This window comes from Capra hircus, chromosome 17, assembly GCF_001704415.2.
Source record: "Capra hircus breed San Clemente chromosome 17, ASM170441v1, whole genome shotgun sequence".
In the NCBI taxonomy this organism is placed as follows: Eukaryota; Metazoa; Chordata; class Mammalia; order Artiodactyla; family Bovidae; genus Capra; species Capra hircus.
In genome coordinates this window covers 21,771,215-21,843,303 of record NC_030824.1, presented here as the reverse complement: position 1 = coordinate 21,843,303, position 72,089 = coordinate 21,771,215, and the positions used below count along the sequence as shown (strand labels likewise).

Sequence of the window (72,089 nt, the reverse complement as noted above, 5' to 3'; positions counted from 1 at the left end):
CCATTAATTGTTTTTAGAGCAGATCTGAGGGATTTAAAACCTCATTATTATGTCCAGATTTATAAAAAGGATAATCTTAGCAGGATTTTCAGTAAGAGCTAAAAATGGAATGAATGACCATCTTTTGGTTGCTTAAAAGCCTATGATGCTGACAAAGCTGAACCTAACAGCCATTCCTTCAGGCTCCTTATTGATAATCTTTCATTCCATCCTCTTCAAGTCAACTTGGTCCTTGTGCTGCACGAGTTCCAGGAATCATACATGATATAATACATCCAAACAGAGAAAGGGGTGCCTTTGTGTCTCTTCGTAAATCCAATAAGTCTTTTCCAGGAGCACCATCTCTCATTGTACTGATTCCTGTATTTCCATTCTTATACCCATCACTGGCAAGAAGAGGGAGAGTGAAATGATTGGAAGCATATGATTTGTTTGAGAAATGTGATTGGGATAAGTGGGTTTTTTTTAAGAAAATAAGAAAGTGTGTATGTATGTTGGAGCATATGAACATAGCCATGCAACAAGTCTCCATTAATATCTGTGTCTGATATGAATGATGACACAGCCCCAGTCAAGGGAAGTTCTGGAGAAAAAGTATCCCAAGTAAATGGAGAAGCAGTTGTAAAGCAGTCCTTTCATATCTGCATAGTCAAACCTATGATTTTCCAGGAGTCATGTATGGATGTAAGTGAGTGAAAAGTGCAAGTCACTCAGTCATGTTCAACTCTTTGCGACCCCATGGACTAAACAGTGCATAGAATTCTCCAGGCCAGAATACTGGAGTGGGTAGCCTTTCCCTTCTCTGGGCGATCTCCCCAACCCATGGATAGAACCCAGGTCTCCCACATTGCAGGGGAATTCTTTACCAACTGGGCCACAGTGGAAGCCCAAGATTACTGGAATGGGTAGCCTATCCCTTCTCCAGGGGCTCTTCCTGACCCAGGAATTGAACTGGGGTCTCCTGCATTATAGGCAGATTCTTTACCAACTGAGCTATCAGGGAAGCCCTGATAAGATGTAAGAGTTGGACCATAAAGAAGGCTGAATGCTTTCCAACTGTGGTGCTGGAGAAGACTCTTGAGAATCTCTTGGACAGCAAAGAGATCAAACCAGTCAATCCCAAAGGAAATCAACCCTGAATATTCATTGGAGGGACTGATGCTGAAGCCAAAACTCCAATACATTGGCCAACTGGTGCAAAGAGCTGACTCATTGGAAAAGAGCTCATACTGGGAAAGATTGAGGGCAGGAGAATGGGGTGACAGAGGATGAGATGGTTCGATGGCATCATCAACTTGATAAACATGAGTTTGATCAAACTCTTGGAGATAGTAAAGGACAGGAAAACCTGGCATGCTGAAGTCCATGAGGTCACTAAAAGTAGGACATGACTTAGTTACTGAAAAACAACAACAATCTGTATTTTTTTTCACAAACACAGCTCCCAGGAGAAACCAGATAGACCTTGCATCCAAAGGGGCAAATACGACCTTTTGACATAGAAATGAGTCCTATTTGTATCACATCAAACTTTGCCTGTTTCACTGGAGGGACTGATGTTGAAGCTGAAACTCCAACACTTTGGCCACTTGATGCAAAGAGCTGACTCATTGGAAAAGACCCTGATGCTGGGAAAGATTGCAGGCAGGAGGGGAAGGGGACAACAGAGGATGAGACGATTGGATGGCATCACCGACTCAATGGCCATGGGTTTGGGTGGACTCCGGGAGTTGGTGATGGACAGGGAGGCCTGGCGTGCTGCGGTTCATGGGGTCGCAAAGAGTCAGGCACGACTGAACAACTGAACTGAATTGACTGAACCACTGCCTGTGCGGGGGGCGCAGATAGGGGAGAATAGAAGAGGGGGCACTAGACACAAAGAACAAATGTCATTCATAGTCAGCAATCTGTCATTGAGCTAAATGACATCTGCAGGGTTCTCTGAGTCCCAAGGACAAGGAGAAACAAACATAGGGCATCTAATGTTGAGAGAACTGAAGGCCATGTGAAATTCGATAGGGAAAGTTAATGGTTTATGTCATCGGACTTTGTGAACACATGTGAGATGATCTGCAAATATTATCTAGCAAAAGCTGTCTTTGAATAACGCTTTCCTCCAAGATCTTGCCACTGTATTACTCTAGAGAAATAGCAGCAGCAAGAGACGCTTCAGAGGAAAGCCTCTTTCATCTATGGGTCTCATAAGAAATATCCATTGCTTTCTTTTCCATTTAGAAAAGAAGCAAGAATTTAATAGGTGTGCTTCCTTTTGCAGTGTCTTCCACTGTATTGACCTTCGGCAACTAAGGGACACCTGGTTTTACATTATAATCCCTCCTTATGTGCCTGCTCTCAGCATGAGAAATGTAGAGCTATGCAGAAAAGCTCCTGAATCAGATGTTGTTTCTCACACATGTGCCAAAAAATGCATAGATCTATATGAAGCTACGCAAACTACATAAAAACCCTTTACTAATCAATTTTCCTGAGAATGAGATATTTCACATCTTTACAGTTTTGCAAAGTGAATGCTTAAGACTTTGACACTTAGGGAGAACCTACATCTTTTGTTGTTTTGCCTTGTATTCAAGTAAACCCTGTAGTAAGAGTAGGGGTAATAATCGCTACCCTATATGGAGTGCTTATTATGAATTGGGCATGATTCCTAGAACTTAATATATACTGTGAAGGAAACACGTTGCCAGTCACATCAGTAAACAAAGGCCATTGCAGCCATCAAGCCACTATTGTAAACCCAGATGGTGCACCCTTAGGGAATTTAGGATGGAGACAAGCAAGTGGCCAGCTGCTAAGCCCTCAGCCACTGCAGCCACCCCCAAAAGTGACTCTGAGGGGATTCAGGATGGAGAGAAGCAGGATACTGGTCCTAGATGGTTAAGGTCCATGACAAGGGAATGATTTCAATGAGCCCAGTCTTATATCTTCCCATCGATAGAATAGTGCTATATTTATTAACTTAAGATATCTGCTTTTCTTTAATAAACATTAATCTTTCGATGGGCTTCCCCAGTGAATAACAGGTTTTTCTAATAGCTGATTAATAGGTTTTTCTAATGGCTATCTTATGAGGTTTGCTTCAACACAGAAGCTCAGAAGTACTAGACAAGAAAGCAAAGATGAATACTTTTAACTAAAGGTATCTCTTCCTCAATCTTATCAAAGTCCCAGAGAATGTTTTGGCAGGAGATGCCTCAAAACTTTCTTAGACCAGCCTCTGTACACCACCTGTAAGCACCAAACCAACCGTTCGTTACCAGTTTTAAAACTCTTGGAAGAGACTCTTTTGCCCTGAGACGGGGTCTGAAAGTTTAAAGGACTTACTATGTAAAAGTATAGAGTCAGGGAATTGAGGTGTTTCTGCAGCATTTGGACAAGTCTAGAATTGCTTCCCAGGTGGCTCAATGGTAAATGCAGGAGATGTAGATTTAATCCCTGGGTCAGGAAGATCACTTGGAGAAGGAAATTGCAACCCACTCCACTATTCTTGCCTGGGAAATCCCTTGGACAGAAGAGACTGGTGGGCGACAGTACATGGGGTCACAAAAGAGTCAGACATGATTGAGTGGCTAAACAACAACAAGAACAACCTTTTGACATTCCAACTACCTGGTCTTTGCTACAAAAACTATGTGGGTTTTTTTTTAGTTTTTTTTTTTTTTTAAAGGAATCTCCATACTGTTTTCCATAGTGGCTGTTATCAATTTACATTCCCAGCAACAGTGCAAGAGGGTTCCCTTTTCTCCACATCATATGTAGCATTTACTGTTTGTAGATTTTTTGGTGACGGGAAGCTGCTGTATAGCACAGAGAGCTCCGCTGCGTGCTGTGTGATGACCTACAAGTGTGGGATGAGGGAAGAGTCAAGAGAGAAGGAATATACGTATCAGTTCAGTTCGGTTCAGTCTCTCAGTCATGTCCAACTCTTTGCGACCCCATGAATCGCAGCACGCCAGGCCTCCCTGTCCATCACCAACTCCTGGAGTTCACTCAAACTCACGTCCATCGAGTCAGTGATGCCATCCAGCCATCTCATCCTCTGTCGTCCCCTTCTCCTCCTGCCCCCAATCCCTCCCAGCATCAGAGTCTTTTCCAATGAGTCAGCTCTTCGCATGAGGTGGCCAAAGTACTGGAGTTTCAGCTTTAGCATCAGTCCTTCCAAAGAACACCCAGGACTGATCTCCTTTAGAATGGACCGGTTGGATCTCCTTGCAGTCCAAGGGACTCGCTTTCTTCACAGTCCAACTCTCACATCCATACATGACTACTGGAAAAACCATAACCTTGACTAGAAGGACCTTTGTTGGCAAAGTAATGTCTCTGCTTTTGAATATGCTATCTAGGTTGGTCATAACTTTCCTTCCAAGGAGTAAGCATCTTTTAATTTCATGGCTGCAATCACCATCTGCAGTGATTTTGGAGCCCAGAAAATATTAAAAAAATAAATACATATAACTGATTCATTTCGTTGCACAGTAGAAACTAACACAACATTGTAAAGCAATTATACTCCAATTTAAAAACAAATAAATTTAGTTAAATTAAATAACAAAAATTCCTATATATGATGGCTCCTCCATTACCTCTTCAGAGCAGTCCCTCAGACCTATCTTAGAGGCTGTGTCTCAGGTTTAAGTCCTCAGTCTGATGAATAAAACATAATTCTCAAGTTTTAGGTTGTGCTTTTTATTTTTTTTCAATCAGCAGTAGCCACATTATCCTCACAGTAATTTTGCAAAGTATTCTTATTCTTATAATGCCACAAATGAGGTGCAGAGAAAAAAATTCCAATTGGTCCAGAGTACAGAACTATTGAGACAGAACTAGGATTTGAACACATAGTATCTGAATGAAAAACCACTGTTCTTAATAAATTTAGGTTAATACCTTAGCACAAATGCCCAAGGAGAAGTCAGAACTGTCAGCTTTGGCAGTGACTTGAACCAAGGAAGCTTGAGCCCTCTAGGCTCCCCTGCTGCCTAGCTATATCCCAGGTCTCACACTCATTCTCCTAAAACTACACATATACAAAATAAATAGTAATTAGTTAAACTAATTGGGGTTCCTTATGAGAAAACATATTTCTAGTAAGAAAAATTAACTTTGATTCTTTTTCCTGGTACAAAAAGAGTCTCTTTTTCTTACAGACTCCGGAAAACTTGTAATTGCTTTCTCTGCCTCCTTTGAAGTGTATGTGAATCTTTTCAAAACTAAATGACCATTTGTCTACAACTCAGGAATGTCTTCCTTTTTTCAATGTTAATAGCAGGATCACACCTCTATCTCCCAATTTCTGTGGGAGGGGGATTGTAACTTCCACTGACACCTGCCTCCAGGTTGTAAACCCACCTTCCATCTTAAAAATGTGAAAACTTTATTTTTCTTAAAAAAAATTTTTTATTGGAGTATAATTGTTTACAATGTTGTTAGTATCTGCTGTGCAACAATGTGAATCAACTATAAGTATACATATATCTCCTCCCTCTTGAATTTCCCTCCCATCTCCCCTCCTACTTCTCTAGGTCATCACAGAGCACCAAGCTGAGCTCCCCGTGCCATGAGAAATTTCTTTCTCCTTAGAAAAAAGTAATTTGCAAGTACAAGCGAGGACTCTAATTAACAGGAGAGTTTAGGAGGAAGTCCTTCTGATAAATAGTGCTGTTGAATCCTTTTACTTACTGAACTGGTTATTGTTTATCTTGAGAACATATACAAGAGGGGTGGTATCTGCGTAGCTCTATATAATGGTGAAATGGCTTTCTGTCTTTTCAAGATATTAGCAATGTGCCTGTGATGTGCAGGCATTCTGGGTTAATACTTGATAATAAATTTTCCCTTCTTCTGTTTTTGGGAGAGGTTTTTTGAGTTGGCAGAGATACTATTTTTCATCATATTTCCCCAAATCTCCCATGGGGGCCTGGGAGATGTACACAGACACTGGCTTTCATCTCAGATCTCTAACAAGGGTCAGCTGCTCACCTTAATTTGGGGCAGACAGAACGTCTTCACAGCAGGGCTCCCCGACACCCTTCTCCAACCTCCAAAACCTCCATTAGACAGCAGGGAATGGTTTTAGATTCTGTTTGATGGGCTACTCCCAGGGGAAAACCAAGACTTTTTTAGTTGTTTTTCCCCTAAAGAAAAAAGTCTACCCAAAACACTTTCAATAAGGCTTTACTCTGTCTAAAACAGGTATCTTCCAAAAATTATCTCTTATCCACATTTCAGAGCATCCTAGGTCCCAGACAATGACTCCATGCAAAGTTTAGCACGCACTTACTTTATTTGTAGAATGTTTTTATTTTCGTATTTCACCCCTAGACCTGGAGAACTTTTTAAGTGCCACCCATGGAAATTAGCAGATCCCTCCCCAACTCACTCAGTATAAAGGCCCCCACCCCCAAGTCCCCTGCCTCTTGTTTATAGAAAAGCAACTGAGCAATATGCTTGGTGGTCCAGTGGTTTAGACTCTGAGTTTCTAATTCAAGGGGTGCAGGTTCAATCCCTGCTCAGAGAACTAAGATATGATATGCTCCGTGGTGTAGACAAAAATTAAAAAATAAAACAGAATCACAGCTTTAAAAAAACCTTCTTTTAAAAAGCACTTTATCTAATGGACCATAAAGAAAGCTGAGTGCCAAAGAATTGAGGCTTTTGAACTGTGGTGTTGGAGAAGACTCTTGAGAGACCCTTGGACAGCAAGGAGATCCAACCTGTCCATCCTAAAGGAAGTCAGTCCTGAATATTCATTGGAAAGACTGATGCTGAAGCTCAAACTCCAATACTTTGGCCACCTGATGCACAGAACTGACTCATTGGAAAAGAAACTGATGCTGGGAAAGTTTGGAGGTGGGAGGAGAAGGGGACGAAAGAGGGTGAGATGGTTGGGTGGCATCAACAACTTGATGGACATGAGTTTGAGCAAGCTCTAGGAGTTGGTGATGGACAGGGAAGCCTGGCGTGCTGTAGTCCATGGAGTCGCAAAGAGTCAGGCACAACTGAGAGACTGAACTGACTGAGACCTTGAGCCTCGTTATGTGCTCACTGTAACGCACTGGCAGCTAAAAGACATACCTACCAGCACCATGAGGCCAGCCATAAAAGGCAAAACTGTGGACAGAGGCCCAGTTCCTCGAAATCCCCACTCCTTCCCCAAGATAGTTGGAATAACCCTCCCACTCATCAGCCTATGAAATTACCCAGTCTGTAAAAACTAACCACACCAGAAACTTCCCTGGTGGCCTGGTGGCTATGACTGAGCTCCTAATGCTGATGACTAGGGTTCAATTCCTGGTTGGGGGACTAGATCCCACATTCTACAACTAAGAGTTCTCATGCCACAACTAAAGATTCCCACATGCTGCAACTTAAGACTTGGCACAACCAAATAAATCAATAAATATAAAAGACAAAAACAAAAGCACCATCTTCAAGAAAACAACAACGAAAAACTAACTGTGGCGTATTTCTGGGCCTCTACCCTTCTGAAATGGCCCATATTTGGTCTGTGTCTAAATAAATCCACCTCTTACCCAGCACCCCCCCAAAAAAGAGTAAGCAATTAACAGATCTGTTCCCCAGCTTTCCCTCCAGTAATCTCACAAACTAACTACATGAACAAGAGAGCATTGGGAAAAAAATTCACCAAAAGTCAACGAACCTGCACAGAGTGGGGGATGACTCTGGCCCCCCAATTTCAGTAATTAACTGAGATTACTTCCATATTTCCCTTTAAAAACTTTCAGAGCAGAATCTTTGAAGATGGTTTTTGGGGGATAGAGTCCACTCTCTCCCTAGATGGCCAGCACTCTAAAACCAATTAAAACCAATTTTCCTTTCTGCTAACATTCGCCTCTCTTGATTATTGATTTTTGAGTAGCAAGCAGCTGGACCTGAGTTCAGTAGCACCAACACTTGTTAGCATAGGAAAAGATCCAAGCACTTCATATGATTCAAACAGCAGCCCAGGAGGGATGAAGAGCTGTTTATCTGGTGAGGGCCCAGCATATGGTGCTGCTCAGCCTCCTGTACCAGCTCTGATGGCAGACACTGAACCTGGTGGAGAGAAGCACTCTGAATAAGGTTCCATTGGTACGGAGGCTGGAATCACAAGCTTAGGGGTTCAGGGTTTGCACATGAATTAGTCACATTTTTTTCTTTCTTTTTTTTTTAAAGGTATTTTGGCAGGATCAACAGATTTTCAAGGTGGGAAATAAGAAAGAAATGTCTATAGAATTGTTCTAACTCCTATTAAAGCTACTTAGTAAAGTTCGTATTAGGAAAAAAGAAAACATTTGTGAATATGAGAAAATCGTGTATCATGCATTGTGAATCTAAGGTATGTAGGCAAAGAACGTCAGCTGCCCTATCAGTAAACAAAGATATAGCAGCCCTCAAGCCATCAGCCACTGAGGTCACCCTGACCTGTGTATCCTGAGGGGATTCAGGGTGGAGAAAACAGGGTACCGGCCCCAGATAGCTAAGGTGCACATCCTAGGAATGATTTCAATGAGACCAGTTTCTCGTATCTTCTCATTCAAAGAAAAGCACTACATTCATTAACTTATTTGTTTTTTCCTTTAATTAACAGTAATCTTTTAATAATCTGACTATCTACCTGATTGTTGTTGCAAAAACTCCTATACTGTAAGTCCCATACATATGAACAAGTTAGCCTACGTACTCAACTAACACGATCAGCTAGAGAGTACTGCACTGTAATAGGTTTATAATATTTTTTGCACAAATAATACATGAAAAACAAGCAAATGGAAAACAATAAAGGAAGCATTTTTAATCTTGCAGTACAGGATCTTGAAAATACAGTACCAGCTACCGCACTGTTGGGTTTTTTTAATGTATTTATTTTAATTGGAGGATAATTGCTTTGCAATACTGTGATGGTTTTTGCCATCAGCATGAATCAGCTGCATTTATGCTCGCTTCTGGACATGCTGGGCCTGAAATAAAGATATGCACTGCTGTATCCGATACAGCGCTGCTCAGTAAAGCACACGGAAGCACAGACACATGGACAGGATGCACGCACGGGACGACGTGCGCCAGACATGAACTAGCTTACATGATTGGACGTGAAAGAGCCCGTCCTTGTCCTTGAAAGTTCACAGCTTGAACTTTGCATGCAGCGGATCTTACTGCACATCCTGGCTCCTCTCTTGCTTTTTAACAGCAGTCCCTCAGAGCTACTTCAGAAGCAGCCACAGAGCCTTGAAGTCCTCAGAAAGTCCACTGAATAAAACAGTCTTCTCAGCTTTTAGGGTGCTTATTTTTTTCATCAGTAATGGACAGTTTGCTCCTATGATTCCAGGGAAAGGGAAATAAGTGAATACAAATGTAAATAAATTAATTTTAAAAAATGTGACCTCTCAACCACCTATTCCACAAACAGAGAGTCGAAAAGAGGGACTAAGAAAGACCCAAGCTGGCAGGACCCGGCAGACACAGACGGGGTGGCCGCTGACAAACTCCAAATCTTGGGGGTATTTCTCAGAAGATTCAGAAATTCAGAGTCCAGCCAAGCCCTAGTATTTTCAAAGGGAAGTTCTTGGTGCACAAGCAATGCCTTTAGCATTATAATCTTATCACAGATGGAGTTTGTGTTCTTCCCACCATGTATACAGAGAAATCAAATTCTTGCCTCTAAGGGACCTTTGCTGAGCTGTCCGAGAAATTCTGTGTGCATGCAGTGAGCTCACCAATAGAAATAATTCTTAACCCCTACCCTGCCCTCCACCTCTACTGCCATGGTGAAATGATACCAATTTATTGCTTCATGGAAAACCTCAGCTTACAGCAGTAAAACAGAACAAACTTATCACCATCTCATCTTGTATCGCCATAATATAATTCAAATTACAAGAAGCTAATTTACCCATAAATTCTCAGTGCTCCTGGACATGAATGGTATTTCATGACGTGTCTGGACTTAAAAAATATTCTCAACCGAAAAGGGGAGAGTTATGTTTTATTCGGCAGGAATTTTTTTAGGACTTCAAGCCCGGGAAGCATCTCAAATAACCCTGAGAGAACTACTCCAAGGAGGTGAGGGGAGGAGCCAAATTATATATAACTTTTGCCACAAAGGGCAGATAGTCTGAACGTCAAAAGATTGTTGCTAATTAAAGGAAAATCAGATATCCCAAGTTAAGGAAGTCAGCTCTGGGAAGATGCAAGAGTCTAGGCTCACTGAATTCATTCCTTTGATATTCTCCTCAGCTGTCTGGGGCCAGTATCCTGCTGGTCTCCATTCTGAATTCCCTGAGGCTCCTCAGTCCTGGGGAGCCGGGTCTGCTCTCCAGATGTGGTGAGCAGGCTTCTCATTGAGGTGGCCTCTGTTGCAGAGAGGGGCTCTAGAACACACAGGGCTTCAGGAGTTGCGGCACGTGGGTTCAGCCGTTACAGCTCCCAGGGTCTCAGGCACAGGCTCAATGGCTGTGGCCACAGGATCAGTTGCTCCGAGGCATGTGGGATCTTCCTGGATCAGGGATGGAACCCATGTTCCCTGCGTTGGCAGGCAGATCCTTTACCACTAAGCCACCAGGGAAGCCCTAATTTTTTTTTTTTAAGATAAAAATCCAGAGATCATATCATAAAACTCAGCTTTTAAACTGTATAAGTTAGCATTTTATTTAGATACACAGGTATGTGGTATTGTAACCCTACTATTAATTTTAGGATTTTTTTCATCATCCCCAAAGGAAATCTCCTTCTCATTAGCAGTCACTCTTCATCCCTTCAGTTCAGTTCAGTCGCTCAGTCATGTCCAACTCTTTGTGACCCCATGAATCGCACACACCAGGCCTCCCTGTCCATCACCAACTCCCGGAGTTCACTCAGACTCACGTCCATCGAGTCCGTGATGCCATCCAGCCATCTCATCCTCTGTCATCCCCTTCTCCTCCTGCCCCCAATCCCTCCCAACATCACAGTCTTTTCCAATGAGGCAACTCTTCGCATGAGGTGTCCAAAGTACTGGAGTTTCAGCTTCAGCATCATTCCTTCCAAAGAAATCCCAGGGTTGACCTCCTTCAGAATGGACTGGTTTGATCTCCTTGCAGTCCAAGGGACTCTCAAGAGTCTTCTCCAACACCATAATTCAAAAGCATTAATTCTTCGGCGCTCAGCATTCTTCGCAGTCCAACTCACATCCATACATGACCACTGGAAAAACCATAGTCTCATCCCTTACTCCCTGCCTAACAGCTTCTGGCAACCCCAAGTCTAGTTTGTTTCCATGGACTTTCCTGTTCCAGACCTTTCTCGTGAACACAGTTATACAATGTATGGCTTTTCATGACTGACTTCTTGCACTCAGCATGCTTTCCAGTCTCATCCATGTGGTAACCAGCGTGTCATTCCTTTTAATGGCTAAATAATGTTCCATTGTAAGGATAGCCCACATGTTTATCCAATTACCAGAGAATGGATGTTTGAGGGTGTTTTGATATTACAAGTAATGTTCCTATGAAGATTCATGTACAAGTTTTCACGTAGACATGTATTTTTATTTCTCTTGGGCATATACCTAGGAGTGAGAATTCTGGATCTGTGAGAACTCCATGTTTAATATTTTGGGAAACTGCCAAGCTGTTTTCTAAAGCAGTTGCTTCATTATACATTCCCACCAGTACGGGTATTCCAACACCTCTGTCCTCGACAGTCATGATTTTGAGAACAAACTCTCCATACAAGCTATGAACTGTTACATTCCAGGCTTCTCTACTCATCCACCAGCATACACTTGAGAAAGATCTTGCTTTGGGTTGTTCATCAAAAAGAAAAATTCTCCATTAGAGAAGATGCCCTATGTATAAAGTACCACATGCACAATCTAAGCAGTGACACAGAAGCAGCAATGCAAACATCTATAGGTTTTTGTTTATTCAATCTGGACATTATTTCCTTCCAAATACCTACGTATCAACCAAGAATGCTCTTTTTTGATAAACCAGCTGGAATAGGCATTCATTAAGTGCTGCACTGAACAGATGACTGGGTATATGCATGACTGAATAATGATTGAATAAATGAATAATAGATGGATGAATGGACAAACTCAGGGAATATTTACTGAACACTCTGTAGATACCAGATGCTGTGTGGGATGTAGATACAGAAGCCAACTCCGGAGACTTGTGAGAACCCACGGGGATCATGTTCTATTGTGGACAAAAGACAGAACCAAGCAAATAACAAGTGAAAGAAAAATTCCAGCCCATGGTTAATGCTATAAAGGAAACAAGGATTTCAGCATATTGTTTGGATCTTTGGAAGTGAACTTTAGAAATAACTTTTCCTCTATCCATGGACCGCTTGTATTGTTGTTAATTTCATTATGTTCAAAGATAATTTAAAAGAATTCTCACCCAGTGGCCATTGTCCAGTGACCCTTCTCTGACTAGAATAAACCCCAAACTCATTTGCTTGGCTTACACGATCTTCATAATTCTGTTACTGAACTGGTTGACCAGACTTGAGCCGGAGTCCTAGCCTGAGCCAAGACCCCGTCTCAGCCAGGGAGGTTCTTTTTCCTATCAGATTCGAAATAATGAAACCAATGCTGAAACTGGAACAGCACAAGATTTATTCAATGGCTAAAGAATGGAGAAGCAGGAAACTAGCTTGCAAATAACTTCTCAACCCAATTTGAGTGAAGACATCACATATACAGGAAGGCTGAGGTAAAATGGAGGGATTTGTGAGGGTGACAGGAATATTCATGAGTTATCCAAGAACAAGGGCATGGTTTGGACCCAGAATGGATGCAACTGTCCTTTTCAGCCCTTGTTTGGGCTTTTCTGGTTGTTGTCATGGTAACTGTCAACTGTCACGGTGCCGGTTGGTTATGTCATTCAGCTAATGTACTGTGAAAGTGCTAGTTGCTCAGTCCTGTCCAGCTCTTTGCGACCCCATGGATTGTAGCCTTCCAGGCTCTTCTGTCCTTGGAATTCTCCAGGCAAGAATATTGGATTAGGTTGCCATTCCCTTTTCCAGGGGATCTTCCTGACCCAGGGATTGAACCCAGGTCGAACCCACATTGCAGGCAGATCCTTAAATCTGAGCCACCAGGAAAGCCCTGGTGTACCATACCAAGATTATAATGAGGCTCAAGGTTCACTGGATGTCAAATACTCTGCCAGCTTGGATCTCGGTGGTTCTCGAAGTTTTTGTTGTTTCCTCTTTGCAGCTTCCTCCTGACACTGAGATAACAGTTATCAGTATTTATCCGAGGGAGGGGCATAAGCAGGATTCTGGGGTGACACTTATCCACCAGTATCATCACTGACACTTCTCCTACAAGGTGAGCTTTGAGACAATTGTTACCTCTTCTATTTTCCCAAGCATTTTGGGAATTTTATTTAAAAACTGGCCAAAGCAATAACCAAAAAGGACCTACTGTATAGCACAGGGAACTCTGCTCAATGTTATGTGGCAGACTGGAGGGAAGAGGGGTTTGAGGGAGAATGGATCCATGCATACAAATGGCTTCATTGTTCACCTGAAATTATCACAACATTGTTAATCAGCTATACCCCAATACAAAATAAAGTTTAAAATTGTGGGGAAGAAAATGGCCAAGGCTTTTTCAACTGTGAGAATGCCTTATTTCTCATTGTCTTCCTAATCAAATTCTGTCTGCTCCCTCATAAGTCCCATATCTACTTCCAGACCCTTTTCAATCATTTCCCAAATCACTAAAATAGAGTTTCTTATCACCATCTGCTGAAATGACGTAGGATATTATCCCAGTTTAGCTACAAATCTAATAAACTGCACTGAAAACCTTTCTGAGGCAGGACACAGGTGAGCTATTTATCTTTATATCCTCAACACTCAAGACAGTGAATAGTACAAAGTACATGATTGATGGATGGGTGGATGGATGAATGAATAAGTTTCTTTTCTTCTCCTTAGCAGGAAACCCTTGCCCAACAGGAGAAGATGAGCCAACTAGAGTCTGTCAACTCCCCCCGAACACAGACTGCTCCAGAGTGACTTGCAGATTTGTTACTTAAGCTGGAATAGAATCCTTCCTGGTGCTTTTGGATTGAACTTGGTTGCAAAAGATTCTTTTCCTTCCTTATTACAGAGTTGCACAGATACGAGCTTCAGTCTACTCATGGTCATGGTCTCTATTTTGTGAAGAAACTTATCTGGAGAAATAAAACTGGTACATAGAAACAAGAAGCAAAATAAAGTATCCAGGGACTTTCCTGGTGGCCCAGCATCTAAGACTCCACACTCTCAGTGCAGAAAGCCTGGGTTCAATCCCTGCTCAGGAACTAGATCCCACATGCCGCAACTAAATAAAGATCCTGCATGCTACAATGAAGTTTGAAGATCCTGAGTGCTGCAACCAAGACCTGGCATGGCCAAATAAATAATTATTTTAAAAAAGAAAGTGTCTGATCAGAGTTTCTTCTCTGGTTCCTATCATCCCAAAGGCCCTAACCTCCTAAATATTAGTTTATAAGGTTCAAGATATTATCTTTTTTTCCACAATTTTTTTCTACAAGTAAAATTCAGTTCTTACCCAGGAACAATTTCACCTGAGGGTAAAGGACTTTCCAGGGGACATTTAGCAAGATCTGGAGGCATGTTTGCTCGTTACAACTCAGGCGAGGGGTTGCCATTGGCATCTAGTGAGGAAGAGGCTAAAGATGCTGAGAAACACTGCACAGGGACTTCCCTGGTGGTCCAGTGGCTAAGACTCTGTGCTCTCAATGCAGGGGACTCAGGTTCGATCCCTGGTCAGGGAACTAGATCCTAAATGCTGCAACTAAAGATCGTGCGTGCCACAACTAATACCCAGTGCAGCCAAAACAAAAACAAAAAACCCCACTGTACAATGGATAGGATAAACCCTTACAATAAAGGATTGTCAGACTGCAAATGGCAGGGCTGAGAAACCCTGAATTAAGATCTCAAGGCTTAGAGGGCTTCTCAAGTGGCACCAGTGGTAAACAACCTGCCTGCCAATGCAGGAGACGCAAGAGATATGGGTTCAGTCCCTGGGTTGGGAAGATCCCCAGGAGGAGGGCATGGCAAACCCCTCCTGTATTATTGTCTGGAGAATCCCCATGGACAGAGAAGCCTGGTGGGCTATGGTTCATAGGGTTGCAAATAGATGGACATGACTGAAGCAACTTAGCAGCAGCAGCAGCAGCAGCAGCAAGACTTATAACAAGGATTCTAGCTGGTGTATTTATACCTAGGGCTTAGGAAGACCATGTCTGGAAGCTGCAGGCTACACTCCACCCTGAGGCAAAGCTTTCAGTTTACATCTGCAAGTCGATCCCTGAAACACGCATTCTACAAAGGTGGTGTGTCTATGTGAAAGTCATTGATTTCTGTTGGTACATGGCCTTCCCTGGGATGCAGGTGAAAAACGCTTTTCTTCCCTACTTAATTTTGCTCTCCTCAGGTAAGGCTACACCAGGATCTTTGAAGTTAAATCGAATAACAGCAGAGCTTATTAGCCTTGGTTTTTGGAAACAACTCCATTAATGTTCCCTGGCTTATGCAGCCTGGAGATGTGGGTCTATTGATTTGACCTGAGAAAACTTCTTCCTGGAGAGTAGCCATCTACTTTTATGCAATTTGCACCCTCTGGGTTGTCAGACAGGCCTGGGTCCCCGAAGCTTTATTGATTGGTGAGGCCACTGATTTTTTTAATGAACCCATGTACAATGCAGGAGATGAGTAGCCTGTATTGATTCACCCTCAAGGGATGCCTTCTTTACAGAGAAATCCCCCCTCTAAATGGTTCCCATTTCATTTTGCTTTGTATTTTTTGTTTTGCTGTTCACTTTATCTTCAGCACACGGTGAAATGAGATGTTTAACATCCGTCTGGCTTCATGCAGAAGTGTTTGCTTCCAGACACTTCCCCAGAGAGTCAAAGCCTCTGACTGATCTTAGTATGCTCACTTTAACCCTTCAGCATCCTTTAAGAAAAGGAGGTTCAGTCATGATTCAGGGGGCTCTCCCACCAACGCAGCAGCCAATTAAAACATCCATGAAGTTCGTTAGGTATTTCCTTAATGTTCATCATCATGGGTGGTAGTCCAGTGCTAAAGAATCCACTTGCCAATGCACGGGACACAGATTTGATCCCTGGTCCAGAGAGATCTTGCATGCCTCAGACCAACTAAGCCTGTGGGCCACCACTACTGAGCCTACGCACCAAAACTACTGAAGCCCTATATGCCTAGAGCCCTTGCTCCACAACGAGAGACACCACTGCAATGAGAAGCCCTCGTGTAGCAACTAAGACCCAGAATGGTCAAAAATAAATCAATGAATGAATTAAAAAGCCAAGAATTTCATTATCATCATAGGTGACAAGGCACAGACACTGGAGTGGGACGAATGGGACTCAAACCTCACTTTACTTGTTTATTACATGAATGATCTTGGCACGGAAGCTTTCAGAGCTTCAGTCTTACTGTGAAATGGAGACTTTTGTTTATCATGTCCAACTCTTTGCAACCCCATGGACTGCAGCACACCAGGCTTCCCTGTCCTTCACCATCTCCTGGAGCTTGCTCAAACTCACATCCGTTGAGCCGGTGATGCTGTCTAACTATCTCATTCTCTGCTGCCCCCTTCTCCTTTTGCTTTCAATATCTTTCCCAGCATCAGAGTCTTTTCCAGTGAGTCGGCTCTTTGTACCAAGTGGCCAAAATATTGGAGCTTTGGCATCGGTCCTTCCAATGCATATTCAGGACTGATTTCCTTTAGGATTGACTGCTTTGATCTTCTTGCTGTTCAAGGAACTTTCAAGAGTCTTCTCCAACACCACAGTTTGAAAGCATCAATACTTCGGTACTCAGCCTTCTTTACAGTCCAACTCTCACATCCATACATAACAACTGGAAAAACCATAGCTTTGACTATACAGACCTTTAAGTAATGCTTCTGCTTTTTAACACTTTCTAGGTTTGTCATAGCTTTTCTTCCAAGTGAAATGGAGATAAAATCACTTATATCCTAAACGATTGCTATATCCATCACTTTAAAGAACTGGGTGCCTGGGAATCATTCAGTAAATTCAGTTGTCCTTTCTCACCTTTCTGGTTAAAAGATGATCTGAAAAAACTTGGAAACATTGGAAAATCTCTTATTGGCCCTAGAGCAAACCAAATGACACTTTCATTGCATAGAATGAGTATTTTGAAAAGATTAAGAAACCAAGGCAAGGACAAATTGTACAGTAAGTCCCCTCTACATTTGAATAAGTTATGCTATGAGAGCATGTTCATAAGTCCAATTTGTCCATAAGTCCAACAAAGTTAGACTAGGTACCCCACTAACACAGTTGGCTATATAGTACTGTACTATAATAGGTTTATAATACTTTTCATGTAAATAATACATAAAAAGCAAACATAAAAAATAAAGAAAGCATTTCTAATCTTACAGTAGAGGGCCAGAGTGTGGTACTGTACAGTAGTACAGTACAATAGCTGGTGAACGGGGGCTGGCATTCTGTGAACATGCAAGAACAGTGACTGACTGGAGGAGGGAGAGGAGGTGAGAGATGGCAGAGCTGAAGGATTGTCAGCAATAGGAGATGGAGGGCAACTACAATGTCACTTATGCCTGATGTTGATGGCGCAGGTTCTGGATCCTTGCTGGATTCCATTCTATCTACCCTCTTGGCTCAGATGGTAAAGAATCCGCCTGTAATGCAAGAGGCCTGGGTTCAATCCCTGGGCTGGGAAGATCCCCTGGAGGAGGGCATGGCAACTCGCTACAGTATTTTTCTTGGAGAATCCTCATGGACAGAGGAGTCTGGTGGGCCACAGTCCAAGGGGTCACAAAAAGTCAGACACGACTGAGCACAGTACTCTCTTGAAAAAACAATCTAGTTTGGGGGGTAGTGGCTCTTTTTTTTTTCTTATCGTAGATGACATTCTGGGCCTGAGATGAAGATGCTGTAGACTGTGTTCTATGTAGTATTAGTATAGTAAAGCACACAACAGCACGGCCATTGTAGAGGACACACACGTGACGATACACATCAGACACATGAACTAACTTACATGACCTAATATGTGACCGCACGTTCACATCTTTGAAAGCTTGCAACTTGAAGGTTAGTAGCTAGGGAACTTACTCTGTAGCACAGGAAACTCTACTCAATGTTCCGTAATAACCTATATGGGAAAAGAGCCTGAAAAAGAGTGGATAGATGTATATGTGTTTCTGAATTACTTAGCTGAACACCTGAAACTAACACAGTATTGTAAATCAACTATAGTCCAATATAACATACAAATTAACTATAAGAAAGAAACCAAGCCTTGAACAGATGAGACAACTAGCCCAAGGCCATAGAAAGTGTAGTAGAACCTGGATGTGAATCTATGTCATCTGACTTCAGATTCTGTACTCTGCTGTATGGCTGTCTGTGCAGGGTATCTACGGACGCATAACCACAGTTCCAAGACTGCTCGAAATGCATCACTAGCAACATAAGATAGAAAGGAATGGAGTATTTGATGGTGAGATTAAAATAGGGGCACAGGACTAAAGAAGAAGCAAAAAGGCCAGGGAGTCGGGTAGAGGATGGATGATGGGGGATAGATTTTGAATGTTACACAAACTGATTTTAAAAACAAAAACAGGTTCCAGGTCTTCCCTGGTGGCTCAGTGATAAAGAAACTAGCTGCCAATGTAGGAGACACGGCTTTGACCCCTGACCCGGGAAGATGCCACATGCTGTGGAGCAGCTAAGCCCATGCACCACAGCTACGGGGCCTGTGTTCCAGATCCTGGGAACTGCAGCTACGTAAGCCTGCACACCCCAGAGCCCGGGCTCTGCAACAAGAGAAATCACTTCAGTGAGAAGCCCGTGCACCACAGCTAGAGAGTAGCTCCCACTTGCCACAACTAGAGGAAAGCCCAAGCAGCAATGAAAACTCAGCACAGCCAAAAATAAAGTTAATAACTACCAATTATTTTTAAAGTACTAATGTTCAAAAAAAGAGGATCCGAGGGCAGAAAGGAGTAAACATAAAAACCTCCCGGACTCCTGGAGGCAAGCAGAGAGAAGGAGGGATCAGGTCCCTCCTGGAACTGGAAAAGAGCACAAATGTCCTCCCTGATCCTCAGGCCACCTGCCCAGGAGCTGCCTACCCATCTTGGCCTCACCAGGCAAAGGGCCAGGCCACTGCTGTGTTTACTGTCCACTAGGGGGGATCCCTGCATTGGGAAAACTCGAGTTTCCTGCACGCATCTTTAGATGTACCTCACTCTCTCCTTTGCAAAAGCAGGCAATCCACTGGTGAGTTTTTTTATAGAAAGATCAGCTTTCTGAGAAAGAGCCAAGAGGTAAAGCCAAGCTCCGCGCAGAAGGGGCCCCCAAGGGCTGACCAGCTTTAAGTGCCATGGTTAAGACGAGGCTGAGAGGTTGGAACCAAGCAACTGCAGGACAGTCTGGCCACAGAATTCCAAGTGTTACTTTGTGTTAGAACAATGGTGACAAAGGGAGAATTTGACAGTCTTAATGCTGTGACTATTAGCATCTTTTCAAGTTAAAAGGAGCCTATTAAGGGCTAAATGTAGCTAAGGTATGGCCCCTTTGGTCCTCAACACATCTGGACAACGCTCTCTAGTTCAGGTGTTTATTTGTTCGTTTGTTTTTGGCTGCACTACATGACTTGAGGGCTTCCCACGTGGCCCTAGTGGTAAAGAACACTCTTGCCAGTGCAGGAGACATGAGAGACACGGGTTCAATCCCCGGGTCGGGAAGATCCCCTGGAGGAGGGCATGGCAACCCACCCCAGTATACTTGCCTGGAGAAACCCATGGACAGAGAAGTCTGACGGGCTACAGTCCATAGGGTCACAAAGAGTTGCACATGACAGAAACGACTCAGCATGCACACATGCACTCGGCTTGTAGGATCTTAGTTCCCTGCCCCCAGAGCAAATCCAGGCCATAGCAGTGAAAGTGCTGAGTCCTCTGATCACCACGGAATTCCCTCTAGTTTAACTTGTTAGCATCCCAGAGACAGAAGCAGAAGACATTAAGAAGAGGTGGCAAGAATACACAGAAAAACTATACAAAAAAGGTCTTCATGGCCCAGATAACCACGATGGTGTGATCACTCATCCAGAGCCAGACATCCTGGAATGTGAAGTCAAGTGGGCCTTAAGAAGCACCACTACGAACAAAACTAGTGAAGGTGATAAAATGTCAGTTGAGCTGTTTCAAATCCTAAAAGATGCTACTGTTAAAGTGCTGCACTCAATATGCCAGCAAAATGGGAAAGCTCAGCAGTGGCCACAGGACTGGAAAAGGTGTTTTCATTCCAATCCCAAAGAAGGGCAGTTTCAAAGAATGTTCAAACTACCACACAATTGCACTAATCTCACATGCTAGCAAAGCAATGTTCAAAATTCTCCAAGCCAGGCTTCAACAGTACATGAACCATGAACTTCCAGATGTTCGTGCTGGATTTAGAAAAGGCAGAGGAACCAGAGATCAAATTGCCAACATCCGTTGGATCATTGAAAAGGCAAGAGAGTTCCAGAAAAACATCTACTTTTGCTTTATTGATTACGCCAAAGCCTTTGACTGTGTAGATCACAACAAACTGTGGAAAATTCTTCAAGAGATGGGAATACCAGACATCCTTACCTCCCTCCTGAGAAATGTGTATGCAGGTCAAGAAGCAACAGTTGGAACCAGACATGGAACAACAGACTGGTTCCAAATTGGGAAAGAAATATGTCAAGGCTGTATACTATCACCCTATTCCTTTAACTTATATGAAGAGTACATCATGCGAAATGCTGGGCTGGATAAAGCACAAGCTGGAATCAAGATTTCCAGGAGAAATATTAATAACCTCAGATGCACATATGACAACACCCTTATGAAAAAAAGTGAAGAGGAACTGAACAGCCTCTTGACCAAAGTGAAAGAGAAGAGTGAAAAAGCTAGCATAAAACTCAACATTCAAAAAACTAAGACCATGGCATCTGGTCCCATCACTTCATGGCAAATAGATGGGGAAACAATGGAAACAGTGACAGACTTTATTTTGGGGGGCTCCAAAATCACTGTAGATGGTGACTGTAGCCATGAAATTAAAAGACGCTTGCTTCTTGGAAGAAAAACTATGACCAATCTAGATAGTATATTAAAAAGCAGAGACATAACTTTGCCGACAAAGGCCCATCTAGTCAAAGCTATGGTTTTTCCAGTAGTCATGTATGGATGTGAGAGTTGGACTATAAAGAGAGCTGAGCGCTGAAGAATTGATGCTTTTGAACTGTGGTGTTAGACAAGACTCTTGAGAGTCCCTTGGACTGCAAGGATATCAAACTAGTCAACCCTAAAAGAAATCAGAACTAAGTATTCATTGGAAGGACTGATGCTGAAGCTGAAACTCCAATACTCTGGCCATCTGATGCAAAGAATTGACTCATTTGAAAAGACCCTGATGCTGGGGAAGATTGAAGGCAGGAGAAGGGGACGACAGAGGATGAGACAGTTGATGGCATCACCAACTCGATGGACATGAGTTTGAACAAGTTCCAGGAATCAGTGATGGACAGGGAAGCCTGGCATGCTGCAGTCCACGGTGTCACAAAGAGTCGGACACGACTGAGTGACTGAACTGAACTGAGAGACACGACCAGTGAACCCCTGAATTAATTCCGGGAGCAGCAATGATAGCAATAGTAATTTACACCTGCTTCACTATTTGCATTTGACAAAGTGTCAGTTATACAAAATGCCTTACTCACTGCTGTTGCCCATTTTGCCTCAAGGAGCACGTGAAAGCATGGACTCTTGTTGATTGACCGTGTGATAAATAATGATACTGTATCATATTCATAGAACAATAGAGCATGCGAGGTAGCATGGCTTACTTTTTCTGTTAAGAGGAAAAGCTAAGATTCTTTAGAGTTGAATTGACTTGCTGACGGTCCTGGAGTCAGTGGCCAAGAGAGGAATCTACTTTTCTGTATTAGAGGCAAAATGACCTGATGCCAAGAGTTGACTCATTGGAAAAGACCCTGATGCAGGGAAAGATTGAGGGCAGGAGGAGAAGGGGCAACAGAGGATGAGATGGTTGGATGGCATTCCTGATTCAACCGACATGAGTTTGAACAAGCTCCGGGAGATGAAGGACAGGGAAGCCTGACATGCTGCAGTCCATGGGGTCCCAAAGCATCGGATACGACTGAGCGACTGAACAGCAAGAACAAGAGAGTAGTTATGAGCACAAAAAGTAGGATACCCTGTGCTTGAGTTCAAGTTCCAGCCCCACCACTTACCTCTTGTGTAGTCATTGCATCCAGGAGTTGCAGCTACTGGATGGATGCTGCTGACACTCCCTAGAGGTGATGTCAAGTCCTCCATATTGATCAATTTCCTTTCCATTTCTGAGCAAGCGGCTGGTCACATTAGATTTCCTCTGACAGCCCATCCATCAGAAGATACTCTGCCTTACTTTACCCATCAGAGACCATATTTGAAAACAAGATGCTTCCCTAGGGCAGGGAAAGCTTTAAAATGTTAATGAAACTTCTTTGAACACTTTAGCATCTCATTAGTGTCTGGTCAGGTTGATAGTGAAGCCTGAAAACTTAATTATTGCAGAGGAAGTTGGCAGGCGCTCTCTTGCAGGGAAAGTAATCGTGTTTTATTTATTTCTCTCCAAGAATGAAAAACTCCGGTCCCAAGCTGACAATGCTTGACTGGTTTCTGGTGTTAACGGAAGCCAAGGTTCATTGGCAAAGTATACACTTCCTAATAACACAAAGACATGAGACCATTCTTTAGCCTGAAAGACAGATTCTCAAAGGTTACAATATAATCACACCCTGGAAATCACATTTTTCTTTCTCCTCCAAAAGACTTTCAAAGAAACTTAGTAAATAGAAGAAAAGAAGCCTTATGGGGGTGTGGTTGGAAACACATATGTTTTGAAAATTCAAAAAAGCTTTCTCCCAATAAACCAATCCCTCTACTAGAAAAACAGTAGCCAGGGGTACTTTTTCTAATAGTTTTAAGAATGTCCTGTCCACTACAAATTGGCGCTTGCTATGTTCTTGCCTGGAGAATCCCAGGGACGGCGGAGCCTGGTGGCCTGCCTTCTATGGGGTCGCACAGAGTCGGACACGACTGAAGCGACTTAGCAGCAGCAGCAGCAGCAGCATGAGCATTTGTCATCTACTTCTACAAGGATTAAATCACGTGCTACTCCAGCTGCTGACCTTCAACACCCCCTGAAAGTTCAGGGTGGAGACCAGGAATGAGGGACTCTGTGCTGGGGGTGAGGGGGAACTGGCAGGAAAGATCTTCAGATAGTTAGATATTTTCAGAAACTGATGTTATGAACCCAATCTTTTCATCTCCTTGTATCTAGAAAGGGTTTCCCTGGTGGCTCAGTGGTAAAGAATCCACCTGCAATGTAGGTGACACAGGAGACACAGGTTTGATCCCTGGGTGGGGAAGATCCCATAGAGGAGGGCACGACAACCCGCTCCAGTGTTCCTGCCTGGAGTATCTCATGGATAGAGGAGCCTGGTGGGCTACAGTCCATGGGATCGCAAAGAGTCAGACACGACTGAAGTGACTGAGCACATATCTAATAAAGCACTTAATCCCTTCATGGTGACATCAGCTTCTCGTGACTAGCAGAAATCTTTGGCGAAGATAAATGCTTGATTGCGTGAATTCCCTCTTCATCAAAATCACATATATATTGACCTTCACCCTCTTCCTCCCCTCTCTGGAGCAGTTTCTCAGAGCTATTTGAGGTACTGTTTCCTGGACTGCAGGCTTCATTTTGCCTCCAGTGAAACTTAACTCCCAACTGTCACATTTGCATTTCTTTAAAAGTCAACAGCCCTGTATCTACACAACACACTAAAGATTCAGTTATGCATTCACAGAGCTGGCAATGGGTAGCTCTGGTGCCAGCAAGCACCTATGGGTAACTGCAGACCTACCATCTATGAGCCGGGTGACTCCAGATGAGTTACCTAATGTCTCCACATCTGTAAAGTCACACAATAAACAGCATTTGCGTGTGTGAGTGTGTAACATCTATCTCAAAAAGTTGTGTGGCTTAAATGAGTCAATACATCAAACATGTTTATAGGTGTGCCTAGCACCTAGCATGCCCAAGTTCAAGGAGCTAGCAAGTTGTGAGGCCAGGATCAGATCAACACGTTGGTGCTTGAAAGTTTAATCCCTGCACTATGCACTGGGCCACACTTTTTGGTTCTTTATCCTGAGCTAAGGGGCTTCCCAAGTGGTCCAGTGGTAAAGATTCAGCCTGCAATGCAGGAGACATGGGTTTCATCCCTGGGTCAGCAAGATTCCCCTAGCAGAGGAAGTAGCAACCTACTTCAGTATTCCTGTCTGGGAAATTCCATGGACAGAGAAGCCTGGTGGGCTACTGTCCATGGGGTCACAGAAGAGTTAAATACGATTTAGTGACTAAACAACAGCAACAACAATAACAAACCTGAGCTCAAATTGATAGCCTTTTAACTTCTACTTTGGAATTCATTAAAAAAAAAAGAGAGAGAAGACTCCATTGACATGTTGACCCTTCCAATCCTTAAGAAAGAGTTCCCATCCCTTCTCCTTCCTCCCAGCCATGAGTCTTTTTCTTTTCTCACCAGATAAACGCTGATAATTTCTTTAATTGTTTCTCCTATGGTTTCATCTCTGGGGCACTTGGCACCACCACCCTGCTGGTATTTGGTCACTAAGTCATGTCAGACTCTTCTGCAACCCCAAGGACTATATGAACACCTTTTCAAGGATACAGTGCAATGCACCAGAGTTCATCATGTGACCTAGAATGACAGAGCAAGCAAAAAGGGACAAGGGACATGAAGCTTGCCTCCCAGAATGGCCAAAGTGAAAGTACTCAGGGTTCATACAGCCAAATCCAATGAGTCTTAGAGTGTGTGTGTGTGTGTATATATATATCCAATTTGTTTACTTAAAAATTTTTTTGACACTGAATCTTTTTAGTTATAGCATGTGAACCCTCAGTTGTGACACGTGGGATCTTACTTCTCCAAGCAGCAGTCAAATTCATGCCTCCTGCATTGGGAGCATGGAGTCTTAACACTGGATCACCAGGGAAGTCACTACAATGTATATTTTTTGACACAGCAAATGTTTATTTTCGAAATGAGCTATTCAGGGATACTCCAAATTTTCCCAGCCACTCAGATCTTTCTTGAAATTCTGTTCCTACCCATTTTATCTTTTTAAGGTTCACTTTTGACAGAGACCAGGATGCAGAGTTCACATTCCTCTGAGCTATAGTTTTAGGAAACAAGCAGAATAAGAATAACAGGAGATGACACGTGTAATTATAGTGCTACCTTAACCTTCTCAACAATCAATGTGATAAGTACTATTTTTCTTCCCTTTTAAATACAGATGATTTGCTTTACATTGATATTAAACTGGGGAACTAATAGCTACTTGTCAACAGAACAGAACATTTAGAATGAAAGTCTGAAAACATGATAATTGAGCTAGAGAAGATGAAGCATTGTCATGTATTTTAGTTTATCACTCATTCATTTTGTACCAAGTATTACCTGAACATATCCTATGTTTGTGTGCTTAGTCATTCAGTCGTGTTCAACTCTCTGCAGCCCCAGGGACTTTAGCTCTCCAGGTTCCTCTGTCCATGGGATTCTCTAGGCGAGAATACTGGAGTGGGTTGCCATGCCTGCCTCCAGGGGATCTTCCCAACCCAGGGACTGAACCCACATTTCTTATTAGCCAAAAAGTCTGTTCGGGTTTTTGTACCATCTACAGAAAAACCTGTACAAGCTTTTTGGCCAACCCAAAACTCTTGTCAAATTTCTATTCAGGGAGTGAAGATAATAAGTAATCAAATGGCACCGAGATCAAGCTTGAAAGAAACCATTCCCACCAGGGAAATTAAACAAACACAAATAGATATTTCAGATATCCATTAAGGAAGGGAGGTCCTGAGGGACTGGGGATGAAAAAAAAAAAAAAAACCTCATTAAAGCAGAGACAAAAGTATAGATATGGAGATAAGATCATAGGAGCTGAACTGAGGTTTCCATGAAAAAAAAAAAGAACTTCAGCCTGTGAATTGCAAGGTCACCTCTTGTCTGAATTTTCAGTTTCCCGTTGTCCTGGTGGCCTGCCCTGTGGGTTTCCAGCTTGTCCTACTAGCTCCAACCATCACACAGATTAATTCCTGGCAAGTCTCTTCTTAAGACATGCACATACTACTGCTGCTTCTGTTCTTACCGCTGAGTGAGCAGAGTTGAAACACTGACTGCCCAGGGGCACAGCCAAGATGACTGTCAACTTGCAAGTCAACACCCACTGTTGTAGCTGCTATGGTTTTGCTGCAGCGGTGCCTGGTTGCATCTATGGGGTTGCACAGAGTCGGACATGACTGAAGCGACTTAGCAGCAGCAGCAGCAGCCAGCCCTTCCTATGTCATTGTTGAGTCAAATTCAGTCGTTTCTGACTCATTTGAGACCCTATGGATTGTAGCCCACCAGTCTTCTCTGTCCATGGGATTTTCCAGGCAAGAATACTGGAGTGGGTTGCCAGTTCCTTCTCCAACCTCTTCCTATAAATGAAGTTAAAACTTTACCCTAACTAACACCAAAGGAACTTTTGCATATAAAAAATCACATCCCTAAAACCTCAACTCAAACAGACAAGCAAAACAAGCAAAAATGCCCAACAAAAATGATTAAATGGGGACTTCCCTTGTGGTCTAGTGGTTAAGAATCACCTTCCAATGGAGGGGATGCAGGTTTGGCCGCTGGTCTGGGAACTAAGATCCTACATGCTGCTGCTGCTGCTAAGTCGCTTCAGTTGTGTCTGACTCTGTGCGACCCCATAGATGACAGCCCATCAGGCTACTCTGTCCCTGGGATTCTCCAGGCAAGAATATTGGAGTGGGTTGCCATTTCTTTCTCCAATGCATGCATGCATGCTAAGTCGCTTCAGTCACGTCCGACTCTGTGTGACCCTACGAACAGCAGCCCACCAGGCTCCTCCATCCACAGGATTCTCTAGGCAAGAGTACTGGAGTAGGCTGCCATTTCCTTCTCCAAGATCCCACATAATTCAGGGCAATTAAACCCACACTGCAATTAGAGAGTCTGTGCTCCAGAGCCCTGGTGCCTCAACAAGAGAAGCCCTTATACAAAGGGGTATAATGACTAAGTTAAACCCACACTGCAATTAGAGAGACTGTGCTCCAGAGCCCTGGTGCCTCAACAAAGAGAAGCCCCTTTGTTGCTCACACTGCAACAAAGACTCAGTGCAGTCAAAAAAAAAAAAAAAAAAAAAAAAAAGGTATTTTTAAATAAAAAAAAAAAAAGCCTGATTAAGTGTGTTTTGCACAATGTGAAGTGTTTTGCACAATGTGAAGTTCTGTTGGTAGGAGAAATGCACAAAGAGATCCAAAGCTCATAAACACTGACCACAAGGCTTGTGGTGGTTTATACACCAGATTCTCTTTCTTCTAGAAAGCCCCAGGAGTAGTAACTAACTCTGAGATACAAGTTTGCTCATCTTCTGTCTACTGGCTTTCCCATGCCACCCTCTGAAGGGGACTCTCGTGATAACTTTATTTCATTTTTCTCCCTTCACCTCAGATGTTATAATCGATTTATGATTGATAAAATTTCAAGACAACTGTAAACTTCAGCCAGAGAGAAGCTAGGTATTGGTTATAACCTAAATCATGATTTTTAATTTTACTGCCGAGCCTCAGATATCTCTGAAGTCTGCCTAGCCCACCATTTATATGGTATTTCTGTGGCCTGTGATAACATGCTATCCTGGCAGTAGATACTTTCAAAATCCAGCTACCTGCTGATCCCTGAAGAAAATGGAGAGAGAGGTTTCAAAAAAGACAATACTTATAGGAAACTTCAATAAAAATTCAGCTGGGCTCAAAGCACAGTTCTTGTGTTAAGGAGGTAATAGCTAATAGGGGAAAGAGAAAAAACAGGAAGAAACTTCCATTATCACTCTACCTGTGGACAGAGAATATCCATCAGTAGCAAAGATTAACTAGACTGCAAAGAAATCTAACCAGTCCATCCTAAAGAAAATCAGTCCTGAATATTCATTGGAAGGACGGATGCTGAAGCTGAAACTTCAATACTTTGGCCACCTGATGCAAAGAACTGACTTATTTGAAAAGACCCTAATGCTGGGAAAGATTGAAGATGGAAGGAGAAGGGGATGACAGAGGATGAGCTGGTTGAATGGTAACACAGACTCTACGGATATGAGTTTGAGTAAACTCCGGCAGTTGGTGATGGACAGGAAGGCCTGGCCTGCTGCCGTTCATGGGGTCACAAACAGTTCAACGCAACTGAGTGACTGAACTGAACTGAAGCATCCACCTATGGGACCCCTCAAAGGGGTCACTGCAGCTGTTCAGAAAGTTTTTTTTGACCCATTCTTTCTTCATAATTTGTACAACAGAATATAAAACAGATGTGTCTGTAACCCCTGCATGGAAAACTTCAAGCTGGGGAAAGAACATTAAACACAAGTGTTCCTCCTAGAAAGTGAAAGGAACTGAACCAAGAAAAATCTAAGCGATTGGAAAGTCCACGAAGGTAGAGACCAACTTTCATGTCTGGCATGTGGTAAGAGGTAGTCATGAATGTCCAATGGATGTGATGCCATCAGTGTCGTTCTAGACACTCATCAGGAATTTGTCATTTCTTGATATCCATCCCCCAGATACCAGCAAGATGGACACTGGCTGCCATGTTAAGAAGTATGAACCACCCCACCCCTACCCCCAACTCTGGCCACCTTCGATTGGATAACTGGTGAACATGTGACCCAAACTGAGCCAATGAGACAACAGGAGTGGAATTAGGGATGAAGTCTGTCTTAGCTCTTTTTCTGAAAGGTAGAGCCATCAATTTAGGAGCAGTTGGTGGCCCCATGGACTGAAAAGCAGGGAACATCATTCTGTAGGAAGACTAACTATGAAATAAGTGTTCCAACACTACTTCCAGGTTACCCTTGAGTAAGGGGTGCTTAATTTCCTGCCCTTGATGTCCATAAGTCTTCCATCATAATAACAAAGATCAGTGCTCTCTCATCTTGAGTCCACAGGGATGATGGTTTAAGGCTAGGCAGAGCAGACTTTAGAGATGCCTGAAGCTCTGCACTAAATTAAAAATCAAGATTTAAGTTAGAGTCAAAACCCTAGTTTCTCTCTGGCTGAAGTTTACAATCTCTCTGGTTGAATTTTATAATCTTGAAGTATTTAAGACATTATTCACTTATCAGTCAAAGACAAGGTCCAGATCCTACACATCCAACTCACATCCTTGACCTCGCTGCTAGGAAGGTCAGCAGAGTCTTTATAAGAGGCACTGAAATAAGAGTCACAGAATGTGGGTTCATCTCCCACTTATGAAGCAAGGTTTCTGGGTCATCCCAAGAAAGGAAGTATTTCACAGGTCTCCGGTCCCTCATCTGTAAAACTGGGCATCATACTAGAGCTGGCTGGAATTGCAAAGGATGGAGAATGATTTGACCATGATGAGAGGTTGTGGGTGGATACAAGAGGGAGGGAGAAGGGTTGAAAGAGGAGGAGGTGGGGAGTGGAGAGGGTGAGGGAGAGAAGACGGACTCAATATATTGACTAGCAGAGAAAAAGACAGTTTCAAGCTCTGAAAGGAGTGTGCCTGCATTCTTAGTCATTCAGTTGTGTCCCACTCTTTGCAACCCCATGGACTGTAGCCTGTCAGGCTCCTCTGTCCATGTAATCTTCCAGGCAAAAATACTAGCATAAGTTACCATTTCCTATTCCAGGGGTCTACCCAACCTGGGGATAGAATCTGTGTCTCTTGCGTCTCCTACATTAACAGGTGGATTCCACTGTGCCACCTGGGAAGCCCCTGAAAGCAGCAACAGTCACCAACAAAAGCGAGTGAAAGTCACTCAGTTTATCCAACTCTTTGTGACCCCATGGACTATACAGTCCATGGAATTCTCCAGGCCAGAATACTGGGGTGGGAAGCCTTTCCCTTCTCCAGGTGATCTTCCCAACAAGGGACCAAACCCAGGTCTCCCACATTGCAGGCAGATTCTTTACCAGCTGAGCAACAGGGAAAAATGTCCTCACAAAGATCAAGCAGGTGATAAATGAGCAGAACAGCTCAGGTGAACACAGAAAAAACAAGAGCACCCTTAAAGGGAGGTATGATTATTACACAATTTTACAAAAGAGGAAACCAAGGCTGAGACGGAAGTGACTCAACTAAGGTCACACCAGGTCAGGTGCTGAGCCAGGATTTGCCAAACTCCAAAACACATGCTCTTAACTGATGCCCCCTGAGCCACAGTAATCAACACTGGAGGCCAAGTGTGACTTATCTTTGCTGTGTTGGTTCCTGAGTTGGATGATACCCACGTCCCAGTGAATAAAAAATACAAGAGGCTTGGGTCAATTCCATGCATGGCTGAGTCTCTCTCTCTCTACTGGATAAATAATAAAGAACAGAAAAAGTGAAGTCTGCTATCAGTCAGTGCAAACCTCCATCTATAGACCAGGAACTGGAAGACAGGCATCTTTCAGGCTTCTGTGGGTGGGTAAAGGGATTGGGCTTCCCTAGTGACTCAGTGGTAAGGAACTTACCTGCCAAAGCAAGAGATTCAGGTTCAATCCCTGGGGCAGGAAGATTACCTGGAGAAGGAAATGGCAATCCACTCCAGTGTTCTGGCCTGGGAAACCTCATGGACAGAGGAGCCTGGCGAGCTACAATCCATAGTCACAAAAGAGTCCGACAGACTTAACAACTAAAACAACAAACGAAGGGATGAGGAATCTCCTATTTCTGTACTGTGGAGGACCAGCAGAGGGCCCTGTGAGCAGAAGCCCCATCAGGGTGAGTGAGAGAGAGAAAGACAGACAGAGAGGGACAACACAACTAAGACAGAAAGAGAGTCCATCTCCTCAAATAAAGGAGTAAAGTGACAGTAGGCAGGGGGAGGAGAGGACTTAACTGGAGGACTTTAAACACAACTGGAGGACGTCCCTGGTGGTCCAGTGGTTATGAATCCACCTGTCAATGCAGCAGACATGGTTTGATTCCTGCTCCGGGAAAATCCCACATGCCCCAGAGCAACTAAACCTGTGTGCCACAACTACTGAGCCCACATGCCATGGAGTCCATGCTTTTCAATAAGAGAAGCTGCCTCAGTAAGACCACACACGGCAACTAGAGAAAGCCCGTGCACAGCAACAAAGACCCAGTGCAGCAAAATTAATTAATTAATTAATTAAATTAATAAAGTTTGTACCAAAAAAACCTATCAAAAATAAACACAACTAGAGAGACAGCTAGAGACAGTGAAACACAGGTTGCAAAGCAGAGAACATGGAAGCTGAGAGACAAGAAAAGATAAAGACAGAGTCACAGAAACAAGGCAGAGAAAGAGAGGGAGAGGAAGATACAGAGAGCCCAGAAACGCACAGCAACTCCCAAAGGAGGTGCCATTACACCTCCTCCTGTAAAATGGAGGTGCCCGTTTTACAGGATAGAAAACCGAGGCTGAGGTGTGCCCAAGGCCAACATCTGATAAGCAGTAGAGATGGTCAAGTGCCCAGCTTCAAAGAACCAGCTCTTGGCTAATGCCCCAAATAGCCTGATGGCAATTATCTTCTGAAAGGAAGTGGTTTCTACCATCCCAGAGGTGGCAGGGCAGGTCAAAAGTGATCACTTTGTTCACATTGGTTAAAGCCTTGCTCTTAGTCAAGGTCAAGAAAAGTGATGGGTTCTCTTGTGTACACCTGTTCTGGTCTCCATCCACCTGGCTCCAAATAGGAGATGCAGCTCAAGACAGATGTTCCCATCTGTCTGGTCTGTTAAAAAAGTCAGTTAATTTCTGGTTCTGGGTCAAAATGGAACAGCTGAGGAATCCTTAGAAAAGCCACTACTCAGACTTCCCTGGTGGTGCTGTGGTTAAGAATCTACATGCCAACGCAGGGGACACAGGTTTGATCCCTGGTCCAGGAAGATTCCACGTGCCTCAGAGCAACTTAAGCCTGTGCACCACAACTACTAATACTGAGCCCATGCTCTGGAGCCTGTGCTGTGCACCACGAGAATCCACAGCAATGAGAAGGCTGCACACCCCAACTAGAGAGCACTCCCTGCTCACCACAACAAAAGCCCACGCACAGCAGCAAAGACCCAGTGCAACCAAGAATAAATAAAAAGAGAGGCCCCTTCTCTGAGTGGTGAGAAGGAGAAAAAACAGGAGAGACAGAACAGCATTCAGACTGATGGACTGAATATCAGCATCCACACCCTACTCCCTGGAATTTGCAAATGTCGCCTTAATGACCAAAAAAAAAAAGGTGCGGAGACTTACAGATGTGATTCAGCTTAGCATCTTGAGACGGGGGTAAGATTATCCTGGAATATCCAGGTGAATCCTGAATACAACTGGAGATCCTTATTGGAGGGAGGCAGAGGACAACGTGACACAGAGAGAAGAAGCCAGTTAGTTTCCAGAGGCTGCTGAAACAAACCACCAGGCAATGCTAACAGAAGCATACCCTCTCACGATGCTGGAGGGTGACGGTCCCAAATCAGTGTGACTTGGCCAAAGTCAAGGTCAGCAGGGCACTGCCCCCTCCAGAGGCTCCAGGGGAGAATCTGGGCCTCTGGTCCCCCACATTACCCCCATCTCCACTTCAGTGTTCACCTGAGCTGTTCTGCTTATATCCATCACCTGCTTGGTCTTTGGGGGGACACATTTTTGTTGGTGATTCCTTCTCCTTTCAGAGTTCAAAATTGTCTTTTTCACTACTTGTCAACATAGTGATTCTCTTTTCTCTCCCCGCTCCACTCCCATCCCTTCCCCTCCTCTTCCGTCCTCTTTCTTTCTCCCTCTTGAATCCCCCCCCCCGCCCCCCGCCTCCCAAACACACACAACTTCTCATCATGGTCAAATCACTCTCCGTCCTTCGGAAGTCCAACAGGCTCAATCAAAAATCGGCAGGACCCACCTGCATTATAGAGGCACAGGACATGAATAGGCAGGAGAATCCATCCACGTTGACACTTAGGGGACTTTGGGAGTGGAGACTGGTGTGACTGGGGCCACAAGCCAAGGGGCTGGAAGAGGTGAGGATCAGATTCTCCCCTGGAGCCTCTGGAGGGAGCATCACGCAGCTGACCTTGATTGTGGCCAAGTTCAAGCTGACTTTGGACCTTCTACCTCGGTAACTTTGCAAGGATACATTCTGCAGTTTTGAGTCATCCATTGTATGAGTGTGTGCTACTTCAGCTGTGTCTGACTCTTTGCAGCTCTATGGACAGTAGGCACCAGGCTCCTCTGTCCAGGCAAGAATACTGGAGTGGGTTGCCATGCCCTCCCCCAGGGGATCTTCCCTAACCCAGGGACTGAACCATGTCTCCTGTCTCCTGCATTAGCAGGTGGGTTCTTTACTGCTAGCGCCACCTCGGAAGCCCCATCCATGGTATGGTGATTTGTTATTGTGGCTACACCACCCAGACAGAGATCGAGAAGACAGCAAACACACAAGCTGAGAGAGACTGGTAAGAGGGAAAGACCCACAAATAAAGAAACAAAAGCAAAAAGAGACTGGGAGAAAATGTTGACAACATCTAAGTTGAAATGTGGATGGATTCTGCATTTTTATGCTCCCAGTTTCCATAATTCAGGTGGCCCTGCCAACTCACATACCCCAGCACCAACAATGAATAATAAGTCTGTAAGTGTTTATTTCTAATTCCTCTCCAGTACCTGAATCTATTAGCAGTTCAGTCAAGCTGTGCCTAATTACATCTGTAACCTGTTAATACAAGCGTCTTTGTTGACTGAAGGAATCTTCTTATCGAGCTTAGGCCAAATTAAAATTTAATACGACACCAAGTTGCCACCAAACTAGCATGCAAATATCAGTCATTTAATTAACACCCAAACCTGATTAGACAGAGCTGCTGAGAGAAATATTCCATAGGACAAGCAGATGACACAGGTTCACAACAATGACCTCACTGAAGGTGAGTGAGCACTATTGTAAGGGTCTAGCATCTGGTCCCTGGTGGATTCAGTCATAGGGAGATGTAGCTGGGTCTGTGGCTGGTTCCCATCCCCTGGACAAGTCCTGTTTCTGGGTGTCTGAACAGGAGATGGGAAGAAAGAGGGAGCTGGTGCTAGAAACAGACATAGAGGGGGACTTCCCTGGTGGGCCAGTGGTTAAAAATTCACCTTCCAATGCAAGGGCTGCAGATTTGATCCCTGGTTGGAGAACTAAGATCCCACATGCGACAGGGCAATGAAGCTCACACGCTGCAACTAGAGAAGGCCACGCACTGTAACAAGGACCCAGCACAGCCTCCCTCGAAAAAGAAACAGACACAGGATGAGAGAGAAACATAGACTGAGAACCAAATGCTTAAATCGAGTCAAAGACAGAAAAGCAGGAAGGCAGACAGGAAGACATCAAGAAGCAAGACAGAACATACAGCAGAAGACAGAGTCAACAGAGGGGAAGACTGAGGAAGCCAGACTGCTTCCTAAAGAGAGCTAATCTAGGAGAGAAGAGAGTTAAGGACACAGAGAGAAATAAAAACCAGCAGAACAAGGTGATGGCAAGACAGATCATGAGATGCAGAGAGGGATTTCCTGGGTGGTCCGGTGGTTAAAAATTTGTTTTCCAATGCAGGAGGATGCAAGTTTGATTCCTGGTCTAATTCCTGAACTAAGATCCCACATGTCTCGGCAATTAACTCCGTGTGCTGCAAGTAGAGAAAAGCCTTCATGTCTCAACTAAGACCCAGTGCAGCCAAAAGTAAACCAAAAAAAATTTTTAATAAAGGGATACAGAAAAAGAGTCAAAAAGATACAGACAAGGAGAGGCACACAGACCTCTGACCCAGGGATGCTGTGGTCAATGCCCGGCAGTGCCCTGGGCTCCCCAGAGGACCACTGGTCCATCCACGCCTGGCGCTTAGTGCCCTGTGACCATTAGCCGCGGCTGAGTCACTTGGATCCAGCACTGAGAACCCCTCTTCACCCGACCCCCTTTAAGCTGCATTTCCAGGGCTTATCAGGTATCTGGCAGGTAATAGATACTCAGACACGTGTTGGGAAGAAAGGAGGAGGAGAAGGAAAGAGAGGAACACAAAGGAAAGGGATTCTCATAAGCCCCTGGGAGAGAGGACACTTGCCCATCTGGCTTTGTGAAAAAGCTGAGGTTCAGAAAGTCACAGGGCTGGTGAGTCACACACAACCCAATCCTTGGGCAGGTGAGATACACACATTTTCTTCAACCATTCCTGTGTCATCAGATTTCTCTCTTTCCAGAACAGCAGTGTGATATGATAACCCAGAACCCAGGTTTTAGGAACAGTCTTCCTGTTTCAAAAGCTACCCAGGGAGAGTCAATTTTCCTAGTCTGTAAAATGGGTATAATGCTTTCTATAACTCATACTGTTGCCTTGATTAATAGTAATAAGACATTTTGAACATGTCAAGGTACATGCGGCACATAGTTGGTGCTCAATTAAGAGTAACTATTGCTTTATTACTCACAGGTCTTTGTTCTCCCTAGCAAACTCCTTCCCAGCCTTCAAAACCCCATTTCAATGTTATCTTTACTTGAAAGCCTTCCCTGATGAAACATTTTCCTCTTGGGAGAATTAGCTCTTTGTCTAAATATATAATCATATCACTTTTAAATACTTCCTCTTAGCATACAGGAACATGGTCAGCTAATATCTCTCAGCTTCACTGTAAATATCTTGAAGGTAAGTGATGGGTACCTTTTGTATGCCTTATACCGAAAATCAAGGAGAGGGCCCAAAGCACAGATGGTACTTGAGTAACTGTATACAATGCTTCTTCCAGTAGCCACATATGGATGTGAGAGTTGGACCATAAAAAAGGTTGAGCGCCAAAGAAAGTTTCTTGGACTGCAAGGAGATCAAACCAGTCAATTCTAAAGGAAACCAATTCTGAATATTCACTGGAAGGACTGATGTCAAAGCTGAAGCTCCCATATTTGGCCACCTGATGTGAAGAGCGGACTCATTAGAAAAGACCCTGATGCTGGGGAAGACTGAGGGCAAGAGGAGAAGGGGATGACAGAGGATGAGATAGTCAGATGGCATCACTGACTCAACGGACATGAGTCTGAGCAAGCTCCGGGCGATGGTGAAGGACAGGGAAGCCTGGCGGGCTGAAGTCCATGAGGTTGCTAGGAGTCAGACACGACTGGGTGACTGAACAAAAGCGCAATGATAAAAGAGAATTCTACAACAAGGACCTACTGTGTAGCACAGGTGAATCCTCTCAGTGTTCTGTAATAACCTATATGGGAAAAGAACCTGAGAAAGAATGGGCAGATGTAGATGGATAGCTGAACCACCTTGCTGTACACCTGAGACTAAAACAACACTGTGAACCAAGTAGATCCTAATATAAAATAAAAAATAAATTAAAAAACATGAACTCTGGGAGGGTGAGGTGGGTGGGGCTGATCATGTGCAGGTGACATGGGTCGCTGGAGGAAGATGGTAGCAAATTCTTGGCGAGAGAAGGTCTGAATGTTTACCCGCCTCCCCTTTAACCCTGAGCCTGCCAAAGCCCCCTTCCCTCTCCCCATGTCCCACCTAGAAGCAGACACATCTCAGGAGAGTTGGTCTGGCTAAGATATTTTTAAAAATATCTCTGCATAATGGAAAGAAGGTTGTGTTATTATGGGCAAACCTTATGGAAAGTTATTTTTTCCCCCAAAGCCCTTAGAATTGTTATCTTTCAGATAAGGCTAAAAGAAGGTAGCAATAAGTCAAATTCTATGAAAATTCTATCTCCCGTTTTACTGACTGCCACCCACTGGAAGCAGATGCTCTCAGAAGGGTGCCTGGTCCAGTCAACTTTCTATTTTATGCTCTGGACATTTAGACACTGGACCGTGTGACTCTGGCCCTAGGTGACAATCATTCAACCCTTTTATTTTCTTTAGATGAAAGGGCAAGGAGATATGTTGACTGAGCCAGCTTAATCTATAAATTAGATGATTTGCTACATTATGATCATCCAAAGCAATTCTGGAATGCCGCTCCAGCTCTTCCGAGTCATACTTCAGGGCACAAATACATATGGATGGACCCGCTGGCGCTAATGCTATTTCTGATTTCTAGTGTTAGAGCAAAGCCAGCTCTATCGTTTCTTTGCCAACGTCTCAGAGCATGCAAGTGGGCTCGTTTCTCAAGGCTGCGTAAAATGAGACAGAAACGAATCGTCCCTGGCATTTACCTTGTTAGAAAAACACAAAATCGGACTGCCTTCACCTTCATGCAGAGAAAATCTTTTTTGTCCTCTGACAAATACTTCAGGAGTTTGGGGAAGCTATCTGGCATCCCATTTGTCTCAACATCTCTTAAACTGAAAAACAATCACAAACTCTAAATTTAAATGAGGAATTTGGGACTAACAAATACACACTCATGTATATAAGATGGATAATCAACAAGGACCTAGTATATATCACAGGGAACTATACTCAATATCTTGTAAAAACCTCCAATGGGAAAGAATCTGAAAGTATATATACACGCATGCATGTTCAGTCAGTTGTGTCTGACTTTTTCGACCCCATGGACTGTAGCCCTCCAGGCTCTTCTGTTCATGGGATTCTCCAGGCAAGAATACTGGAGCAGGTTGCTATTTCCTCCTCCAGGGAATATTCCTGACCCAGGGATTGAACCTGAGTCTCCTGTGTCTTCCGCATTACAGATGGATTCGTTACCCATTGAGCCATTGGGAAAGCCATATTCCTCTCTCCTCTCCAAAGCTGTCAACATACTGTTCTCAAAAATGAGCCCCTGGGTCTAAAGGGGTCGCAGATATGAGACTGGGCTTTTATGACATCCTGCCCAGGCCACTCAGGGATCGTCTGTTATCAGAGTTGATGGGGGGACAGTGCCCCTGCCTGCCTCCTCCCAAGATGGAAAGTGAGAATATTTATGGTTGCATGGGAGCAGGAAACCGCAAGCAGCTTAGCCATTTTCTTCAGTTTCTGATCCTGGAAATGAACTCCTCTAAATCCAATTTGGAAGACAGGCCTCTGGGGTACCAGATTTGGATGTTTGATTTGAGCTGATCCTATTATGAGACAGGAAAAAAATCCATGCTTCTACTTAATGGATCAATTTAAGAAGCAGTTGTCTTTATCAGGAAAGCAGATAGAGAATGGTGGGGGATAGAGACAGTTCCTGAACCAGGGAATTTATATTGTTCAGTGTTCAAGGGGCTTGCTAATGCCAGAGCTGATCTAATTTTTTTTTTTTTACCCCACCTCCTAAGTGGCACAGTGGTTAAGAATCTGCCTGCCAATGCAGGAAAGGCAAAAGACACCGTTCAATGCCTGGGTTGAGAAGATCCCCTGGAAGAGGAAATGGCAACCCACTCCGGTATTCCTGCCTGGAGAATCCCATGAACAGAGGAGCCTGGTGGGCTGTGGTCCATGGGGTCTCAAAGACACAACTGTGCATGCATACATGCACAGGCTACTTGCAAGATCTTAGTTCCCAGACCAGGAATCGAACCTGCGCCCTGCAGTGGAAATGTGGAATCCTAACCACTGGACTGCCAGGGAATTCCTCTAATTTCCACACTGGCATGCTGTGATGGAATTTGGAAATGATTTTCATCAGTGATGCTATAAATGCTGAAACTCCCCTGCCCATCCCAGAAAGCAAAAGGCATGTGATGTCAGGAGATGAGATGCTGGCTATACCTCGAAACCACTGAGTTGGATGACTGTTCTCACTTGACAGAAGCTCCAAGAAGCTGTGTCCCTCAAAGATCCTCAGCTAGAAGGGGGGAGAACTTGGACTCACTACCTGGCCCCGAATTTCCTTCAACGGTTCCTCACTAACTCAGCCACTGAATATCTCAGATTTTTGTGCAGTTTCCCAAGAGACCTGGGAAATGGTATTCAGAATCCCCTGATCAGTTGCTGCTTCATTTTTAAAAAAAATTTTATCGGATGCTGGGAAACATTAAGGGCGGGAGGAAAAGGGGATGACAGAGGATGAGATGGTTGGATGGCATCACCGACTCAATGGTCATGAGTTTGGGTAAGCTCCAGGAATTGGTGATGGACAGGGAGGCCTGGCGTGCTGTGGTTCATGGGGTCACAAAGAGTCGGACACGACTGAGCGACTGAACTGAAACTGACCCTGAATAGTTGCTTTACCGTGTTGGGCTAGCTTCCACTATACAGCAAAGTGAATCAGCTCTGTGTGTGCGTATGTTCAATTGCTCATTGTGTCCAACTCTTTGCAGTCTCATGGACTGTAGCCCACCAGACTCTTCTGTCCTTGGGATTTTCTGGGCAAGAATACTGGAATGGGTTGTCATTTCCTCCTCTAGGGGATCTTCCTGACCCAAGCATCGAACGGATATATATATATCCTTCTTTCTTGGATTTCCTTCCCATTTAGGTCACCACAGGGCATTGAGTAGAGTTCCCTGAGCTGTATACAATAAGTTCTCATTAGGTATCTATTTTATATATAGTAGTATATATGTGAGGTCCAGTCTCCCAGTTCATCCCACCCCTCCTTCCTCCCGTGCTGCTTCATTTTGAAATGGACTCTTTACTTAGACAAATGACCTAATAGCTTATGCAGGATGGCAGACCCAGTCCATCACACACAACAGCTGTGATTAATTAGTTATGTATATATATTTGGCTGCCCTGCGTCTTCATTGCTGCATGCCGACTTTCTCTAGCGGGGGCTTCTCTTGTTGAGCACAGGCTCCACTGTTGGGGCCCAGGGGCTTAGTTGCCCCAAGGCACTGTGGGATTTTCCCAGACCAGAGATCAAAGCTATGTCTCCTGCCTTGGCAGGTGGATTCTTAACCACTGGACTACCAGGGACGTGCCACGATTAGCTTTTTGACCCAAGGAAGTCTGGCATGTGTCTGTGACAGCCACTATGCCTTCCTTTCCACACCGTGTCCTGACTCTGAGACCCTTTGCACCTGCAGTTCTCACAACCACCCTGGGAAGTGAGAAGGGAAGAGACTACTGCACATAAAGAGACCTGGAACTGAGACAGGGAGGTCAGCTGGCTCGACCAAGGTCATGCCTGAAGTTTAACATAGTTCTGCCAGAAGGGGAATCTGAGTCCCTATCTCTTCTTCCTTCTGGGAGTTTCTCTCTTTCTATAAACAGGAAATTACATGAGCCTCACCGGCACACCTCCACCTGCAGTTCAGTGCTCAGCAAGGAACAGATTTTGAGATCCACACCCCTGGCCTCGATCTTTCACTAAATGATTTCCTTAAAGTTGTTACTGATTTTACTATGGGGACTAATTCCAACTCTTCTGTTACTGTGATGACTAAATATAAAAATCTATAGAAATCATTTAAATACACAAAACACGGCCCTCCTCTGAGCTGTTGCATTTGCTGTTCCCCTGCCTGGAACTGCCCCCCTCTGGGCCCCCATCCAATCTTTGCCAACTTGGCCCCTTCTCTGCTGTGGGATTCGGACACCCCTCCTGGCAGGGTCTCCCTGAGTAGCCCTTTTCTCTACAGTAGCCCCACCCACTCCAGCTTCTGATCCCATTACCTGGTATTGTTTTCTTTTTGACATCTGTCACTGACTGTGGGTTCAGGAGCTTTCCAGGTGGAATCCATCCATACCCAGAAGGCAGGGACAGACTGATGGAAGAGGTAGCCACTCCAGATGGACAGGTGGTGGTTTAACTAGCAGGTAACTTCCTCCAGGGCTGGTCTTCAGTGTACAGGGACCAGGTCTTCACCTCCCCTCTGCCAGCCTGTGGCATCTGAGAGTTTATAGAGAGGCCTTCCTGGGGTTTAGTCACCCTCAGCATCCCAGGTCATTACGCCTGCTCTTTTGAGGTGCATCCTTGAAATGGCTCTCATGAAAGGGCATACAGTCCTTCTAACTACTAATCTCTGTTTGGAAAAAAAAAAATACACACAAAACCTAAACATGCCAGTCAGTTCCCTAGAGATTGTATTAAATCAGTGGCTGCCATCTGAATTATGGGAGAATGAGCAGGCTTTCCTGTTCCTTAGGTATAATGTATATATCCCAGTCTTTCTGTCTATAAAAGCAAATCCAAAATAATGGATTACCTTCCCCGCCAATGAAATCTGGTCACAGAGGGCCACCCCACGCCAGTCTTCATCCAGCTGATTTCATCCATCTGGAGAAGCATAAACCGTGTTCTTTGTCTGAATGTCAGTTTCACCTCAGCATAGTTTCTGGTTCTGTCTGTCAGCTTCACAGATTTCAGACATATGTTTCACCTCTCTATTCACTTGTTACCTCTCTTGAGCGGAGGCGGGAACAGGGCCGACTCCTATTAGAGAAGGCAGAGCAGACTAAAAGGAATGATCAGAGCTGACCCTCAAGGTCACCTAGTGGGTCCCCACATCCTGTGTCAGCCCTTGATGCTATGTCTAGAGAGCAGACAGACCTGAAAGACGGGTTAGTAAGACACACCCTGAAGAGGAAAGGGGATGGTTGGACTGACCAGGTCACAGCTGGAACCAGTTACCTGCAGACTCAGGGCATCCTAGGACCCGGTACCCACAGGTCCCCTGTGCCCTGCAGACTACTCTGATGAGGGCCTTTTATTAATATTAGTGGCCTCATCCTTTCCACACACCCCCACCCCTAGCTCATACCTTGCCTGGATCTTATAGAAACATGGCTGATGCTTGTACAGAGGAGTGAAGTCAACCAAGTGGAGACTGGTGTGAGGTGACCCTCTGTGATGGTAACCCATCATCTGGATCCACTTCTGTAGACAGGGAAACTGTACATTATACCATACACATTATGCCTAATAAACAGGAAAACCTGCTCATTCCCTCATAATTCAATGGTGGTCACTGATTTAATACAATCTCTAGTCATCACTGTGGTCTCTGTTCAAATACATCAGGCCCTTTCCGTGCCTCTCCTCCCCCACTTCCCCGCTCAGTGGGAACCAGACATTCGCCTCCACAACAGTGAGTCTCTCCACCCTTGGCTGCTTCCGGCAGCCCTTCTCAGTCTCTGAGGTCATCTATTCACTGGCTTGTCAGGGTGGGTCTCCTATTCTACACTGTGAACTCCACGAGCGTGAGTCTTGGCTCTCCTAGCTTAGTACTGTGTCCAGAGGGCCCCATACAGAGCCTTGACTCAGTAGGTGCTCGGTTATTACTAATTGAAGAAGTAAGCAAGTCTGAGTTAATACAGAGCAAACTGTTATTTCCACCTCTGCAGATACCTCCTCAGGCAGATCACCTGATTGGCGTCTTTAAAATAGTGACCCTTTCAACACTTAATGGCGTAAATAGTATAGGGCTGACCCTGCCTTCTGCCTTTCTGGTACCTTATCTACCCACCTTCTTCGCAGTACAGCTCCATTTGATCCGATAGCATGTGAATGTCCTTGATCTCAGAAAAATTACTCCCTTCTGTAGCTCAAAACATCAGTCATAATCAGTGTCAGCCAACAAGGGTAACCTCGGTTCTCCAGGGCAATGATCTGCTGGAAGTCAGGCTCAGCTCTGGCCAATGAGATACGATCAGAAGTCTTATGGAATGCCTTTGCCTTCCTGAAAGAAAATAATAATAGTAATAATAATAGTGATCACTGTGTACTGAAAGTGAAAGTGTTATTCACTCAGTCTTGTCTGACTCTTGCAACCCCATGGATTGTAGCCCACCAGGCTCCTGTCCATGGATTTCTCCAAGGCCAGAATACTGGAGAGGGTTGCCATTTCCTCTTCCAGGGGATCTTCCCGACCCAGGGATTGAACCCATGTCTCCTGTATTACAGGTGAATTCTTTACTCACTGAGCCACCTGGGAACTTATAGACAAAAGCATTCCTAATCAGCACAGGCTGGCTAAAGACAAGGATAAAAAATACTATGAGCCATCCCTCCCAATGACTTAGTAAAGCCCAGGTCAGGAAAAATAAACAAGAAGGACCAATGGGATATTAGCACTCTGCAAAAGGGGGTTAGAGGAGAGATAGGGAAGAGAGAAGGTGGAAGAAACATTAGTTGACCTGAAAAGCTCATTCTGCAATTCTGTTAGGAAGGATAGGGCTAGAATAAATTTACTGTGAGATACAGGGAATATCTGATGTAATACCACACTGGGTGGTACAGCCTCTTCATTGGAAGTTAAAAATGGACTTTCATGTATGTAAATTAAGCTTCTAAATCTTTCTCCACAAATCCAGGTACACTCTTGAGAGCCGAGAATCACAGCCGCTGGGTGCCTTTGTTTGACGGATCCCTCTAAATCTTCCTAATGTTTTGAATTGCATGGCACTTTATCTCATGTCTGAGTCCTCATCTCTTTCATCCCTCCCCTCTGAACTTCTCCAGGCATCCCTAAGTTGAAAGAAACAGGCAAAGAGAATCGTCTTTCTGCTTTAAAAGTTACCACTTTATTCACCCTTGATCAATTTCTCAGCATGAATTATAACTCATAAAATGATTCCTCACTCTTTATCTCAGCTGCTATCACCCATGCTGCGTAATTCTTCAAAGGACTGTGCTAATTGCTTTTTTTCCTCTCCTTTTCTCTAAAATTGAAAAGAAACAGTCTCTACAATACAGGTGCACTTTCTTCCTGATTCCTAACAGCAAGCGTCTCGAGAACCCGCAGGTAGATGGGACTTGGGTCAGATTTTGACGGTCTTCTCATCTTCATGGCAGTGCTGCTGCACTGGCTTTATAAAGTCACACGTGCAGATGTCCAGGGTAGTTGAAGGTCAGTGACATTAATAACAACAACAACAAAAAGGATGTGGGTCTGGTGGCTCAGATGGTAAAGAATTTGCCTCCAATGCAGAAAACCCAGGTTCGATCCCTGGGTTGGAAAGATCCCCTGGAGAAGGGAACGGCAACCACTCCGGTATTCTTGCCAGGAGAATTCCATGGACAGAGCCTGGAGGGCTACAGTCCATGGAGTCACAGAGTTGGATGCAACTAAGCAACTAACACTTTCACTTCTAAGTGATGATGCAGAAAAGCTCAGTTCCCTGATCAGAACTAGAAATCCTGGGGAAGAAAGAACAGTGACTTTATCTCATCCAGTCTCCTTCCTTTACAAAGAGTGTGCACTTCTCTGAGGCTTTGGGGATCCCTGCCCAGTGTCACCCAGGGATCTGTCTCTGAGCCTTTGAGGACGGCTGATGGACACTCACTCACGATGGACAGATACTGTGGTAACAGGTAAGCCTGAGCTCAGACCTGAAGACACAGAGTCCTCACCACCGTTGTCCAGACGCTGTTATCCTCAGGTACACAGTTTACTCTAGACATGTCTTCAAAGCATGACTTGCATGGGCTTCCCTGGTGGCGCAGTGGTAAAGAATCTGGCAACCAATGCAGGAGACACGGGTTCAACCCCTGGTCCAGGAAGATGCCACATGCTAAGCCCAGGAGCCTGTGCTCTTGAGCCTGGGAACCGCGACTACTGAGGTCCACACTCTAGAGCCCGTGCTCCATCACAAGAGAAGCCACCACAATGCGAAGCCCACACACCTCAACTAGAGAGTAGTCCCCGCTCCCAGCAACTAGAGAAAAGCCCCGCAGCAATGAAGACCCAGCAAACCAATAAAGAAATAAAGTTATTTTTAAAAAATGACTTCCTTGATACTTTTCTATAAGCCAACTCAAGCCTAACTTCCCAGACGAACTAAACCTATTGTAAGTTTCTAAGAATTAAAAGTCTAAGTCAGATTTCTAAGTCTGATGGGTTAGCTTCATTTTGTTTTTTTTCTAATGTATTTACATGATAGGAATATACGCATATGTGATATACACACACGTATCGATACACTTTCACACACAAACACATATACACCCTCCCTGTGCACTATTTAGCTTATTTTTTTACTTTGTGTGTGTGTGTTCTTTATTTTTATTTTTTGGCCACGTGGCATGGGTTGCGGGATCTTAGTTCCCTGACTACTCATTGAACCCGAGCCTCAGCAATGAAAGCGTGGAATCCTAACCATGCATCACCAGGGAATTCCCAAACCACTGCTTCAAGCTGAAAAGTCATCATTACTTAACTCCAGTTGAATCTAAATTTTCATCATATGTAAGTAAAATAAAACTAAAAGCTTAGTAGGGTACTAGCCACAACACAGCAAGTGAGCAAAGGAAAGATACACAAAATCTGTCTCTCAAATCAGCACATAAGACCTCCTATCTGGTCAGTGTCTCCTTTCAGTCTTCTAGGTTAAGATTACTGAATAATCCAGCATGTCTGGAAGATTCTAAAAGGCTTTATCCCACGCGGTAGAGAGAGCTGAAATCCAGTTCCAAGGAAAGGATGGCTTGCATTTTTCCCAGCTTTTCTTCACAACTTTTGGTCTGTTGCTCAGGTGTGTCTGACTCTTTGCAGCCCTCATGGACTGCAGCACACCAGGCTTTAGTGTCCTTCACTATCTCCTGGAGTCTGTTCAAACTTCTGTCTATTGAGTCAATGACACCATCCAACCATCTAATCCTCTGCCCGCCCCTTCTCTCCCTGCCCTCAATCTTTCCCAGCATCAGGGTCTTTTCCAATGAGTTGGCTCTTTGCATCAGGTGGCCAAAGTATTGGAGCTTCAGCTTCAGTTTCATCATCAGTCCTTCCAATGAATGTTGAGGGTTGATCTCCTTAAGGATTGACTGGTTTGATCTCCTTGCTCTTCACAATAGAAAAGGAATACACACAAGTTCTACCTGTTAGTGATGCAGGGAAAAAACATCACCATGCCACCCTTACGTTACACTGCAGAATGTGAGAGGGACAATAAGGGGTGGGTGGGACTCTGGGGTCCCTCAACTGGAGAGGCACAGAGCCTCTTAGGCAATAATCAGAGAGGTCGACTTCAAAACAACTGGGCAGCCAAACCAACCTGCTGCTTGCCATCCCAGCTCACATTGTTTATCTCCATTTTGATAGCAACGTGTCACAACAGGCTGCCAAGTGTATCTTCTGCAACGGCACCTCTATTTATAGTTCCTAGAAAATGATTTATTCTTGGAAACTTCCTAGGGGTAACTTTTCTGTCTGCCAAAAGCAACTTAAAAAAATTTATTTGAGTATAGTTGATTTACGATGTTGTGTTAGCTTCAGGTGTAGAGCAAAATGAATCACTTATACATACATATATATTAACTTTTTTAAGATTCTTTTCCCATATAGGTCATGACAGAGTATTCCAAAAGCAGCTTTAAAAGGATCACCAGTCACAATGAACGTAACTGACATAGAATCTCTGTTCCAGTCCAGAATCCTCCAGATGCTTTGCTCAGATCAACTCAGCCTACATGGAAAAACTATCTCAGGGCTGCCCCTCTCCTTTAAAAAAATTTGGCTGTACTGCACGTGGGATCTTAGCTCCCCGATCAGGAATCAAACTGGAGCCCCCTGAACTGGAAGGCAGAGACTCAACCGCTGGACCACCGGGAAAGCCCCCAGGGCTGCCCTTCAAGAGGTTTCAGCCTTTTCCCTGACAGCATCACCTCCCACCTGGATGAAAACAGCATCCTCCACAGTAGAACCCCACTTTGCACTCTTCTGGTCCTCGAATCTCCTCCCCACACAGCAACCCGACTTCCAGACTGAACTGTTTCAAGTAAACCAAAGACAAAGTCACTCTTCTGCTCAAAAACCTCCAGTCACTTCCTACTGTTCTTGGGGAGGGGGTACTTTTAGGGGAAAAAAAGCAAACTTTTCTATGGTCCTAGGAAGTCCCACACCATTGGGTATCTGCTTGCATCCCTAATCTCATTCTGTTCATTTCACCGCCTACAAGACCCACGGTCTTGTCCTACTTCCTGAAATAACAGGCTCCCTCCTGTTTCCGAGCCCTGGCCCATTCAGTTCCCACAGCAGTGAGCTCTTCTCCCACACTACCTTGTAATCAACTTGTAGGATGCAGCTTAAAGCCATGTTCCCATTAAAGTGGATTGTTTCAAACTGTCTATTGAAATGAACGGCAGCATTTCCTTTTCATCCATGCAGGGATCTCAAGAAGCAAGAACTTTGCAGAGCAGAACTGCAGTGAATGGCCCCAAAACCTCACTCCCTTCTTAGGGGTAAGGCACCTAGAGCCCACGGCCACCGGGTAACTAGGTCCCCGGGGGCCACATCCTCCCCCATGTATTTAGTTCTTTGGAAGCAAAAGCGGAAGAAAGGATGGGCAACAAAGGAAAGGGATGTTCTCCCTGCCACAAATGCAGTGAAATGCCTTCACCAAATGTGCTTATCAAACATTTACCATGTGTCAAATGGTATTATCAGCTTCCCAGGTGGCTCAGTGGTAAAGAATCCGCCTGCCAATGCAGGAGATGCAGGTTGGATTCCCTGGGTCAGGAAGGTCCCCTGGAGAAAGAAATGGCAACCAATTCCTGTATTTTTCCCTGCGAAATCCCATGAACAGAGGAGGCTAGGAGGCTACAGTTCATCGGGTCACAAAGAGTCAGCCACAACTTAGCCTCTAAGCTACAGCAGTAAAAATGCTATTTTAAAAACTTTTAGGGAGGTATGCATGATATAAGATAGAATGCATGTATTTAAAATATATTGTTTCATAAGTTTTGACCTATATATAAGCCTGGGAGTTTCGGACTGAAATTGAGATAAGGATAAAGAAGCTTGCTTACTTACTTGTGCCACTCTGTCATCCCTCCACCCCATCCCTCTCTGGGACCCTCACCCCAGTTTGTACACAACTGCTGATCTGAGTTCTGAAGCTATGGATTTATCTGCATCGTCTATAATTTCATAAAAGTGGAATCATCTTCTGCATGACTTCTTTAAAAAAATGTTGTCTGTGCTGGGTCTTCATTGTGGCTCAAGTGCTTCTCTAGTTGTGGCCCGCAGGCTTAGTCGCCCTGCAGCATGTGGGATCTCAGCTCCTGGACCAGAGATTGAACTCAGGTGCCCTGCAGTGGAGGGCGGATTCTTAGCCACTGGACTGCCAGGGAAGTCTCTGCATGACCTGTATTCAGCACAATTATTTTCAGATCCATCCATGTTACAGCATGTATCAGCAAATGTTCTTTGATTGTTTAGTTGCATTTCCCTGTATGAATACACCACTGCTTGTTTATCTATTCACCTGCTGATGGGTGTTTGTGTTTTTTCCAGGTTTTGGCAAGTGCAAACAGGCTGCTATCAATATTCATGAATAAGTTTTCATATGGATAGCCCATTTCATTTCTCTTAGGTAAATATATAGAAATAGAAAGACTAGATCATAGAGTAGGTGTATATTTAACTGAAAAAGACAAAACAGTCATTTTCCAAAGTGGTGCACTATTTACAATAACCAAGACATAGAAATAACCAAAATGTCCAACAACAGATGAATGGATAAAGAGCATATGGTACGTATATACAATGGAATATTATTTAGCCAAAAAAAATTGAAATAATGCCATTTGCAGCCACATGATGGACCTAGAGATTATTATAGTAAGTAAGTATAGAAAAAGACAAATACCATACATAATTGATATGTGTATTCCAAAATATAACACAAATAAACATATCTATGAAACAAAACCAGACTCATAGATGTAGAGAACAGACTCATTGCCAAGGTGGGGGTAGGGAAGGGAATAACTGGGAGGTTGGTGTTAGCAGATGTAAGCCAGTGTATATATATAGGATGGATAAAAAACAAGGTCTTACTGTGTAGCACAGGGAACTATATTCAATATCCTGTGATAAACCATAATGGAAAAGAATATGAAATATATATACGCATAACTGAATCATTTATTTATAGCAGAAATTAAATACAACACTGTAACTCAATTAGACTTCAATAACATTTAAAAACACACAAATGGCTGTATCATTCTACCCTTACCCCAGCAGAAAGTTCCCATCCCTCCCCGTCCTCACCAACTTGGAATGGTATCTTTTCTTAAACTGTAGCCATTCTGAAGGCTGTGGAGTGGTGTCTCACTATGGCGTTAACATGCATTTTCTTAATGGCTAATGATGTCCAGCATCTTTTTTCCGTTCACGCATCCACTGGCCAACCACCCATTCCACCATATTAGATGCTTGTTATTAGCTTCACAAATGCAGCCCTGTGAGTGGATGTCATGCAGCAATGGCTGAGGGATCAGACCAGCCACTGCCTGTGGGAGAAAGCTGAGTAGACAGGCAGTGAATTGAGAGTTAAGTGAGAAATGCAAGTGGTTTCTGCCAAATGACTCGTAATTGTGGGTCATCTGAAATGAATGGGCCCCCCGGATGAGAGGGTGCATGTCCTGTCCGAGATGATGACACTGTGATGGCCCATGAGACTATAAATAGTAAAGCTCCCATCCTAGAGGTCTTTCTTTTCCACACTGGAAGGCAAATGTTAGCCAGGAAAAAGCCAGGCCTCTGGAGATGCAAGTTACCTGGTTGTTCAGTTCTTGACTGGGTGAGTGAGGACTAGTACATTCTCTATGAAACTTGGGAAAAGCAGGATAAGGACCTGGAAATCAGAGGTTAAAATTAAGGGACTTCCTTTGGTGGTCCAGTGGTTAAGAATCCACCTGCAGAGGATACAGATTTGATCTCTGGTCCAGGACCTAAGATCCCACATGCCACAGGGCAACTAAGCAACTAAGCCCTTGCATCCCAACTACTGAACCTGCAAGCTGCAACTACTGAAGCCTGTGTGTGCTAGAGCCCATGCTCTACAAGGAAAAGCCACGGCAATGAGAAGCCAGCACACCGCAGCTAGAGAGTAGCCCCCACTCTCTGCAACTAGAGAAAGCCTGCATGCAGCAACAAAGACCCAGCAAAGACATAAATAAATAGATCTTTTTTTTTTAATAAAATTGATTAAGGACCTCCAAGGTCTTCATCTAAATAAGATAGTCTGTGAACTCTCTGCCTTTGAATGCCCAGTGCTGGAGGCAGAAATAAATACTCTGCCTTCAAGATGAAGCAGGTGGGTGAGCGAGTGAAGCTGGTCTGGGTAGGCTGTGTTGACGTGGTGTGATGATGGAAATGTAGTCGCTGATGCAGATTCTGCTCACCCCATGTCTGACCTTGGCAAGTTCCTTAAACTCTGCCTCAGTGGCAGCACCTGTAAAATGAGCAACCCAGCACAACGCTCATGAGGCGTCATTATCCCCATGACCCCTGGAGGGCTCAGTCCTGTCTGCAGGGAGCTGCAGCTCCCAGGCTTCAGCTGCTTAGTCCCAGCGTATGTGTATGTGTGCTAAGCCCCTTCAGTCCTGCCCAGCTCTTTGTGATGTTATGGACTGCAGTCTTCCAGGCTCTTTTGTCCATGGGATTCTCCAGGCAAGAATAGTGGAGAGGGTAGACATTCCCTTCTCCAAGGGATCTTCCCAACCCAGGGACTGAACCTAGCTCTTGGCATTGGCAGGCAGATTCTTCACTGTCTGAGCCACCAGGGAAGACTTGCAGCAGAAATATTTACAAATCTGTGGGAATCTGTTTCAGGGCTCCTGGCACCTTCATTCCTTGGCTGGTCAGAGTGGGGGCAGAGTCAGGCAAACGGACATCTAACAAGCAGATCACAGGGGCAATCTTACACACCCAGAGGCAGCTCCCTGCCGAAGCAAGCTTGGTTTTACTTGGTTTTACAAAGCTGCCTCTTCATCGGGAATCTTGAACGGCCCACCAGGGAGCCCCAAATGGGAACTCTGATTGGATGTCAAATCACAGGGTGGCTGCCTGGCTCTCCTGGAAAATTAGACCATGTTCCGTCCCATTAGGTTTCCTACGGCTTGGGCGGCTCATTGCACTGAGTAAGTGGCTCCATCTGCAAGCTGCCCACCCCTGGAGAGAAATCGGGCCTTGCAGTCACCATCCGTGAACGCGCTGCCTCATCAGCCAAAGGTAAATATTTTCCAGAAGCAAGATGATTCTAGAGAGATCCGGAAAGGCAGTCAAGTCCGCCCGGAGGTCCTCCACAGCCTTTTTCTGAGTCTTTTCCAAGCTTTCCTGTCCCTTTTCTCTGCTCTCAATTAAAAACAGCAAAGGAGACACAGACGTTAAAAGAACAGACTTTTGGGCTCAGTGGGGGAAGGAGAGGGTGGGTTGATTTGTGAGAAGAGCACTGAAACATATACATTACCATATGTAAAACAGATAACCAGTGTGAGTTTTATGCATGATTCAGGGTACCCAAAGCTGGTGCTCTGTGACAACTTGGAGGGATGGGGTGGGGAGGGAGATGGGAGGGGGTTCAAGGTGGAGGGGACACGCACCGATGGCCGATTCACGTTGATGTATGGGAAAAGCGATCACAATGTTGTAAAGTAATTATTCTCCAATTTTAAAAAATAAATAAGTTAAAAAGAAACTTTTTAAAAAGTCATTTGAATTATAAAGGAAGATAAAAGCCTACAGGGACTTCCCTGGTGGTTCAGGGAAGACTGACTAGACTCCCTATGCAGGGTCATGGGTTTGATTCCTGGTTGGGAAACTAAGATCCCATATGCCTGCACAGCATGGCCAATAAATAAATCAAATTTTAAAAGCAGAGATTTTCAGAATGGATTTTTTAAAAAGTCTAGTGGTTCCTTCATCTAATCTTGACTAGGGCACTTCCCTAAAGGGTATCAGAGTTTTTACACATGATCTTTACCTGAGGGGTAAAACCTACAGCAGACTGACTGACCAAAAGTGTCTGCAAAGATACATTCACATTATCTGCTTTATGTTTTTTTTTTTAATTTTATTGGAGTGTAGTTGATTTACAATGTTGCACTAATTTCTGCTGTACAGCAAAGTGACTTAGCTATACATATATATATATATGTATATTTGTATTTTTCCATTATTTGTCACAGGATATTGAATATAGTTCTCTGTGCTCCACAGTAGGACCTTGTAGCTTATACACTATATATGATAGTTTGCATCTGCTGCTGCTGCTGCTGCTAAGTCGCTTCAGTCATGTCCGACCCCGTGTGACCCTATAGACGGCAGCCCACCAGGCTCCCCCGTCCCTGGGATTCTCCAGGCAAGAACACTGGAGTGGGTTGCCATTGCCTTCTCCAATGCATGAAAGTGAAAAGTGAAAGTGTCTGACTCCTAGTGACCTCATGGACTGCAGCCTACCAGGCTCCTCTGTCCATGGGATTTTCCAGGGAAGAGTACTGGAGTGGGGTGCCACTGCCTTCTCCGAGTTTTTATCTGCTAACCCTCAAATCCCAATACATCCCTTCCTCACCTCCCCTCCCTCTTAGCAATCACTACTGTGATTCCCTGGTGGCTCAGCGATAAAGAATCTGCCTGCAACATAGGAGACATAAGAGATGCAGATACGACCCCTGGGTCAGGAAGATCCCCGGGAGAAGGGCATGGCAACCCACTCCAGTAGTCTTGCCTGGGAAACCCCAGGGACCGAGGAGCCTGGCGCACTGCAGTCCATGGGGTCGCTGGGCACACAGGCAGTCTAGAGCCTATGTCTCATCCACGTTACCTTAATGTGACACTAACAGTCTCACTGTCCCAAGGCGAGGCCCACAGTCCCTCCCTGGGACCAGAATTGCAGCCTCAATAGAAGTTACACCGAGTGACTGCTGAGGCTTCACCATAAATGACCCACTTCATCTTTCAAAGGAGCAAAAGTTCAACAGTGTTATCTGGATTCTTGATCTCCTCATAAATTTGAATAAAAATTAATTCCCCAAATGGACTCACAGACATAGAGAACACATTTGTGGCTGCCAGCGCAGGGACAGGGGGAGGGGGAGGGTGGGAAAGGAGGAAAGGATTAGGAGTTTGGGGTCAGCAGATACAAACTATTATCTACAGAATGGAGAAACAACAAGATCGTACTGTAGAGCTCAGGGGACAATATTCAATATCTGGTGATAAAATACAATAAAGGATCAAAAATATTAGAGGTGTTGGCAGAACCTTCAAAAATTTGTCATGCCCCATTCTTGCCACAGAAACAGCCAGGATTCTATTACTGGCTGACAAACAGCAGTTTCTCTCTGGATTTGCTTAGCTGGGTCTATTTTTCCAATCCACCTTAAGAAACCACACATCCTCAAAGGGGTTCCCAAAACCCTCTGAATTGAACATTTTAGAGTTGGTTTTCCCCTTCTTTTGCATTTTGCTGTCTTCCATCTGCTCTCTGGGATGAGTTATTTTGTATTTCTATATTTTTGAGTGTGTGCTAGGAAATGACATAGCATATAAGTCCTGTTATGTGGCCATCACAGTAGCAAGTTTACTGAAGATGCTTGTCGGTAGTCCTGTGCTGAGGTAACACCTGGATGTGGTTGTCTTGTTTTGAGCATCTTAGAAGCGGGGCTGATTAGTCCGCAGTATCCAGACAGTGTAAACCAAAGTGTGCTGCTCATTTTAATTTATGCAAAAGCATAAAGGATCAAAGTTCCCCAAGTTTATACTGGAAACCAACAGCCATAGAGCAGCAGACTCTCATGGGGTGACAGTCTCAAACAAAAATGGCCAAAGGGGCATTGGGAAACAGACCTGTAAGATCTTGTGTATTGAGAGTTCATCAAAGGCAATTTTCAAAGATAAGAACCTATTTGTTGTCCTAATAAATAGAAATTAACCACATTACCGAATGTGACACTTTATTGTTCATGATCATTGTGAAGATCTGTATCTGCAGGCTCAGTGGGAATTTGGAAGGCAAAGGTGTCCATCCCTATCAAGAAAGCCAGGACATGACACATCTGGTATCCACTCCACTCCTCCACTCAATGCAGACACTGCTAATCAATCACAGCATCCAGTATCCACTCCACACCTGCACTCAAGGCAGACACTGCTAATCAACCCCAGCACAGGATGGCACTCTTTCCATCAGGGACCAGATTTGTCTTCAGAATTCTTCTCACCACAATGCTCCTGAGTGCAACCAATTAGCCTATGAAACAAAAACCTGTTTTTCATCCTCAAATCAGAAATGTGGCTAAATATCCAATCTGGAGTATTATTCAACAGTTTTAAACATATGAGGAAGCACTACCCCACTGACACGGAAAGTCGGCCAAGATATCCTGAGTACACAAACCAATACAGACAGCACACACAACACACACAAGGAGACTCATCCAAGTCTGAAGACAAACAAGCAGGTGCCAACCTCTCTCCTTTCGTTGCAAGCCCCGGCCCATGTCACAACGTGGGAGGCAGGTCGGGGAAGAACTCACACACGTGCAGCCAGACATCAGATCTGTCTAATTAGCTGCCTAAGAGCTAGAAAGTGATATTTGGAGGATGCTGCAGGGAGCAAGCTAACACACATTTAAACAGAAGCCTTTGGAGGGGATGTCTGGAGACAGATAAAAGACTGAGCTGTCATCGCTGGTCTTAATTGGCAGATCACAGTTCTGACAAATGTGCTGAAGATAACCATTCAGTGCACTGGTCCTGTAGGGGGGTGGGGAGGGTGACTTCATTAACTATGGATCCCAAGATTCTCTCGACAACGGACCACTTTCAGTCAGAAAGATGATTGCTCCTCCTTGGTTACTGGCCTCCTTTTCCTGTAACTTTCTGCCACTCTATTTAAAAAAAAAAAACAAACTTGGATTGATTTCCATCTTGACAGCTGTCTTTGGCGTTCTCTTTTTAGGCTGACCCTATTTCGCAGAAAAAGATGTTTCTCTTTTCATTTCTACCCCTTCAATGTGATCTGCTTAAAGTACTGTGTTGCTTCATCCAAGGTGAGCTCAGAAACAAAATCATCCCTCCACTTTTGGGCCATTGTGGAGTATTTTCAAATTTTCAAGGATCCAGCCCCCGTCTACACTGGAGTAAAGAGTTATTTATCCAAACTTTCCAGTCCCCATCAATCAATGAGAGCAAATTACTGCTATATTCACTTTAAAAGGAATCAAAAGTCCAGAATGCCCATGTGATTATGTTTGAATTTCCACTCAGTGCTTATTAGCTGATCAATATTAGCTCAACTAAGGAAATATAAGACACGCCCCCCAATAAATCTTGCCCCAAAAAGGAAAAAATAAATTCAGATCCTAGTAGAAAAAATATATATGGATTTTACAGAGAAAGATAAATCAAGTGGAGTTAAGAGTTACTTATTTTAGCTAAATACTTTTCCAGAATTCTTCTCAGAAGGCAAGAGAACAGATTAAATAGGAAAGAATATGTACCATAAATCAGAATAATTACATTATTTTACTACCTTGTTGGCTCAGTTTTCTCCTGACAAGATGTTTAAATTAAGAGGAGATGCTTTTTCACATTTAAAACATTTTATAATACACTCAGCCACTTCTAAATCATAGTAAAATATATATCATTCTATAAAGAAGGATAGCAACTCAGGTTGAATTCTAAGCTCAATGGGCAGTCAGCAATTCAGACCATTAGGACATAAATTATCATTTGTGTGTGGATGAAGAAAGATCAGTTCTGGTGAAGAAGATAGTAAATCTGAATTAGAATAATGGCTTCTTGAGTCTCATTGTAAGCAGAAGCCTCTTCTGAAATATACTCATCTTTCCACATATGGTAAGTTCCCCTCCATCAACAAGTATTAATTTGGGTGAAGAGGAAGATTAAACTTTATTACGTTCCAGATGAATCATTTCCAAGTCCTAAAACAGTGCATGTAATTAGATTGAATTCTCAGATATTTTCTAATCAACTTGGGGATATTTGTGAGAAAAATCAGGCTTTAAACAGCAGGAGATGCTAAGAAGTAGGTTTCAACTGGCATCCGGACCTGTCCATTAAGCTCTCAATTTTTATAACTATTTTCCAACATTATTCCTTTTGTTTCCTTTTACTTGTTGTTAGAAAGCTAAATAGGCTCATATTATCATATTTTAAAACTCCATTTTTATTACCACTCTCTCCAAATCTTAACCCAAATGGATTGCCGTTGACATATAAGACAGGCAGATAAATGACATTTTTACATTATCAGTCTAAAAACCATAGCTCCATCCATTTGCAGCAATTTTATACTCAAGTTTTATGAAAGCAGTATTGGATAAAGTTTAATTAATGATTAACTATTAAATTAATAAATGCAAATGACATTACAATGCTTTGTAGACCTTTAACTCCAACAATCTGCTTGGCACCAAAAGGAAAAAAAAATCAATTTCTTTTCTTTTCATCATCACAAAGGAAGGTCCTGGGAGAATTAAGATTATTTCTTCAGTCTTTCTTCTTGGTCCAACATCTATTTAAAAACTATGGACTTCTGGCAGTTGGAACTAATTAAAAGAACTAATGTTCGACAGACATAGAAAACAAACTTACAGTTAACAAAGGGGAAAGGGGGGAGAGGGATAGATCGGGAGTTTGAGATTAACAGATACACACTACTACATATAAAATAGATTTTTTTAAAAAGACCTGCCGTATAGCACATGGAGCTATACTCAATAGCTTGTAATAACCTATAATTGAAAATAATCTGGAAAACAATAGCTATATACATGTGTATGACAGAATCACTTTGCTGTACATCTGAAACTAACATTGTAAGTCAACTATATTTATAAACAAAGAATTCACATTTATGAATTGTAAGCTATGGATCAAATACTGTGCTGGGTATTCTATATACTTATTTAATGAACCTTTCCTCCGTACATATTAGATAGGTATGGAAGACATCTCTAAGCTGCCTTATACGCCTCTATCCTTTTGCTTACAACACTGAGATGGACTGCATCCTTATCCTCAGTCTCCATATCTGGGAGTTCTCTGGTGATCCAGTGGCTAAGACTCCACACACCCAGTGCAGGGGGCCCAGGTTTGATCCCTGGTCAGGGAACCAAGATGCCATGTGCAGCAACTAAAATGAACCTGCATGCTACAAGAAAGAGTGAAGATACCACATTATGCGACGTAAGATCCCACACGCTGCAATGAAGATCCAAGATACCATGTGCCGCAACAAAGACCTCAGTTCAATTCAGTCCAGTTCAGTTCAGTCGCTCAGTCATGTCTAACTCTTTGCGACCCCATAAATCACAGCATCCCAGGCCTCCCTGTCCATCACCAACTCCCGGAGTTTATTTAAACTCATGTCCATCAAGTCAGTGATGCCATCGAGCCATCTCATCCTCTGTCGTCCCCTTCTCCTCCTGCCCCCAATCCCTCCCAGCATCAGAGTCTTTTCCAATGAGTCAACTCTTCGCATGAGGTGGCCAAAGTACTGGAGTTTCAGCTTTAGCATCATTCCCTCCAAAGAAATCCCAGGGCTGATCTCCTTCAGAATGGACCAGGTGGATCTCCTTGCAGTCCAAGGGACTCTTAAGAGTCTTCTCCAACACCAGTTCAAAACCATCAATTCTCCAGCGCTCAGCTTTCTTCACAGTCCAATTCTCACATCCATACATGACCACTGGAAAAACCATAAACTTGAGTAGATGGACTTTGGTGGCAAAGTAATGTCTCTGCTTTTCAATATGCTGTCTAGGTTGGTCATAACTTCTCTTCCAAGGAGTAAATGTCTTTTAATTTCATGGCTGCAATCACCATCTGCAGTGATTTTGGAGCCCAAAACCAAATAAATAAATGAATATTTAAAAATTAAATAAATAAAATGATCAAATAAGACATTTCTGAAAGAAAAGGCTAAATCTGAATTTTAATTATCTAGAAAGACAGTCTGCTATGACTTATTCATTCTATGTTGCTAGAGGGAGTTGTTTTATGATTAACTCTCTTTTCCATTAAAACAAAAGTATTAGTTTGTAGAGGGATCATTAAGCTAGTCATTTAATACGTTTGATTCACATAACAAATAAATGTGTTAGGTCCTATTCCCTTCAGTTAATCCATGAAAATATTACATTTGCTTAAGTTAATTAAGCTTGTTTAATTTTTGCTGCATTTTAATGAGTTCATTTATAAGAAAATAAACTTAAGAGGACAGTGTATATTTCCTGGATCAAAATAAGACAAACAAAAGGGTTCCAAATTAGAATCCACAGATAACATTCAGAAAATTCTGTTTAAATTCAGCATCTTTTTAAAGTGCCTGGTATTTCAACTGATTCCAAGGACTGTTGTTCAGTTGTTGTGTCCAACTCTTTGCGACCCCATGGACTGCAGCACACCAGGCTTCCCTGTCCTTCACTGTCTCCCAGAGTTCACTCAAACTCATGTCCATTGAGTCAGTGATGCTATCTAACCATCTTATCCTCTGCTGCCTGCTTCTCCTTTTGCCCTCAATCTTTCCCAGCATCAGGGTCTTTTCCAGAGTTGTCTGTTCACACCAGATGGCCAACGTACGATCCAGATTAGTGATTCACAGGTCATATCTTCCAAAGCCATGAAATGATGCTTCAAGTCACCACTGCCTATTTATTCCTCCTTTTCCACTTTCAATAATGATTTATCAGCCTTTGGGTAGAAAAACTATTCAAGGTGTTTCTTAATGCCCTTCTTCTCATGAAAGAGAGGAGGTTCATAATTCCATGAAACCTAGATGCCTCCTGCCAGTGTCTACTAGGCTGTTGTTTAATCTCAGCTCAGCAGAGATCAAGATGATAGTAAAACTCCCTGATGTCACATTATGGCATGTAATAATGTAATAAAGTCTACCTATAATGCTTAGCATATCAGAAGGACTTTATTTTTACAAAACTCAAACAGGTTTTGTCCATGAGTGTGTGTGTGCTCAGTCATGTCAGACTCTTTGCGACCCCATGGACAGTAGCCCACAAAACTCCTCTGTCCATGGAAAAGATACTGGAGTGGGTTGCCATTTCCTCTTCCAAGGGATTCTCCCAATCCAGGGATTGTACTCACATCTCCTGCATCCCCTTCATTGGCAGACAGATTGTTTACCACTGTGCCACCTGAGATGACAGCCTAAAACAGTGATCCAATTGTTTTCCAGCTCATTCTCCAACTGTGAATAGAGCAAGAAGAGATAAAAATTGCCTTTGCATTATCCACCTGACTCAGCCACTGGCCAGTCCCTACAGCTCAACCTCGGCCATGAGGCCTGGTTGATTGTGATACTTTTGATTTGTTTAATCCACAAGTATGTACTGAGCACCAACTATACGCAACACACTTACCTAGACATGGATGATCCTTCAGGGAGGATGACTTCAGTGATCAGGAAGTTTTTTTGTTTGTTTTTTTACAGTGAAACAGATACACAATCAAATAAATATACAGCAGGTCAAATGGTAATTAACGCCAAAAAAAAAAAAGAAGCAAAATAAAGCAGGATAAGAGAATAGAGAGTGAAAACAAGTTGTTTTTTCTTAAATTTATTTTATTGAAGTATAATTGATTTACAATGTTGTATTAATTTCTGCTATACAGCAAAGCTATCAGGTTATACATTCTTTTTCATATTCTTTTCCATTATGGTTTATCACAAGATATTGAGTATAGTTCACTGTACGATACAGTAGGATCTTACTGTTAATCCATTCTCTGTATAACTGTTTGCATCTGCTAACCCTAAAATCCCAGTCCTTCCCTCCCTCAACCCTCCCACAACCTCAGCAACCATAAGTCTGTTCTCTGTCTGTGAGTTTGTTTCTGTTTCGTAGACAAGGTCATTTGTGTTGTATTTTAGATTCCACATATAAGTGATATTATACGGTATTTGTCTTTGTCTGACTTACTTCACTTAGTATGATAATCTCAAGGTCCATCCATGTTGCTGCAAATGACATGATTCCATTGTTTTTTATGACTAAGAGTTGTTATTTTCAATTGGGTATTCAAGGAGAGCTTTAACTGAAAAGGTGACAACCAAGGATGAGTACGATGAGAATTGATAATAACTGTAGGGGTCCTTTGTTGGTGTTATATTCACCATGTGGCATGCATCAACAAACTTACGATCCTGCAAAGCAGATTCTGTTATTACCTCCTGTTTTAAGGCAAATGCAAAAGTTACATTGTCTTTTGCACAAGGTCACCCCCATTAGTAACTGGTTGTCGTGTTGCCAAAGCATTTTATTTTTGAATCATGAATTAAAAGGAGTAGCACATTTACTGGGCTCTAGGATATGAACTGACGGCAACCTTACTCTGACTTTCTTGTTGATTGTTCCGGAGTGGGCTGAGTTGAACTGGCCATCATCACTGATTGATATATTTCTAGATAGCAGGTGGATCCATCATAGTATCATGCATTCCTTCATAGAGGCAATGACTTATCTGATCAACATGTGGAATATGTATTAGCTGCCTTACTCTAAGCATCTTTATCAATGTCGATTTTATCAATACTACCTAGAAGTGCTGGGACATTATGCCATCATACTGTTACTGACCAGGGTTCTTGGCCTTCCCCAATCAATAGGAACTGACTAGAGGCCAGACAAGAAATTCAGCCAAGGCTTTACTGGTGGTCCCTGCTATACAGCGGGAAGCCAGAACAAGTAACAGGTTCCCTTGCTTGCTCACTTCCTGAGGGTGGACTACCTTGTTCCTTACACTGGGTGAGGGTAGGGGTGTGTCCAGAGGAGAGCATGGCAACCCATTCCAGTATTCTTGTCTGGAAAATCCCCATGGACAGAGGAGCCTGGCAGGCTGCAGTCCATGGGGGTGCAAAGAGTCAGACACGACGAGCAACTAAGCACAGAACAGCACAGGGGTGTGTCCATGGGTCTGGCCGGAGGGATGGCTTAGGTGGTTTGCCCTCCCTTTGGTGGTGTTGAGAGCAGGGGGCATGCTCTGTACCAATCTTGCTTTTGCTCCAGGCCCTTCAAAATGGCAGTTGTGTTTATGGTTTTGGGGGTTTTGGGGGGATTTTTTTGGTCTCTTTGTATATTTCATTCAGAATTTCCCCCAACTGCACATCTACACAGTTATTTTTAGTCTCATACTGTTTCTTTGTATTTTGTTGCTGGAGGAAAGGAGTGTCCAGCTACAAGCAAAAGGTCCCAGGTCCCAGCCTATCACAACCCCTTTCTATAAATACTAGATGAATGACCATTTTAAATTTGACATACTTCCTAGGCAATTGCTGGTAACTGGGAAGGAATCAGGATACATGGATGTGTAAGGTTTGAGCAGCAGCGTTTTCTTCTTCCTCTAAGCTATAGAGACTGCTTGTTTAGTCGCTCAGTCCTATTCTACTCTTTGCGACCATTTGAATTGTAGCCTACCAGGCTCCTCTGTCCATGGAATTTTGGGGGCACAAATATTGGAGTATTTCCTCCTCCAGGGGATCTTCCCAACCAGGGATGGAACACCTGTCTCCCGTGTCTCCTGCATTGACCTCTATGCTTTAGTGTCTGCTGGCTAATCACATTAGAAAACTGGCCAGGAAGGAGGTATGTGCTAGATTGGGAATGGTGAAAACAAATTGCAAAAATCTAGGAAGGAGTCATAAGCAATTTAATTAATTAGACACATTCAATTCATTAGGAAATTGTCTGAATGAAAGCTTAGTCTAGGTAAGAACAATTAAATCCAACCCATGACAATGGAGAAAACATGATGCCAAAGATGGAACACAGTTTTGAAATTTCTGCAAGAGGAGAAATGGCTGAAATATATAATTAAAGATATTTTAAGACATCAATAAGTTTCCATCTCAAGGCTCCCTGTGCCATTCTGTCTGCCTGGAATGTTCCCACTCCAAATTTTCCATTCCTCACTTCCCTGGTGGCTCAATGGTAAATAATCCATGCGCAATGCAGGAGACTTGGATTTGATCCCTGGGTTGGAAAGATCCCCTGGAGAAGGAAATGGCAACCCACTCCAGTATTCTTGCCTGGGAAATCCCATGGACAGAGAAGGGGGGTCCATGGGGTCGCAAAAGAGTCAGACACAACTTGAGCGACTAAACAACAATGATTTATAATTCAAATTGCCACTCAAATGTTACCACTCTCAGAGGAACTTTCTTGATCCTCCTCCCAGTCACAACCCCCACCTCAATTATATCTTCTGATTGTATTTGCATCAAATTAACCTTTGCTTAATTATTCATTTATTCATTCAGCTATGTGTTTTTTGTCTTTGCTGCTAGAATGTAAGCTCCAAGAAATTAAGAATCTAGTCTACCCACATGGGCTGCTCTTTTCCTAATGCCTAGAAAACCACTTGTTCTAGGAGTTACCCAATAATTGAATGTCTCACTTACTTTATAAGTGAACAGTTGGAGGAAAGGAATGTTAAATATCTGTCTAAGGTCGTGTTGTAATTGTTGTTGTTTAGTTGTTTGTTTAGTTGTTAAGTCATGCCTGACTCTTTGTGACCCCATGGACTATAGCCCCCCAGGCGTCCCTGTCCACAGGATTTTTCAGGCAAGAATACTAGAGTGCTTTGCCATTTCCTTCTCCAGGGGATCTTCCCAACCCAGGGATCAAACCTGCATCTCCTGCATTGCAGGCAGATTTTCTACCACTGCACCCTTGGGAAACTCCATGTTATAATAGGGAAGAACAAATTTGACTCCATAGTAGATCTATTTCTTTTACTTTCACCTTTGTATTTTATTGCTTTTGCTATAAGTTAAGAATGTTGCCTAGAGCCTGAAATACACCGGATCCTCAAGGCTCTGACCTTAAAGGTATAGCACTTTTCCTTTCATACAGAGATAAAAAGTTGCAGAATGGAGAATAATATTACTGTTGGAGGTATACAGGAACATCATCACCTGACCTACATAGACAACTGCAAGAACAAAGGATTCCTACACCACGCAGTTTGCAGCAACCAACCACACCCCTCCTTTATCCTGCCTTTAAAATGCTCTGCTAAAACCTTTCAGGGAATTTGGGGTTTGGGGGGCATAGAACTACCACGTGTCTCTTTGCATGGCAATACAATAATATTTCTCTGTTCCAAACTCCAATGTTTTGGTAGTATTTGGTAACACTATTGACACCCAGAGGCAGAGTTCAGTCTCAAATGTTAAGACCCTTGACTATTGGTGTATTCAGCTTTCCAGACTCCTGGTGAAAAAATTCCTAATACATGGATGTTTCATGGTGGATATTAAAACGAACACTGATGCTTTGGAGACACATGATTTTTTTCTTTTTTTTTTTGCTTTCTTTTGTTTGCACAATCATGTCTTGTCACCCAGGAAAGTTGAGCATGGAAACTTTTCTGAAACACACACATTTCACCTCCAGAAGGAAATCAGATGTTTTTCTTCCACCGATGACATGAGGAATTTAGAAAATAATCTGCAGCATGAAGGCATTTCACAGTAACGCCAATAAGATTGAACAAATCTCATTAATATAAGATATACTTACTTGGAAATCACCCCAATTCTATTACACAAGGAAACTATTGTAATTAAGTCACAGTGTGTTTCTGTTATTTAGGAAAATAAGCAATTACACTCTGCATCCTTGAGAGCTACTGCTAATTGGGTTTCACTGAGCTTATACTTCTGCAGTGTTGCCTGCAACAAAATCTGATCATCTGATATCGAGGACCCAGCTCAGGGCAATGGACTGCCTCATACAAAAGCTTTGTTAGTGCCTCAGCAACCCTGCCTGATCAACCGCAGGTCACACAGCAAGCTGACTGCTGGCACAGACTCACGGTGTCTTTGATTATGAAACACACAAGGATATTCATTCAGCAGACAGTGACTGAGGACATTCCAGGCCTGTGAGAAACATGGGCCACACTGTGGAGCTTGCTACATAACAGAATTATAAAGAACTGAGAGAGTTATGCAGATGACAACACCCTTATGGCAGAAAGTGAACAGGAACTAAAAAGCCTCTTGATGAAAGTGAAAGAGGAGAGTGAAAAAGTTGGCTTAAAGCTCAACATTCAGAAAAGTAAGATCATGGTATCTGGTCCCATCATTTCATGAGAAATGAATGGGGAAACAGTGGAAACAGTGTCAGACTTTATGTTTCTGGGCTCCAAAATCACTGCAGATGGTGACTGCAGCCATGAAATTAAGATGCTTACTCCTTGGAAGTAAAGTTATGACCAACCTAGACAGCATATTGGAAAGCAGAGACATTACTTTGTCAACAAAAGTCCATCTAGTCAAGGCTATGGTTTTTCCAGTGGTCATGTAGGGATGTGAGATTTGGACTGTGAAGAAAGCTGAGCGCTGAAGAATTGATGGTTTTGAACTGTGGTGTTGGAGAAGACTCTTGAGAGTCCCTTGGACTGCAAGGAGATCCAACCAATCCATTCTAAAGAAGATCAGTCCTGGGTGTTCTTTGGAAGGAATGATGCTAAAGCTGAAACTCCGGTACTTTGGCCACCTCATGTGAAGAGTTGACTCATTGGAAAAGACTCTGATGCTGGGAGGGATTGGGGACAGGAGGAGAAGGGGACGACAGAGGATGAGATGGCTGGATGGTATCGCCGACTCGATGGACGTGAGTCTGAGTGAACTCTCGGAGTTGGTGATGGACAAGGAGGCCTGGCGTGCTGCAATTCACGGGGCCGCAAAGCGTTGGACACCACTGAGCGACTGAACTGAACTGAACTGAGCCAAGAGAGTTAACTTAGGCAGGGAGTCTAGAGCACTTTAAGGAGGAGGTGAACATTCTAGCTCATGCTTTCCTTAAGCCTTGTGCAACAATTACCCAAGAACTGGCTTTTCTTTAGGTCCAGAGCTGGTAATTACACAGCCAGTGTCTTGCTCATGGAAATTCTTTTCTTGGGCTATATGTTACTGATTAAAAGTGTAACAAATCTTGTCTGGGAACCCATTTCTCAAGAGTTGTACCCCTGATTACACAACAACAGTATATCTTGCCCAGAGACATTGCAGAGACATTGCCTGGAACCCATTCTCCCTGGCTAATCTTGTGCTGAAGTTATCTCAGGAAGTATGCCTTGGGAAAGGGTCAGGTGAAACCCTTACAACCTTGAGGTATTGTTTTAACCTTTTCTCAGCAGCCAGTTCAGAAGTATATAATGCCCTGCTTAATCTAGTGAGGATGGGTAATCTTTCTGCCCCTTTCTGATGTCTATGTCAGAAGCTTTCTCTGTCCCTTTACACTTTAAGAAAACTTTGCTACACGATCTGAGTAACAGATCCATCTTTGGTCTTAGAGTTAAATTTTCTCCTTCAGAGACCATGATTACCAGCACTGTTCACTCAATGTGTAAGCTATCAGAACCTTCAAATCAACTTAAAGATGCACCAATATCACAAAATAGGCTATTTGAGGGCTGAAAAGAATTTCACTCCAATATTCAAGGCATGCTTGCCCTTTGTGTGCCCTATCTGTAATTACTGAAAAAGAAAAGTTTTTATTTATTCTGAGTATGTACTAATCTGGTTGAACGAAAACTTAGAGCTTCTAGGGTCTCACCTTCCCCCTACAAAGAAATACAAGAAAACCCTCAGAATGCCGAACAAAAGAAGATCCTAACAATATTATCTCAACGCTTTGATCCATGTGAATTTATTATGTGAGTTAACGAATTGCCCCTGTGCATTAAGCCAGTTTCAATTGAGTTTCTCTCATTTGCAGTCTTAAATAATATATTAATAAAGCTAGAGAATAATGTGAGGTAACGCATAAATTGTTTCTAAAACATGTTGTATGTGGAGTAAAGGATAAGGTATTGAAGAGAAGGTAGAGATCAATGTGGGTGTATCAGTTAGCTGTGGCTAAATAACAAATAACTCCAACAATTTGACATAAATAAGCATCTATGATCATGCTCCCTGGTCTTGATATTAGCTATAGCAGCTCTTCAGACTACAGATCTGTGCATCTTTGGGTCAGCTAAAGAAGCACATATACGTTGACCTGTTTTTTCCACTTTTAGAAATACTCAGGTATATCCAAGGAAACAGGGACAACAATATTTCTATAAAGAACAACCCCACTGCCAAGCTCTCTGGATGTATCTAGTCCCCAAACAAGGAGCCTGTTAGTGTGACTCTCATTTCCTTTGGCTTGACATTAGCTGTTAGAACACTTTTAAATGTGCTCCTTTTTCTAATCTCTTCTGTCCTCCTTTATAATCACGTGATTTTCAAATTCATTTACTCACACAGCCTCACAATGAGCATTCATTACAATACTATTTAAAATCAAGACTTTTTCTGCCTTTCTAACCCAAAGCACTGGGTTTTTGCACTGAAAAGCTTTTAAAATTCTTATCACAGTATTGCAGGCAGTTTGTAAGTTATATTCTATTAAAACGATTCTACCTAAGGTTGTCACAATTCAGAGATTACAGCCTCTGCAGGATGTTTTGTTAGGAATATATTCATATACTCACTTTGTCAGACACATCCCATGAGTCTACATTTAACATCTCATCTGATAGCATAATTCAACAAAAAGGATAAAATAAGCAATATTTATTAATATTATGCAATAGATATTATGGGAATATTAGATAGGCACACATTGGCATCCCAAAGCAAACATTTCTATGTTTCCAGCAGCACAAGCAAGGCCAATGAGGAAAAGGGGAGGAAGAGTGTTGAGGGGAAGAGGCATAAAATGTGAAAACCTGGACTTGCCGGGTGGTCCAGTGGTTAAGAATCCACCTGCCAGTGCAGAAGACGCAGTTCTGATTCCAGGTCTAGGAAGATCTCACACACCACGGTACAACTAAGCTAGTGCTCCCCAACTACTGGGCCCGCACTCTGGAGCCTGGAAGCCACAACTACTGAGTCCACACAGCACAACTTCTGAAGCCCGCACACGCTAGGGCTTGTGCTCTGCAACAAGAGAGGCCACGGCAATGAAAAGCCCATGCACCAGGACTAGAAAGTAGCCCCCACTCGCCGCAACTAGAGAAAGCCCTCTTGCAGCAACAAAGACCCAGGGCAATCAAAAACAGATAAGTAAATAAAAATTTTAAATATATACAGTTTAAAAAAATGTGAGCCCATCTCCTAATTATGTAACTCTGGTAATATATTTACTTTTTCTCATGCAATCTTTCTTATTTCTTCTAAAAGGAATGCAAAATTCATTCTCACGGAAGTAATAAACACCATCTGAGTTGTTATCTGAGTTTGAAAACATTACTACTTGATGAAATAGTGTAAGAAAATATATGCCCTATGATCCAGATATCCACAGATATCACAGTTTTGTATCCAGACATAATTTTCTGAGGGTGTAGAGTTGGAAAATCACATTTGGACTTCTCAGGCCCAATATCTGGATCAGTAAGGCCACGGTGGCCACCTGGCAACCTCTTGCAAGTATCTTGGTTGGTCCCCAGTACCTTGCCAACTAGAACCCCTCTGCTAATTTCTAAGGATTCCCTGGTGACTCATCAGTAAAGAATCCACCTGGGACAAGGATTTGATCCCTGGGTTGGGAAGATCCCCTGGAGAAGGAAATGGCAACCCATTCCGGCATTCTTGCCTGGGAAATCCCATGGACAGAGGATCCTGGAGGGCTATATCGTATCGCAAATAGCTGGACACAACTTAGTGACTGAACTTAGCAACTGAACAACAACAACGATGACGACGATCTTACTCCTTGAAAAAGATCTTCTAAAGCAGACAGACAAGACAGGAGAAGACAAGATTCGGTGGGGTCCGCAAAGATACAGCCCTACTGAATAATTACACCAGAAAAGGAAGCTCCAGCCAATCTCACATGCCACCATTCACTTGCCACTCACAAATCCATTCATTAGACAAGTATTCGCCAGCATTTCTTTGTGCTTTACATCATACAGCTCAAATACTTTAAGGACTGAAGAAGAAAAAGAAAATTTCAAGACTCTGTCACAATTACACAGCTTAGTTGTTGGAGCAGGAAAGCAGCCAGAGATGATGAATCAATGAAAATGTGCCACTGTATTCTAACACTTGATCTACAAAACAGATGATGGACTGGATTTGGCCCCTGGCTGTAGTTTTCTGATTCCTGATCTAAGAAAAAGGAGGTTTTTGTACTTCTTACATAAAGACTCCTGAACAGAAAAGACGGTGATGAATAAAATCTGTATACAGATGGTGAACCGTGTTCTTTGTCCCCAAAGTGGAAAGGAGGAAGTAAAACACAGAATTAAAATGAGAGTCCTGGAAACTGAGTCAGATCAGCAATAGTTTATGAGCACTACAGATTCTGAACTCCACTTGGTTTGAAATGCAATTTTCCTTATGGGAAACACCAACAAATAATTCTACAAGATCCATAGGCCTTATTAGAGTCTTGAAGGTGAGGCCCCCCCACCCCCAGTCTCTCTACCCGAACCCCCCAAACTGCTTTTATCTCAATCTCAGGTGCCTCCGGGTGGTCCCATATTCCTGGCAAGAAACTAGCGCTGTAACCTTGCCTTCCTCCGTAGGCCAACATTGGCTCTTGGGACCCCAGAGTTGTGGAGAAAGGGGCGCAAAAACCTGGATTATCTAGGAGCTGTGAAGTGATGACCCCACAGTTGTAGGGATGGAGGTGATGAGAGTTCTCTTCAACTTCCGTGATGACAGGTTGACTGAACTAGGAGCAGGGCAGGGACCCCTCGTGTGAGGTAGTAAAGCAAGAAGTGAGGACACGCCTACCCCAGGACCGCAGTTTGACTGACCGGGGGCAGGAAGTTGAGAGACCATCCACAGAACTCTCCCCTTGGCCACGTCCTTTTATCGACACTGGGGCACCACCTTGAGATGCAAGAGCAGGCAAACTCGCCCCCAAAGCCCCAGGGCTCCAGAAAGGAGCCATCCATTCAGGGAGGAGGACACGCCCCTCCACTGGCGCCCCTGGGCGAACAGCCAGCTCGCCAGATCCCCCGCACAAACTCCAGGTTCAGGTTCCCTCCTCCCAGAAGCACCTGGAGGCCGGATGCTTCCCGAGCCGCCAGTATCAGCGCCACAGCCGCCCGCCCTCGCCTTACTTCTGCTCCTGCGTCTCCCGCCGCCTCCCGGAACACCAGGGCGTCACTAGCAGTCGAGTCACCGGCCGTGCTGCTTTTGCGATGTCCGCGCCCGGTCCAGCCCTCCTCCCGTCGGAAGACCAATTCCCGTACACCCAGACCCCTAGAGCGGTTGCGGGTGACCCCCAGCTCCCAGGAGCCGCCAGACTTCGCGGGCTCTGGACCAGACCACCCCCGACACGCCCAGACACGCCCAGGCCACGCTCCACCCTGCCCACCCAGGCTCCGCCCCCACCCTGCCCACCCAGGCTCCGCCCCCACCCTGCCCACCCAGGCTCCGCCCCCCCCCCCCCCCCGCCCCCACCCTGCCCACCCAGGCTCCGCCCCCACCCTGCCCACCCAGGCTCCGCCCCCACCCTGCCCACCCAGGCTCCGCCCCCACCCTGCCCACCCAGGCTCCGCCCCCACCCTGCCCACCCAGGCTCCGCCCCCACCCTGCCCACCCAGGCTCCGCCCCCACCCTGCCCACCCAGGCTCCGCCCCCACCCTGCCCACCCAGGCTCCGCCCCCACCCTGCCCACCCAGGCTCCGCCCCCACCCTGCCCACCCAGGCTCCGCCCCCACCCTGCCCACCCAGGCTCCGCCCCCACCCTGCCCACCCAGGCTCCGCCCCCACCCTGCCCACCCAGGCTCCGCCCCCACCCTGCCCACCCAGGCTCCGCCCCCACCCAGGCTCCGCCCCCACCCTGCCCACCCAGGCTCCGCCCCCACCCTGCCCACCCAGGCTCCGCCCCCACCCTGCCCACCCAGGCTCCGCCCCCACCCTGCCCACCCAGGCTCCGCCCCCACCCTGCCCACCCAGGCTCCGCCCCTACTTCGCTTGCCTCCCTGGTCGGTCCTGGTCGGTCCTGTCTCTAGTTCATTCCACCAGCGACTCCGCATCCTCACCACTTTCGGACCCTACCCTACTCCCGACCTCCCACCCACACTCCCCACCTCCCGTCCCAGTTCCGTCTCCGGAAATGCCTGTTCGCCACCCCTGTCCCTGTCTGTTACCTCTGCCCGGCCCCGCTGCCCAGGCCCTCCGTACCCACCTGGAAGGGAGGTGAGCACCAAAGCGCAGTGTTACAACACCCAGATCCTTCCAGGAGAAGATAACCATGCCCTGGAGGCGTCTGGGAGGATGCACTCCTCCGACTGATGAATTTCATGTGGCCACGCCCTTCTTTCAAGCTCTGGGTCGCAGCCGTAGAGAGCTCTGCCCACATGATAAGGTGCAGAGCCCTGTCGGGCTCCTGGGTATTGGAGCCTTTCTGTGTCCCAAATTTCTTTGATTATAGGAAATAGCCTTCATTTAGCCTACATGACCTTGCCTGAGTGCCAATGGGCAGATTTAAGCAATTATTAATTAGGGAAGGGAGGGGATTCAAGACCAGGAGAAAAGAGTCAAGAGCAGCCTTAGAGCAAAGTCCTGTTTCCTTGTGAATGGATACACACAGCAATATCTTCGACTTTATTTTACAGACACTGAAACCCCTTCCTGGAGAAAGAAATGGCAACCCACTCCAGTATTCTTGCCTAGAGAATTCTGTGGACAGAGGAGCCTGGTGGGCTGCTGTTTATGGGGTCACACAGAGTCTGACATGACTGAAGTGACTTAGCATTCATGCATGCATTGGAGGACGAAATGGCAACCCACTCCAGTATTCTTGCCTGGAGAATCCCAGGGACAGAAGAGACTGGTGGGCTGCCTTCTATGGGGTCGCACAGAGTCGGACACAACTGAAGTGACTTAGCAGCAGCAGCAGCAGCAGCAGCCAAAACCCCTTTCAGGTGGGAGAAGCTAAGTGTTAATGATGTTGTGCTACCCACAAGAGTGTGACAGTTGGCCCTGAAGGTTGATGATGCTGACTCCCACTTACTTCATCACCAACTCATCAGAAGAGGGTCCATGAGCTGATCACGCCCTCTTTGAATAATTACTATAAAACTTGTCACTATCTTCCCCAAGTTGGGAGGCATGGGTTTGAGGCCATTATCCCTCTATGTCCCCCTTCGCCTGGCAAAACAATAAAACTATCCTTTTCTACTTCATCCAAAACTCTGTCTCCAAGATTTAATCCCATACCTATGTACAGAGAAGCTGAGCTTTCTGCATCACAGGCTTTCTGCCCACTCAGGCTCCGCCCTCACCCTGCCCACGCAGGGACTCAGGGACTACGCAGAGACTCAGTCCTGGAGCTGACCCTTCCACCTTCCTGTGGCCCTGCGTGGTGGGTGGTCAGCACGCCCTAGCCCTTAACTTTTGGGTGACACCCTGGGAGCAGGAAAGTGGTAAGATTAAAAGCTCTATGCAGTTTAATATAGAAAAATTTATAGTTGCAGGTTTTTTTCTGATTTTGCTTTATTATTATTATTATCATTATTGAGGCAAAATTTATAGAGCATTATTATTAGTTGCAAGTGTACAACACAGTAATTTGGTATTTTGTATGTAATGCTAATGATCACTGCTGTGTCTAGTTGACATATGTCACCATGCAGAGTTTCAATTGTGTGTGTAATAAGAACTTTCAAGACTTACTCTCTTAGAGTTGCATTTGTATTTTATATTTTATTTTTTGGCCTTGCCCCGTGACTTGCGGTATTTTAGCTCTCCATCCAGGCATCGAACCCAGGCCCTGAGCAGTGAGAACTTGGAGTCCTAACCACCAGACTGCCAGGGAATTCCCTACAGTTGCATTTTTAAAAAGGAAAAACAAGGTGCAAAAAGTAAGGACTCCATGTCACATCCGTATACATATGTCACAGCAAAAACCTTGAATAGTGGTTCCTCAGGAAGAGAACAGGGATGTAAGGACAGGAGAAAACTTAGTTGGTTAATTCATGCTCTTTCTGTACTGTTTGATTTATTTTCTTAATATGCTGGTATTGTCTATTCAAAAAAAAGTGGTATAAAGCAAACAAAAAGCATAAGTCGCTGCTGCCCTGACCTTGTAGTAGTGATGTCTGTGCAGTTAGGCTCCCCTCCCCACCCCACCCCCACCGCCCGCCCTGGTGTCTTTTCTCTCTGGTTTTCCTCGTGCTGCCCTATCTTAGGACGATGTTTCACGTGGAATTCCCTTGCTCAACCTCATGGTGATTACAGAATACTGAGTAGAGTTCCCTGTACTATGCAGAGAGCTGCCTCTTAAAAAGTATACAGTATGGGGGACTTCCCTGGTGGTCCAGTAG

General features: G+C 44.1%; 1 long non-coding RNA gene and 1 other non-coding gene across 2 annotated transcripts; one reads left to right on the top strand and one right to left on the bottom strand.

Annotated features, from left to right (window-relative positions):
- On the top strand, window positions 14,726-14,798 carry TRNAE-CUC. The gene has a single exon. It is a non-coding gene; the product is annotated as a tRNA-Glu (tRNA).
- Window positions 22,343-69,073, bottom strand: LOC108637874. Its single transcript, XR_001919383.1, has 4 exons — window positions 68,877-69,073; window positions 42,501-42,713; window positions 40,708-41,057; window positions 22,343-22,811 (listed from the first exon to the last, which is right to left on the bottom strand). It is a non-coding gene; the product is annotated as an uncharacterized LOC108637874 (long non-coding RNA).